General features: G+C 42.0%; 2 pseudogenes and 1 gene segment (V, D, J or C); all 3 read left to right on the plus strand.

Annotated features, from left to right (window-relative positions):
- Positions 1 to 9,132: 9,132 nt before the first annotated feature.
- On the plus strand, positions 9,133 to 17,697 carry LOC124512401 (immunoglobulin heavy variable 3-23-like; annotated as a pseudogene).
- A 22,723-nt stretch (positions 17,698 to 40,420) lies between these two features.
- Positions 40,421 to 49,888, plus strand: LOC124512402 (immunoglobulin heavy variable 3-74-like). The segment is given in 3 exon segments: positions 40,421 to 40,545; positions 40,647 to 41,089; positions 49,766 to 49,888. Coding segments are annotated over 3 exon segments (612 nt in total).
- A 46-nt stretch (positions 49,889 to 49,934) lies between these two features.
- On the plus strand, positions 49,935 to 52,102 carry LOC124512403 (disintegrin and metalloproteinase domain-containing protein 21-like; annotated as a pseudogene).
- The last annotated feature ends 19,987 nt before the right edge of the window (positions 52,103 to 72,089 follow it).

Consider the following 72,089-nt stretch of genomic DNA (forward strand, 5'->3'; position numbering starts at 1 on the left):
TCTGGCATTAACTGCATTCACACTGTTGTACATCCATCTCCAGAACATTCTCGTGTTCCCTGAGGGAAACTCTCTATCTGTTAAACCCTAAATCCCAATTCCTTTCCCCTTGGCCCCTACAGCCACATTCTACTTGGTGTCTCTGAGTATGACTTTTCTGGACACCTCACTTAAGTGGAACCATAGTGTATTTTCCTTCTGTCACTGGCTCATTTCACTCAGCATAATGACTGCCAAGTTCAGTTGGTGTGCTAGTGTGTGTCAGAACTCTCTTCCTTTTGAAGGCTACATCATATTCCATTGTGTATATACTACATTTTGTTTATTTACTCACCTGTGAATAGTTACTTGGGTTGCTTCCATCTTTTGGCTGTTGTGAAGAAGCGGCTATGAATACGGAACATGAATACCTGCTCAAGGCTTTGCTTTAAATTTCCAGATGTAAGTGCAGATGTGGAGTTCTGTGATAGCTTTCTGAGAAACCAGTATTCTCTACAGCCACAACATTTTACTTTATTTCTTTGTATGACAGAATAATATTCCTGTTTAAGGGTCTGCCCCAGGTTGTTTATCCATTCACACACCGATAGGCATTTGCATAGTTTCTGCAATTTGGCTATTGTGAACAGTGAAGCTATGTATGTGCACATGCACTTTGTTTAAATAACTGTTTTCAATTCTTCGAGATATACATCTAGGAGTAGTATTGTTGGGCCATATGGTAATTCTATGTTTTTATCTTTTTTTGGGGGGGGGAATTGCCAAACTATTTTACACATAGTCTCCACCATTTTACATTTCCACAAGCAAGGTTGAAGTGTTCCGATTTCTCAACATCTTTACCAACATTTGTTATTTTGTAGTTGTATTGATTAGAGCATTTTTAGTGCGTGTAAAAGCGTATCTCACTGTGGTTTAAATCTCCATTTCCATAAGGACTGTTGATGTTTAATATCTTTTCAAGTGGAATTCACCACTTGTATGATTGCACTGGGGAAAGATATATCCAAATCCTTTGTCCATATTAAAAATTGGGTTGTCTTTTTGTTGATGAGTTGTAAAAACTCTTTATAAATTCTGCATAACAGGCTCTTACCAGAAAAGTAGTGTGCAAATATTGTCTTCCATTAGGCTTTGTCTTTTCACTTTGGGGATAGCATCTTCTGGTGTACAAAGGTTTCTAATGTTGAGAAAACTAAATTTATCTACTTTTTCTTTCCTTGCTTGTGCTTTGGTGTCATCTCTAACATTGCTAAACCCAATGGTCATGAAGATTTATCTCAATATATTGCTTCCAGAGGTCGTAATTTTACATTTAAACTGTTGATCCATTTTGATTTGATGTTTGTATATGGTGTGAGGTATGGACTCAATTTCATTCCTCTGCACATGGATAGCCAGCTGTCTAGCACCCTTTATTAAAAAGACCATTTGTTCCCCAATGTCATGTTGTCTGCTCTTGTCAAAATTCAGTTGACCAAAGATGAAGGGGATTATTTCTGGGTTCTCCATTAAATATCACTGACCTGTATGCATCTTTATTTTTGTAATGTTTATTTATTTTTGAGACAGAGAACACGCGAGGCCCAGAGAGAAAGGGAGAGATAGGAAACTGATTGGTGTGCAAAGGAAAGGGTTTGGATACACCTGAGAATGATACATTTCTTTGACCTGTGGTTACTCAGTTGTCCTGTAACTTGATTATGTTCATCTAAACTCATAGAATCTTATAATAAACATGGTCATTTGCCATATTTAAGTTACTTCTGTAAATATCTCATTACTTTGATTATTAGATAAAATTTTCTAAAATTATTTCTATAAATACTTATGTCTTCACACTCTGTATTGTGTTCCTTCTTAGCTTGGTGGTTGTCTGATGACCATATAGAGTAGATAGAGTGGATGGACCAGTTGTGTAGGGGGGACAGATTTAGTTCAGTTCATGAAAGTGGCCGTTTCTAATGCAAGACTGGGGTCAAGGGGCTGAGATGGGGTGCAAAATAATAACATCATGGGAATGAACTCAAGGCTATTGTGGAGAGAGTCTGTCATGTTTGACCTATACAGTTCTTTCCTCAATGTGAAGTATTATGAGGAGACCTGCCAACCTAGCAAACTGTTGTTAAATCCACAGGAAATGAATGGAAGAGTCCAGAAGGAGGCTGGCAGGTGGTGGATGCAGGGATGGAGCCTGGTGGGCAGAAGCCTGGTGGTTGAGCAAGGGCCTGGAAGGAGCTGTAAATGTTAGGCCAGAGGGACGATTGTCCAGATCCAGGACAGAGCTCTTGTCCCTGCACATCCCAGGGCTCTGGACATCTAGGGAAGGGAGACCCTGGGAACAAATGGGAGTGGAAGCCAAAGCCCCAGAGGGAGGAGGAATCTACAAGCAGGCATGTGCTACCCTATGTGGAAGCTGTATTCAGAAAATACTGAAGTCATAATTATTTATTTTGTATATCTAAAGTTGGTGTCAAATATTCTTTTCCATATGAAAGTATGGTCTTTTAAAAAATATTGCCAATAGTGGGTAATTTCATTATAATACATTCATAATGATGTGAATCCTCTATAATGACTTTAACAGAACATAAAATTATCTATTATCTATCTGTCATCTATCTACCCTCTATCATCCATCACCTATCCACTTGTCATCTATCTAGTATCTAGCATTCGGATCTCTATTTGAAGTCTATTCAGCTAACTCAGCATTTATCCTCTTGGCACATGCCTTCAGGACTATGAACACATTTTCTACAATTTCTTTAGGCTCCGGATGTTTAGATTCCAATGATGTCCAGGTCAGCCAATCCATTTTCATTAATGTGGTTGTTTTAGTGCCATTAACTTCTTATCTCAGATACAGATGGTCTCTGTGCCATATCAGTGAAGAGTCCCCCACTTTTCTGTGACATCTGTGCCTCCTCCCTGAGTTAACAGCCCCTTGTGTTGGATGGGGATTTCTCACGAGATGGAGACACCAGCCATGCATGGGAATCATATCTGCAGGTGACAGAAAGGTGTCCATGTCTTGGTGTCTGTGCACTTAAAGATGTCGGCACTGCTTCCAAGCTTTGCAGATGACTGAGGAAGCAAACCCCATCAGCAGAGAACCATCAAGATCAGAAGTCTCCAGGTGTGCCCATGCTTTGCAGGTAGTTGTCAGGTGAGGTTAATACATCAGTGTGGAAACTGAAAGAAATGTGATCCTGGGAACAAGTGTCCTTTGTTTGTTATATTTACACCAGACTGGACATCAATATAGATTTTTCCTATGCAGTTATGTGTGGAATGACTGTTAAAATTGAATGTATTTAAAGACTTGATTTGGAAAGTTTTCTGGAGAAAATATGGATCCCTTCAAATATCTTTCGGACAGATAGAGTATAGTGAATTGAGATCCACTCATTTGTTCACTATCTGATCAGAAAGGTGAGGCCATCACTTGACCTGCCTCCAACACAATTCAAAGACCAAGTGTTGCCTTGACCGAGGACCAACAAGCCTGAGGATCCACAAAGAGATGCCCACAGGTGGACCTGGAAGGACAAGGGGAGCCTGACTCAATTTTTGTCCACTTATAAGGACATGCTTCCTCCCACACAGGCAAACTTCTCAAGATCTGGAGTAAACTCCAATCTCAGGGTGTGGGAGCCCACAGCTCTCTCCTCAGACAGGGCTGAAGTCCCTGAGTAAGTCAGAAGTGTATTCGAGAAACAGAAGTGACTGTAGGGCCTTCCTTGTGCCTGGTGAGAGGTCCCAAAGGTGAGGGTTTCAGATGTCAGATGTGGGATGATGGGAATGGTTGTGACTGCTGGTGACTGGCCCAGGCTGAGTCTCCTTGTCCCCAGGGGTCCTGTCCCAGGTGCAGCTGCAGGGGTTGTGCCCAACTGGTGAGTGCCTTGCACACTCTGCACCTCACTAGCAGCATCTTGGGGTTCTCCATCTCAACCAGTAATTTCTGGTGGAATTGGATCCACCGACCCCAGCAGAGTGGATGCCGTGGATGGTTCACATTCTATCCTATATTCTATATCACATACTAGGGTCCAGACCACAAGAGCCACATGTCCATCAGTTAGGCAATTTGTTAGGCAAGAGGAAGAGGGATAAAGCAGGTGCTGGCCACACCCTTGGAGGTTCCCCCAGGATTAACAGCCACACAATCAGAACTGCCTCTAAGGGTGAACAGGACAGGATAGGCCTAGCCACAGAGCTGGCTCAAACACCACAAAGGACTTCTGAGAGCTGAGCATGGGCCCAAAAATTGCGATTTGCCCTTAGGTTACCTCAAAGTCATGAGGGGGCATTCAGGACATCAGGGGTAACTGAGATCTCCTGGGGTGCTCAGGGTAACAGGGGGAGCAGAGGACACCAGGGTCACTCAGTTCTGCATGGAGCACTCAGACCTCCAGGGGGATGCTCAGGTCTCCATGGGGCATTGAGGTCACTAGTTGCCACTCAGTTCACCTGGGGGCACTCAGGTCATCAGGAACACACAGGACACCAGGAGCCACGTCGGTAACCTGGAGGTTCACAGGTCTCCAGGGGGCACCCAAGATCTCAGAATTCATATCCAGAACCAGTGTTTCAGGGTCAGGTTTCCTGTGAAGCATCTTTCTCATCATGCCCTGCAAGCTTCATCCTGACCAGTAAACAGTACACCCTGTTTCCTAAACCATTTACAAACACAGATGTCTTGTAACATTTAGAGTGAACAGTCATATAGTAGTGCCGACCTTGACAGAGCAAGCTTGGGGATAGATCAACTCATATACAGACCTGAGCCTCACAAATACATGGGCCACCATTTATTTTAATTTTTTTAAATTTTTTTTCAACGTTTATTTATTTTTGGGACAGAGAGAGACAGAGCATGAACGGGGTAGGGGCAGAAAGAGAGGGAGACACAGAATCGGAAACAGGCTCCAGGCTCTGAGCCATCAGCCCAGAGCCTGACACGGGGCTCGAACTCCCGGACCGCGAGATCGTGACCTGGCTGAAGTCGGATGCTTAACCGACTGCGCCACCCAGGCGCCCCTGGGCCACCATTTAAAATAGATGTAAGTGATTTTCAAACAGAGGAGACTGACTCATTCAAGTGATCTAAATTTAATATATTTGAGCAGCTCCTCTCTCCTTTTGTTTTCCTTAAGGTTTTCCTTTGATGCCCATGAAGAGAGACCATGAGTAAAGACCCTTGTGGTTGTCAAAACCCCACAGCGTCTTCATCAACTCCACGACTTTCTCTCAAGGATTCTCAGTATATACACGTTCCTGTGAGAGAGAAGAGTAGTTTCTACCCTTCACTCCTATTGTTCTCCATCCAGTTCAGGAAGCCAGAGGCAACCAGTGGGGAGGCACACTGAGTCAAGTCTTACAAAACGGTCAGCCAGGGGTCCATTCTACTGAAGGAGTTAAGGAATCATCCACTGGATCCACCTGTCTCTGCACCTGCCTCTCCCCAGAACATGAGGCCCAGACCTTCCTCACACTCAGCTGGACATGAAGTCAACTGTATGGGAGATTAGGAACTCAGTTTAGTGGGTTATTTCACCACAGTTTTCCATAGTGGCTACACTATGTTGCACTCCCATCAAGTGAATTCTAGGATGGTCTGTTCTCCACATCCTCAGCAACACTTGAGATGTTCTCGTTGTGTTTGCCTTATTTTATAATAGCCTTGCTATCAGTTGTGAGGTGATATCTCAGTGGATCGGGGGCGGAATTCTCTGATGATTAGTGATGATGAACATCAAGTCATATGCTGGATGGACATTTTTTCAACCTTAATAGCGAAATGGATATTTACATGTTTTACCCAAATTTTAATCAGGTGATGTGCTTACTGTTACGATTATAATTGTGATTTTTGCTATTGATGTTAAGGAGTCCCTCCTGTATTTTGGATATTAACTCCTTTTCAATATTTTTAATGTAATGTCTCCCATTTCATAGACTGCCTTCTCACCCTGCTACTGTTTGATTTGCCCCCTTTCTAGTTTGATGCAGTCCCCCTTGTCTGCTATGGTTCTCTGTGATTTTGCTTTTGGATCAAATAAATCATTGTCAAGAGAATGTCATGATGTTTATCCTGTGTGTTTTCTTCGAAGGCATTTTGGATCAGGGTTCTGCTTAATCTTTAATCCATTTTGAGATTTGTTTGTGTTGACGTATATGTATGATGCAAGATTATGGCCAAATGTCATTATTTTGCATGTGTATATCAACACCATTTTTTAATGTTTCTTTTATTTTTTTTTTAATTTTTTTCAACGTTTATTTATTTTTGGGACAGAGAGAAACAGAGCATGAATGGGGGAGGGGCAGAGAGAGAGGGAGACACAGAATGGGAAACAGGCTCCAGGCTCTGAGCCATCAGCCCAGAGCCCGACGCGGGGCTCGAACTCACGGACCGCGAGATCGTGACCTGGCTGAAGTCGGACGCTTAACCGACTGCGCCACCCAGGCGCTCCATCTTTTATTTTTGAGGGAGAGAGACAGATCATGATCAGAGGAGGCACAGGGATAGAGGCAGACACAGAATCCAGGCTCTGAGCTGTCAGCACAGAGCCTGATGTGGGGCTCAAACCCACAAATCATGACAACAATACATGACTGGGAAGTTGGATGCTTAGCTGACTGTGCCACCCAGGCGCCCCTAGTCAACACCATGTTTAAGAGACACAATGCTCTCCCCACTGTGCATTGTTGGAAATCTCATGGAGGATTTGCTGACTGCATCTGCACAATTCTACATCATGGCTCCGTAATGAGCTCCACTGGTCTATATGACTCATTTCATGCCAGCAGTACACTGATGGAGTTAGTGTACCTCTGCAATATATTTAGAAGGAATAAGTGTTCTCCTTCTTCCAGGTTCTCTCCTCTTCATGATTTTTTTTTACTTCCATGTGTTTTGTGGTTACATATGAATTAGTATATTTTTCAGATCCCTTTAAAAAAAAGGCATTGGTACTTTCATTGAGATAAAAATATAAATATAAAATTAACATAAAGGGATATAACAGAGAAAAAAAGACTATCACAAATACAGAAAACAAATCAACTTCATTAAAATTTGAATTTGGAAAGATAAGTGAAATTTTAAAAACATAGGTAGCCTAGGGAAATAGGTAAGATTCAAACAAATGCGATTGGAACTGAAAAAGGAGACATAACTGAACTAAAGACATGAAAAGGATCATAAATGAAAAACTTAGATATTTATAAGTCAACAATTAGATCACCAAGAACAAATTACACATTTTCTAGCATCATGTAAGCCACAAAGACTCTTTCATGCAAAAATACAAAAGGAACCAAACAAAAATTAGTAAGAACATATCCTTAATATAAAACCTTCACCCTCCAAAAAAACAAGGCTTTATTAAAATTCTACAATATTTAAAGAATAATTAATGCCAATACTTCTCAAACTATTACAAATTGCTGATGAAAAAGACCACTCCCACATGCACTTTATGAGGACACCTTTACTCTCACAACAAAGCCAGAGAAACACAGCACAAGAAGGGAAACTACAGGCCAGTGTCTCAGATACACATACATGCAAAATTCCTTGGTTAAGTCTGAGCCTACTGAACTCAACAGCACACTGAAAGGATCATACATGATAATCCAGTGTGATGCATCCCTGAGATGCAAGTTTCCTTCAACATACACAAATGCAAAGATCTGATGTCCTCCATGAACAGAGGGAATGACTGAATCAAAGCCATCCTTATTTATTCATAAAATCATTAGACACAGTTTTTTCATGAACAAAAAACACATCTTCATCACTTTAAAATAACTCAATTAAAAAGGAGAAAGAAATTACCTCCACACGATCATGGCCACTATGAGAGCCCACACCTGACAGCATAATGAACATAAAACACTAAAACCATTCCTGCCACATCAGGAGCCAGGCAATGATGGTCATCCCCAATAGAAGTATTCCACATGATAACGTGAAGAATAACTATGCCGCCTCCAACCATGTCATCGTGTCACAGTCCTTATTTGGATGAAAGTCACGGGAGAAACAGCCAGTCCAAGGACACTCAGACCCTCCTGTGTCCCTTGACAGCAGGATATAAATCTCCCTTGGGAAACTCCCCTTCCCTGTACCAGGAGGGGAGAACCATCCTTAGCACCAGAATAAGGAACTCAGGGACAAGAAGGTTGTGCAAACAAACCTAGTTATTTGTTGACTAGTTAAATACCCCAAAACCACACCTTTGCCTTGACTCTTGCCGAATCCAATGTTTTGTTGTCTGAAAGTCACAAGTGCCACCTGCTTTGTTCATTCTCTGGGTGTCATATTATTAGGAGGCCCAGGCACTTGCAAAAGGAAATTTATTCTCCCCTTTAGATCAGTCTTATGTCAATTGAATACTTACACCGGGTGAAAACCCAGAAGAAAAGAAGGGAAAAGCATTCTTATCCTACAACTGGAAGAAGTACCCACAAACTTTGGCAATAAAAAGAAATAAAAGACATTTAAATCAGTAAGGAGGAAGGAAAATTATTTGTTTGCAGATGACATGATCTTAAACATAACAAAACCCTAGAGATACCACAAAAAATATTAGAACCAGTTTTTTTAAATGAGGAAAAGTGCAGGATGCACAATGAGCACAATGAACAAAGAAAATAAATAAAAATAAACCACCTATGATTCTACACACCAGCATGGAAATATACGCAATACAAATAACAAAATTATACAATTGAAAATGGCACAGAATAAAGTACTTGGGATTAAACTTCATAAAGTATGTAAAATAATTGTAGAGCGAAAATGACCTTTGTTGATGAAACACATGTAAAAATGCACAAGTTCCGCATATATACCTGTGCTCACTGATAAGAATTATTCATATTGTCACAGCACCATCCACACAAACTAATGTAGAAATGCATCCCAAACCTGCCATTCACTTTTAAAGAATCAAATCTAAGTCTGCAGTGTGATATATTTGCAAGAGGACATGCAAATAGGGCCCTCTCTGAGCTGATAAAACCAGCCCATCCCAACCGTGCAGCTGGGAGAGGAGCCCCAGCTCCAGGTGTCCCAGGTGTTCCCATTCTGTGATCAGGACAGAACACAGACACCTCACCATGGAGTATGTGCTTGGCTGGGTTTTCTTTGTTGCTTTTTTAAAAGGTAATTTGTGGTGAACGAGAGACACTGAGTATGTGAGTGGATATGAGTGAGAACCAGTGGATGTGTGACAGTTTCCTGACCAAGATGTCTTGCGTCTACAGGTGTCCAGTGAGACGTGCAGCTAGTGGAGTCTGGGGGAGACCTGGTGAAGCCTGGGGGGGGGGAATCCCTGAGACTCACCGGTGTAGTCTCTGGATTCACCTTCAGTAGTTCCAGCATGAACTGGGTCCGCCAGGCTCCAGGAAAGGGTCTGCAGTGGGTCATGTATATTAGTAGTAGTGGAGGTAGCACAAGCTACGCAGACTTCGTGAAGGGCCGATTCACCATCTCCAGGGACAACGCCAAGAACATGCTGTATCTGCAGATGAACAACCTGAAGACTGAGGACAGGCCACATATTACTGTGCAAGAGACAGCGTGAGGGGACCTCGCTGGGAGCCCACAGGCAAACCTCCCTGCAGGAGGGGATCAGCACCACCAGGGGGCGCACACTATGCACAATTCTCCTTTGTGTTTCCAGGAGCAGGTGCAGATGGAGGTTACAGACAGGTTTCCATTCAGGGTCTTGGGCTTCCTCTCCACAGAGCAGTTTCCCCAGGGAGCCTCTCTGGACACAGGATTCTGTGCTTACCTATTAACTCTCTGAATTAGATACCTGTTGCATAGGAAAACTGCACTAACATGCACAAAAGACACAGTTGTTTGCATTGCTTAATCCTGTCCCTCAACATGAGTGAATTACAGATTTCCTGAGGCACAACAGCTGAACCATTAGAGGAGTCCCAGATGCGCTCCCTGTGCAGCCAGGACCACAGGATCCCACAGCTCCCCATTATCTTCACCCAGCACTTGTCCCAATCAAACAACATGAGACTTCCCTCCTGGCACTTGCTACTCAGGATGTTAAATGAGCTACAGCTTTATTCAATTCCTCTAAACAAGAGATAAATCATCTCCATGTATTAGTCTGTATTCTTCTGAGGAACAGAACCCAAAGCACATTGGTTTCCATGACTAAAGAGGTTGGGAAGTCCCATGATCTACCGTCACAAGCTGGAGACCAAGGAAAACCAGTGGTGTAATATGTCTGATTCTGAACTAGGGTCTAGTCTCAGAACGTAGAGATCTGATGATATAACTCTCATAACAAGGGCCAGAGGGGACCACTGTTCCAGTTCAAACAAGCACATGGGAAGTAAAAATGAGGAAATTCTTCCTCCATCTGCATCAGATTCTATTCAGAACCTTAATGGAATGGGTGATGCCCAGACAGGAACCATGGAAGGAAATGCCAGTCTCTTCTGCAAACACATCACAGACATCCACAGAAACAGTGGTGAAATGGGTACCCATGACTCAGTCAAGATAACCCATAAAGTTAATCATGACAAGTCAACTTCCTGTAAACGTGGAGCTCAAAGACTGAAGACTTGACTTTAAATGAAAAATAAAACAAGAAAATGAAATACATACATATATGAACTATTGGGACTACCTCAAAATAGCATGCTTCTGCACAGTGAGGGAAAAATTCAACAAAACCAAAGGCAACCTATGGAATGGAAGAAGATATTTGTAAATGACATATCCTCAGGGTTAGTATTCAAACTATGTAAATGTTTTTAAATTATTTTCACATTATCAGTAGGGAGTGTATCCATGCCGTTCAGCATACTGTCATGTGAGAAGCAAAATTCGTGTCTTCCACTTTGGTTTTGTGTTAGGATCTCACTGAACATGAGACCAACACTCTTCACAAAACTTGAACCATACAGTACAGTACTGTTAATTACAGGGGTAATGTCGTGGAGACCCCTCTAGAACTTAATCATCTTGCATAACAGAAAATCATAGCCCTTGAGATCTACTCCTCATTGCCCCTCCCGCCAGCCCCTGGCAACTGCCATTCCACTCTCCATTTTATTGTTATCAAATCCCAAATTCAGCTGAGTATTTCTGGAAAGGTCAATGTTCAAAGTTTTAATTTGGTGGGAAAAGAAGTTGAGCTTTATTTAGGAGGCCAGCCACCTGGAGAAAAGGCAGACTCTTCTCCAAAAGCCAACTCTGAGGGTTTCTACCCAGCTCGGGGGACTTTAAAGGACTAGATGGTACTTAAACAAGGGAGTTCCATGGTGGATACCATTTTCGATCATGTGCAGCCTCCATGGTGCAAGCTGCCAACGTAACCTCAACTCCCCTGCATCTATCTCCACCTGAGGAGAGAAACTCACAGGCATGGGAGAAGACCGCCAGAGGCCAGGAAAGAACCACAATAAGGGATTAGAGGGGAAATCGCCTGGGGCTCACACATGTTCAGCAGTACCTTCTGTTCTCACCAGATGGCATAAGAAAAAACTAAAATACAACCTTGTACTTCACCAATCATAACACATAACAGGATTTTCACTTCAGTTCATACCTAGAATCCTTTTGTTGGTGCAGATAGTCTTGTAAGTCGTACCAATGTGTCCCCATACATGCACTTTGTCTCAAAGACACATGGTTACTCAAAGTATTAGACTGCCATGTGTACACATATTCTCCATGTTCCAGGGCAAACAGGTAATCATACTTTCCCAGCACCTCCTGAAATTCCCGTGCAGCCACACTGCATGTTCCCAGCAAGAATGCGTCCAGGAATGTCTGGGAAGGAGGGCCAAACAGGTGCCCCGGCCACCTGCTCAGTAAACTACAGAAGGATGCTAAGTGAGCTGTGGAGTAACATCAGCCCTTCTGTCTGTTTCGACACACGTGTTACAGATGCAGACCTATTCAGTTAACACCATACATGTGCTGGAAACGTGAGTTTACCTTCAGGATAAAGTAAGAATGGGTCCTGTGGAGGATCTAGCACCCACAGGCCACACCCACTAATGGATGGGAGTCTACACACCAGCACCCAGTGATGTGGGCTTCAAGTATAGTGCTGGGTCTGAGCTGACAAGCAGAATGTGGCTGAACCTAGAGCCTAGAAAGGTGAAGGGGAGGAAGAAATTCTCCACCAAATGTTCTTGTGGACCAAGAACTAAGTTCACATGACCTGGATTAACAGGGGAAAGAAACCAAAGTTCATTGTGTGTGCACAGAGGTCCCCCTAGATACACATTAACTAGATCAGAGAAGTGAGGGCCCCCTAAACTGACATTAATGAGCTAAGCAAAGTGAGTGCCCCCTAGAGTAATATTAACTAGATAAGTGAACTGTAGTGTGCCCCCTAGATTTACTAACTAGATAAAGTGAGTGCCCCCTCAGATATACACAAATCAGATAAGCTAAGCAGGTGCCCATTAGATTTATATTGACTAAATAAGTAAAGTGTAGCATGCTCCCTAGATTTACATTATCTAGATAAGCTAAGTGAGTGTCCCCCAAATTTACATTAACTAGATAAGCAAGGTGAGTGCCCCTTAGATTTATATTACTTAGGTAAGTGAAGTGTAGCTTGCCCCCTACATATACATTAACTCCATAAACTGAGTGCCCCCTAGATATACATTAACCAAATAAGCAAAGTGGAGTACCCCCTAGATACCCATTAACTAGACTGGCAAAGTGACTGCCCTCTAGATTTATGTTAACAAGAGAAGCAAAGTGAGTGCCCCCTAGATGAATAACTAGATAAGTGAAGTTAGTGACCCCTAGATTTACATAACTAGATAAGCAAAGTTTAACCTGTCCCCTAGATTTATATTAACTACAAGAGTGAAGTGAGTGTCACCTACATATACATTAACACCATAAGGGAAGTGAGTGCCCCCTATATATACATGAAGGAGGTAAGTGAGGTGAGTGCCCCTAGAATTATATTAACTAGATAAGGAAGAGAGTGCCCATAGATATACATATACTGGATAAGCAAAGTGAGGTTTCCCTAGATTTACATTAACTATCTAGGCGAAGTGTAGCTTGCCCCTAGATTTACATTCACTACGTAAGCAAAGTGAGTGTGTCCCCTAGATTGACATTAACTAGATATGGGAAATCTAGCTTTTCCCCGAGATTTGCATTTACTAGAAAAGCAAAGTGAGTGCCCCCTAAACATACATTAACCAGATAATTAAAGTGAGTTCCCCCTATGCTGACATTAACTAGATAAGCAAATTGAATGCGCCCTAGATATACATTAATTAGATAAGCAAAGTGTGTTTACCTGATGTGTCCCATAGATTTTCATTAATAAGATAAGGAAATGAGTGCCCCCTAGATTTACATTAACTAGATAACTGAAACGAGTGCCCCATAAATTCACATTAACTAGGTGAGTTAAATGAGTGCCCACTACATAAAAATTTACTGGGTAAGTGAATGATCCCTAGATTTACATTAACTACATAAGGGAACTGAGTGCCCCCTAGATTTACATTAACTAGATAATCACAGTGAGTTTCCCTAAATTTATTTCAACTAAATCAGTGCAGTGCCCCGTAGATTTATATTAACTAGTTGCACTAGATCAATATTAACTAAATAAGTGAACTTTAGTGTTCCCACTAGAATTACCTTAACTACATAAGGGAACTGAGTGCCCCCTAGATTTACATTAACTAGATAATCACAGTGAGTTCCCCTAAATTTATTTCAACTAAATCAGCGCAGTGCCCCCTAGATTTATATTAACTAGTTGCACTAGATCAATATTAACTAAATAAGTGAACTTTAGTGTTCCCACTAGACTTACGTTAACTACATAAGGGAACTGAGTGTCCCCTAGATTTACATTAAATCGATAAGCAAAGCGAGTGCCCCCTAGGTCTATATTAACTAGATAAGGGTGATGAGTGCTCCCTCGATATACATTAACGAGATAAGGGAAGTTAGTAACTCCTAGATACACATTAACCACACAAGCAAAGCATTGCCTGCTGTTTTCAGCAAAGCCAGAAAGCAGTGTTCTGCTTTGCTATGTGTTCCCTGTAATGTCCTTCACCAGGACATACCTATTTGATTTCCCACATGTCTGACTTACTTCACTTATCCTGATGCCCTCAGGATCCACCCATGTTGTCCGCAAAGGGCAAATTTTCATTCTTTCTTATGGACGAATCATAGAATTCCACTGTACATACAGGCCACACTTCTTTTTACCCATTCTTCTGCCTGCGGACACATAGGGTGTTTTGGTTCTTGTAAATAATGCTACAATGCACAAGGATGGGGGGAATGAAGATATCATTTAAAGTTAGAGTCCATAGTCACACTCAGGTATGTTCACCTATGCATGTGTAGGGAAGACTCTTCAGGGGTCCATTGGCATATGGAGCTGGATCCCAGAGGGCCCAAAAATGCACATTTGCTTGTGGATGGATGCCAAGTTTTGGATGGGTGTGAGAGACAACACAGGGACATCTTAGGCTGCTATGAGGCTGACATTACCCCTCTACTACACTTCCATTTCTTTTGTGAGATTCAAAAGACAAAAGCATCAAGTGTGACTATAAATCAATGTTCATGGGTACACAATACATACAGATGTGACCTGTGACATCAGTAGAGTGGGGAGTGGTGTGGAGCCGTTAAAGTGTACTTGTCCATGGGATTGAATTTAAGTAGTTATCAGTTGACAATAGACTGTTACGGCTTTAGAGTCTTTTGTGTAAGGGCATGGTAAACCCAAAGGATCTATCTAAAGAATGTGCACAAAAGGAACAAGAAGCAAATGAAAATGTGTCACTGCAAAATATCAACTAAGCACAAAGGAAGCCATTCATATGGGAAATGGAATACAAAAGCTGTGAGATGTAGAAAGAAAACACAGATCTTATGTTCCAATCACAATGAGGAAAAGTATTCACCATTCTTGTTTTGTTTTGTTTTGTTTTGTTTTGTTTTACATCCCAAATTGCTCATGATCTATCCCCTGGCCATAATGCCTTTAATTTTCTTCAAAAATGCCACGATCTCTACTTAGCACCAGTGTCCTAACACCTGTTGTTATGGCTGTTGTTTCTATGAGTGTACAGAATCACATGAAATTATTCCCACCAACACACACACATGCACACTTGTATGAAATCTTCTCTGTGCATAAGCATCTTTAGGGTTAATATCACATATTGTATGATTTGCAGTCATGTCCATACATAGTTAAATTATTACTAGCCAAATGTGTATAGGAATGTCTTCTAGGAATACCTTTTTTTTTGGCCCCAGATTTATTGAGAGATAATCGACATATAACATTATGTACGTTTAAGGTGTACAAAGTGATGCCTTGATACATGTATATAATGCGAAATGTTTACCAAGTTCAAGTTAGTCAATACATTCTTCCATTAAATTATGGTAAGAACATAAAGCAACTTTCAATATATAATATGTATATTAATTATTGTCATCTTACTCTACATTAGACCCATGGAAGCTTTTTGTCTATCTTCTAACTGGAAGTTTGGACACACTGAGCAATGACCCCCCCCCATTTTCCCTGCCCCTCAGTCCCTGGAACCCACCATTGCACACTCTGTTTCTGTGAATTTGATGTTTCTAGACTCCACATGTAAGTGTGATCATACAGAATGTGTCTTTCTCTGTCTAATTTAACTTAGCATAATGTCTTCAAGCTTCATCCATGTAGTCACAAATGGTAGGATTAACTTTTATATGGATGAAATCTATCATCTATCTATCTATCTATCTATCTATCCATCCATCTATCTGTCTAATCTCATATCTTCTTTATTAATCCCTTCATGAGCAGTTAGGTCTTTTCAGTGTCTCAGCTATGGAGAATATTACTGCAATGAACATGGGGTGCACATATCTCTGATGTAGTGACTTCATCCCCTGTATATATCACTCAGAAGTGGGATCGCTGGGCACAACCATAATTCTGTTTCTAATTTTTTGAGAATTCTCCATACTGCTTTCAGTAGTAACCTCACCAGTTTACATTCCTAGGGACACTGTACCAGGTTTGCTTATTTCCACATGCTCACAAGCATTTGTTATCTCTTGTCTGATGGTAACAGCCATAATAACAGGTGTGAAGTGTTATGGGATTGTGGCTTTGAGTTGCATGTCTCTGGTGATGAGTGATGTTGAGCACCTTTTAATGCACTTGCTGGACGTTTGTACATGGACTTTGGAAACATGTCCTTTCATGTCCTCTACTCCCCCATTTTTCTAAAATTGGGTTGCTTGTTATAATATTCAGCAAAATGAGCTTTTTTTAAATTTTGGATATGAACCTCATATCACATGTTTTACAATTTTTTTCCATCCCTGTAAAATGTCTTTTCCTTTGGTGAATGTTTCTTTTCCTAACCAGAAGATTTTTAGTTTGATGTGTTCTCACTCACTGATTTTTGTCTTCGTTGACTGTGTATTTGGAGTCATATCAGAAACATCATTTCCAAGGCCAAGGTCAAGGAGATTTTTGCCCATGTAGTTTTTAGGTGTGTTATGGTATCCCTATCTGGTTTTTGTGTAAAAGGAAGGCGGGCATTTTAAAACTAGTGGGGACATTCACTCTTCCTCTCAACTTGGGCACTAGCAGACAGCCACTTTGTGTCTCCAGCTGAGGAGGGAACCCCAGTCTCCTGGAAGTAGCATAGCAGTAGACATCCAGAAGCCAGGAAAGAATCACAATAAAGGATTAGAGGGAAAAAAATCCTAGGGCTCACACGTGGTCAGCAGTAGTTTCACTTCTCCCCAGCTGGAATAAGAAAATACTAAAATACAACCTTGTACTTCACCAATCATGACACAGAATACTGGGAAATGTTTCCTCAGTAACCTCAGAGGAAGCTTCAAAGTAACAACCAAAAGGATCAAATGGCTTGCAAACTAATAGCCAACAAGAATAAGACATGTAAAATTACAAAGCAATGTTTTCAACACGTACACAGGTAAAATTGATGTCTACCTCCACATCCCAAGGAAGTAGGAAGCAGTGGTCTCCATAATGAGGAAAAGTAGTCATCCATAGAAAGCGAACCAGCAGTACCACAGGACATGGAAGTGGTAGAAAAGTTCAGGGTGTTAAAATTGTATAATCTGTATTCAAGTAGCTACAGGAAAGATGGAATGTGTTGAATAGAGCCATGTCTCTGGGTCCAAGTCCCTCTATATCCATGTGAGTATGCTTGGACAGGGCCCGCCTGCCTCTGCCACATATGCCCCAGCTAACTGATGTGCAGGGTCACCCAATGCCACACCCTGTGACTGTTACCTAACCCCACAGGTGGCCCCCAGGTGTAAGGTGCTGCCTGCCCAGCACAGCCCTCTGTTCTGTCAGATGGTCTAGATCTGGCTTTGCTGAGGATCCTCCATTGATCCATTCTCACTGGCAGATGTCCCTGAGCAGAGGCATGAGGCTGGCAGAGGGCCAGGTCACCCTAAGTGTGTCCCTCTTGCTGTTTGCATTCTGCGCAGTGCTGGCTCCTGTCCAAGGTTCTCAAGATCATCCGTCATGGCGCTACATCTCCTCTGAGGTGGTATTTCCCAAGAAGGAGCTGAACCACAGCAAGGGCGTTCAGATGCCTTGCTGGCTGTCCTATAGCCTGCGTTTGTGGGGCTAGAGACAAAACTTCATTTTTACTTTCAATTTCTATTAAAAATATTCCTCTTTGGGGAGAGAGGGGAAGATGGAGGCTTAGGAGAATACCTTATCATGCTGATCGCTTAGATTCCACCCACATCTGCCTAAATAACCCAGAAAACTTCTAGAAGACTAGCAGAATGGACTCTCCAGAGCCAAGCACACACAAGAAGCCTACAGAAGAGGGTAGAAAGGGCAGAGAGGTGGTGCATGCTATACGGATGGGAGGGAGGGAGCCAGGGCGGTGGAGGGGGAGACAGCCCCGGAAGGCACAGCCCCCAAAGTCTGGCTTGCAAAAGGGGAGGGGCCGGACTGTGTGAGTTCTGACAGCCAGCGGGGCTTAACATCTGGGATGCTAACAGTCAACAGCTCTGCTCTCAGAGAGCGGGGAGAGTAAGAGGACACCTGGAGGCAGAGTTGATGAGTCCCGGAAGACAGAGCTCAGCTCGGCAGGAACAAAGGCAGTGGCCAGCGCCATCTCCCTCTCCCATCCCCCAGCCGAAACCCCAAAGGGAACCAGTTCCTGTCACCAAACTTGCTTGCATCACGCAAACACCCAACACTGTGCTTCTGTGAATCCATCCCTCCGATGGGTCTGCCTCCCTCCTGGTGCTTCAGGGCCCCTACCACAGGGGACCACTGATGGCAAAGCGAGCTAAGCCTACCCCTCCCGCCACTGTGCACCTCGCGGATCCACCATGCTTAATATGCCAGATCCTATCGAAGCAGACCCCAAGCCTGGAAGTGTGCAAGCAGCACAGACCGGGGCCACACCACTCCACAGTGAATCTTGCCCCTGGGAGAGGGTAAGATAAGGTACACTCCAGTGTGACTGTGGCCCCAGCGGTGGGCAGGGGGCAGACATTGGGTCTGACTGCAGCCCTGCCCACCAACACAAGTTACACCAGACAGCACAGGGGAAGTGCCCTGCAGTTTGGAGCCACCACAGGGACTACCAAAAATGGTGAAATGGAAGAACTCGCCTCAAAAGAAACTTCAGGAAGTAGCGACACCCAACGAATTGATCAAAAACGATTTAAGCACTATAACACAACAAGAATTTAGAATAATAGTCATAAAAGTAATCACTGGGCTTGAAAAAGGCACAGAAGAAAGCAGAGAATCTATTACTACAGAGATCAAGGGACTAAGAAATAGTCATGAGGAGCTAAAAAATACTATAAATGAGGTGCAAAATAAAATGGAGGTGGCCGTAGCATGGACTGAAGAGGCAGGGGAGAGAATAGGTGAATTAGAGGATAAAATTATGGAAAAAGAGGAAGCTGCGAAAAAGAGAGGTAAAAAAATCCAGGAGTATGAGGGGAGAATTAGAGAACTAAGTGATGCAATCAAATGGAACAATATCTGTGTCATAGGAATTCCAGAAGAGGAAGAGAGAGAGAAAGGGGCTGAAGGTGTACTTGAACAAATCATAGCTGAGAACTTCCCTGATCTGGGGAAGGAAAAAGGCATTGAAATCCAAGAGGCACAGAGAACTCCCTTCAGATGTAACTTGAATCAATCTTCTGCACGGTATATCATAATGAAACTGGCAAAATACAAGGATAAAGAGAAAATTCTGAAAGCAGCTAGAGACAAACATGCTCTAACTTACAAGTGAGATCCATAAGAGTAGTGGCAGACCTATCTACTGAACCTTGGCAGGCCAGAGAGGAACGGCAGGAAATCTTCCATGTGAGGATCAGAAATGCAGCCAAGAATCCTTTATCCAGCAAGTCCGTCACTCAGAATAGGAAACATAAAGGTCCTCCCAAACAAACAAAAATGGAAGGAATTCATCACCACTAAACCAGCCCTACAAGAGATCCTAAGGGGGATTCTGTAAGTGAAATGTTGCAAGGACCACAAAGTACCAGAGACATCACTACAAGCATGAAACCTACAGATATCACAATGACTCTAAACCCATAACTTTCGATAAGATTGAATGTAAATGGACTAAATGTTCCAACCAAAAGACATAGGGTATCAGAATGGATAAAAAAATAAGACCCATCTATTTGCTGTCTACAAGAGACTCATTTGAGACCTGAGGACACCTTCAGATTGAAATTGAGGGGATGGATAGCTATCATGCTCCTGGAAGTCAAAAGAAAGCTGGAGTAGCCATACAGATATCAGACAAACTAGACGTTAAATTAAAGGCTGTAACAAGAGGTGAAGAAGGGCATTATATAATAATTACAGGGTCTATCCATCAGGAAGAGCTAACAATAATAAATGTCTATGCACCGAATATGGTAGCACCCAAATATATAAAATAATTACAAACATAAGCAACCTTATTGATAAGAATGTGATCATTGCAGGGGACTTTAACACCCCACATACAACAATGGATAGATCATCTAGACACAGGATCAATAAAGAAACAAGGGTCCAGAATGATACATTGGATCAGATGGACTTAACAGATATATTTAGAACTCTGCATCCCAAAGCAACAGAATATACTTTCTTCTCGAGTGCACATGGAACATTCTCCAAGATAGATCGCATACTGGGTCAGAAAACAGCCCTTCATAAGTACAAAAGAACTCAGATCATACTATGCACAGTTTCAGACCAAAATGTTATGAAACTTGAAATCAACCACAGGAAAAAGTCTGGAACACTTCCAAAAGCATGGAGGTTAAAGAACACCCTACTAAAGAATGAATGGGTCACCCAGGCAATTAGAGAAGAAATTAAAAAATATATGGAAACAAATGTAAATGAAAATACAACACTCCAGGGGGTCCTAGGTGGCTCAGTCGGTTGAGATTCCAACTTCAGCTCAGGTCACAATTTCCCAGCTTGTGAGTCCGAGCCCCACGTCCGGGTCTGTGCTGACAGCTCAGAGTCTGGAGCCTGCTTTAGATTCTGTGCCTCCCTCTCTCTCTGCCCCTAACCCACTCTCATTCTGCTCTGTCTCTCTCAAAAATAAATAAACATTAAAAAAAAAAAGAAAATACAACAATCCAAATGCTTTGGGATGCAGCAAAGGCAGTCCTGAGAGGAAAATACATTGTAATCCAAGCCTATCTCAAGAAACAAGAAAAAAATTCCAAATACAAAATCTAACAGCACACCTAAAGGAAATAGAAGCAGAACAGCAAAGACACACTAAACCCAGCAGAAGAAGAGAAATAATAAAGATCAGAGTGGAAATAAACAATATAGAATCTAAAAAACTGAAGAGCAGATCAATGAAACCAAGAGTTGGTTTTTTGAAAAAATAAACAAAATTGATAAACCTCTAGCCAGCCTTCTCAAAAAGAAAAGGGAGATGACCCAAAAGATAAAATCATGAATGAAAATGGAATTATTGCAACCAAACCCTTAGAAATACAAGCAATTATCAGGGAATACTATGAAAAATTATATGCCAACAAACTGGACAACTTGGAAGAAATGGACAAATTCCTAAGCACCCATGCACTTCCAAAACTCAAACAGGAAGAAATAGAAAATTTGAAAAGACCCATAACCAGTAAAGAAATTGAATCAGCCATTAAAAATCTCCCAAAAAACAAGAGTCCAGGACCAGATGGCTTCCCTGGGGAATTCTACCAGACATTTAAAGCAGAGGTAACACCTCTAGTTCTCAAGCTGTTCCAAAAAAATAGAAAGGGAAGGAAAACTTCCAGACTCATTCGATGAAGCCAGCATACTTCGATTCCTAAACCAGAGACCCAGCAACAACACAACTACAGCCCAATATCCCTGATGAATATGGATGAAAATATTCTATATAAGATACTAACAAATCGAATTCAACAGCATATAAAAAGAATTATTCACCATGATCAACGGGATTTATTCCTGGGCTGCAGGCCTGATTCAACATTCGCAAATCAAGCAGTGTGATACATCACATTAATAAAAGGAAAGATAAGAACCATATGATCTTGTCAATGGATGCAGAGAAAGCATTTGACAAAATTCAGCATCCTTTCTCAGTAAAAACCATCAAGACAGTCGGGATAGAAGGAACACACTTGAACATCATAAAAGCCATTTATGAAAAGCCCACAGCTAATATCATCCTCAATGGGGAAAAATTGAGATATTTCACTGCTGTTGTTTCACATAGTGTTGCAAGTGCTAGCATCAGCAATCAGACAACAAAAGGAAATCAAAGGTATCAAAATTGGCAAAGATGAAGTCAGGCTTTCACTTTTTGCAGATGACATGATACTACACATGGAAAACCCAATAGACTCCACCAAAAGTCTGCTAGAACTGATACATGAAATCAGAAAAGTCGCAAGATACAAAAGCAATGTACAGAAATCAGTTGCATTCTTATACACTAACAGTGAAGCAACAGAAAGACCAATAAAGAAACTGATCCCAGGGGCGCCTGGGTGGCGCAGTCGGTTAAGCGTCCGACTTCAGCCAGGTCACGATCTCGCGGTCCGGGAGTTCGAGCCCCGCGTCAGGCTCTGGGCTGATGGCTCAGAGCCTGGAGCCTGTTTCCGATTCTGTGTCTCCCTCTCTCTCTGCCCCTCCCCCATTCATGCTCTGTCTCTCTCTGTCCCAAAAATAAATAAACGTTGAAAAAAAAAAAAATTTAAAAAAAAAAAAAAAAAAAAAAAAAAGAAACTGATCCCATTCACAATTGCACCAAGATTCATAAAATACCTAAGAAGAAACCTAACCAAAGATGTAAAAGATCTGTATGCTGAAAACTATAGAAAGCTTATGAAGGAAACTGAAGAAGATGCAAAGAAATGGAGAAACATTCCATGCTCATGGATTGGAAGAAAAATATTGTTAAAATGTCAATACTACCCAAATCAATCTACACAATCGAAATTGCAATCCCAATCAAAATTGCACCAGCATTCTTCTCGAAGCTAGAGAAAGCAATCCTAAAATTCATATGGAACCACAAAAGGCCCCGAATAGCCAAATATTAAAGAAGAAGACCAAAGCGAGAGGCATCCCAATCCCAGACTTTAGCCTCTACTACAAAGCTGTCATCATCAAGACAGCATGGTATTGGCACAAAAATAGACACATAGACCAATGGAATAGAATAGAGACTCCAGAATTGGACCCACAAATGTATGGCCAACTAATCTTTGACAAAGCAGGAAAGAATATCCAATGGAAAAAAGACAGTCTCTTTAACAAATGGTGCTGGAGGAACTGGACAGCAACATGCAGAAGAATTAATCTAGACCACTTTCTTACACCATTCACAAAAATAAACTCAAAACAGATAAAGGACCTGAATGTGAGACAGGAAACCATCAAAACCCTACAGGAGAGAGCAGGAAAAAAACCTCTCTGACCACAGCCACAGCAAATTCTTACTTGACACATCTCCAGAGGCAAGGGAATTAAGCACAAAAATGAACTATTGGGACTTCATGAAGATAAAAAGCTGCACTGCAAAGGAAACAATCAGCCAAATTAAAAGGCAGCCAACGGAATGGGAAAACATATTTGCAAATGACATATCAGACAAAGGGCTAGTATCCAAAATCTATAAAGAACTAATCAAACTCCACACCTGATAAACAAATAATCCAGTGAAGAAAGGGGCAGAAGACATGAATAGACACTTCTCTAAAGAAGACATCCAGATGGCCAACAGGCACATGAGAAGATGCTCAACGTCGCGCCTCATCAGGGAAATACAAATGAAAACCACACTGAGATACCACCTCATGCCAGTCAGAGTGGCTAAAATGAACAAATCAGGAGACCATACATGCTGGAGAGGATGTGGAGTAACGGGAGCCCTCTTGCACTGTTGGTGGGAATGCAAACTGGTGCAGCCATTCTGGAAAAGAGTGTGGATGTTCCTAAAAAATTAAAAATAGGTCTACCCTATGACCCAGCAATAGCACTGCTAGGAATTTACCCAAAGGATACAGGAGTGCTGATGCATAGGGGCACTTGTACCCCAATGTTTATAGCAGCACTCTCACCAATAGCCAAATTATGGAAAGAGTCTAAATGTCCATCAACTAATGAATGGATAAAGAAATTGTGGTATCAATTCAAAATGGAATACTACCTGACATTGAGAAAGAATGAAATGTGGCCTTTTGTAGAAACATGGATGGATCTGGAGAGTGTTGTGCTGAGTGAAATTAGTCATATGGAGAAAGACAGATACCGTATGTTTTCACTCTTATTTGGATCCTGAGAAACTTGACAGAAGACCATTGGGAAGGGGAAGAAAGAAAAAGTTAGAGAGGGAGGGAGTCAAACCATCACAGACTCTTAAAAACTAAATAAACTGAGGGTTGATGGGGGGTGGGAGGGAGGGGAGGGTGGGTGATGGGTATTGAGGAGGGCACCTGTTGGGATGAGCATTGGGTGTTGTATAGAAACCTATTTGACAATAAATTTCATATTTACAAAATAATCTAATTTAATTGTCATTACTATGTTTTTTTAAGTTTTATGTAAATTTTTTCAAATTCTATTTTATTTCCATCATTTTACTTTAGTCTACTACAGTATATTCACTTTTTCAAATTATCAAATGATTTCTTTTTTTTCTTTTCTTTATCTTTATTCTCTTTTTCATTACTTTTTTCTTAAATACAGAACAAAAAATTCAAAATTTTTATTAAAAATATTTTTATTTAATTTTTTCTACTATATACTTTACTTTTGTCTATATTATTTTCAAATTCTATTTTACTCCCATCTACCCATTTTACTCTACATCAGTGTATGCATTTTTTCAAATTCTCAAATGATTTACTTTGCCCCCTTTTTTTCCCCTAATCTGTCAAACCACTTTGAACACCTAAACAAAACACACCTAGGATCTAGCATTAACTATTAGATTTGTGTATGTGTGTGTGTGTGTGTGTGTGTGTGTGCGTGTGTGTGTTTAATTTTTAATTTTAATATTTTTGAAATTTTGTTTGTTTTATTTCAATATTTCTACTTCATTAGTTCCTTTTCTCTCTTCAAAATGACAAAACAAAGGAATTCACCCCAAAAGAAAGACCACGAAGAAACGACAGCCAGGGATTTAACCAACACAGGTACAAGCAAGAGGTCTGAACCAGAATTTAGAATCACGATAATAAGAATACTAGCTGGAGTCAAAAATAGATTAGAATCCCTTTCTGAAGAGATAAGAGAAGTAAAAAAAAATAGCCAGAATGAAATTAAGAATGCTATACCTGAACTGCAATCACAGATGGATGCAGCTGTGGTAAGGATGGATGAGGCAGAACAGAGAATCAGCGATATAGAGGACAAACTTATAGAAAATAATGAAGCAGAAAAAAAGAGGGAGATTAAGGCAAAAGAGCATGATTTAAGAATTAGAGAAATCAGTGACTCATTAAAAAGGAGCGTTCCCAGACGAGGAAGAGAGAGTAATAGGGGTAGAAGGGTTATGTGAGCTGATCATAGCAGAAAACTCCCTAACCTGGGGAAAGACACAGACATCAAAATCCAGGAAGCACAGAGGACCCCCATTAGATTCAACAAAAACTGGCCAGCAACACGGCATACCATAGTCAAATTCACAAAATACTCAGGCAAGGAGAGAATCATGAAAGGAGCAAGGAAAAAAAGTCCCTAACATACAAGGGAAGACAGATCAGGTTTACAGCAGACCTATCCACAGAATCTTGGCAGGCCAGAAAGGAGTGGTGGAGTGTATTCATTGTGCTGAATCAGAAAAGTATGCAGACAAGAATTCTTTATCCAAGAAGGCTGTCATTCAAAATAGAAGGAGAGATAAACGTTTCCCAGACAAACAAAAATTAAAACAGTTTTTGACCACTAAACCAGCCCTGCAAAAAATTTTAAAGGGGACTCTCTGAGGGGACAAAAGGTGAAAAAATATATATATACATTTATTATATACACATTTATTATTATATTATTATATTTATAATGTGTGTGTGTGTGTGTGTATCAAAAGCAAGAAAGATTAGAAAGGACCAGAGAACACCATCAGAAACTCCAGCTCTACAAGCATCATCATGACAATAAACTCATATCTTTCAGTACTCACTCTAAACCTCAGTGGACTCAATGCCCCAATCAAAAGACATAGGGTAATGGAATGGATAAGAAAACAAGATCCATCTATATGCTGTTCACAAGAGACCCACTTTAGACCTAAAGGCACCTTCAGATTGAACATAAGGGGATGGAGAACCATCTATCATGCTAATGGTCAACAAAAGAAAGCCCGAGTAGCCATACTTATATCAGACAATCTAGACTTAAAAATACTGTATCAAGAGATGCAGAAGGGCATTATATCAGGATCAAGGGGTCTATAGACGAAGAAGACCTAATCATTGTAAACATTTATACGCCAAATGGGAGAGCACACAAATATATAAATCAATTAATCACAAACATAAAGAAACTCACCGATAGTAATACCATAATATTAGGAGACTTCAACACCCCACTCACAGCAATGGACAGATCATCTCAACAAAAAATCGACAAGGAAAGAATGGCTTTGAATGACACACTGGACCAGATGGACTTAACAGATATATTCAGAATATTTCATCCTAAAGCATCAGAATATGCATTCTTCTGCAGCGCACATGGAACGTTCTCCAGAATAGACCATATACTTGGACACAAATCAGCCCTAACTAAGTACAAAAAGATTGAGATCATACTGTGCATATTTTCAGACCACAATGCTATGAAACTCGAAATCAACCACAAGAAAAAATTTCGAAAGGTAAAAAATACTTGGAGACTAAAGAACATCCTACTAAAGAATGAATGGGCTAACCAAGCAGTTAACAGGAAGTTAAAAAGTATATGGAAGTCAATTAAAATGATAATACCACAACCCAAAACCTCTGGGACGCAGTAAAGGTGGTCATAAGATGAAAGTATATAGCATTCCAGGCCTTCCTAAAGAAGGAAGAAAGATCTCAGATACACAACCTAACCTTACACCTTAAGGAGCTGGAAAAAGAACAGCAAATAGAACCCAAAACCAACGGAGACAGGAAATAATAAAGATTACAAAAGAAATTAATGCTATCGAAACCAAAAAAAAAACAGTAGACCAAATCAATGAAACCGGAAGGAGGTTCTTTGAAAGAATGAACAAAATTGATAAACCACTAGCCAGTTTGATCCAAAAGAAAAAGGAAAGGATGCAAATAAGTAAAATCAAGAATGACAGAGGAAAGATCACAACCAACACAACAGAAATAAAAACAATAATAAGAGAATATTATGAGCAATTATATGCCAATAAAATGGGCAATCTGGAAAAAATGGACAAATTCCTAGAAACATACACACTACCAAACTGAAACAGAAAGAAATATAAAAATTTGAACAGACCCATAACCAGTAAGGAAATAGTATTAGTAGTCAAAAATCTGTCGAAAACAAGAGTCCAGGGCCAGATGGCTTTCCAGGGGATTCTACCAAACATTTAAGGAAGAGTTAACACCTCTGCTCTTGAAGCTGTTCCAAAATACAGAAACGGATGGAAAACTTCCAGACTCTTTCTGAAGCCAGCATTACCTTGATTCCAAAAACAGACAGAGACCACACTAAAAAGGAGAACTATAGACCAATTTCCCTGATGAACATGGATGCAAAAATCCTCAACAAGATATTAGCCTACCGGATCCTACAATACATTAAAAAAATTATACACCAAGACCAAGTGGGATTTATACCTGGGATGCAGGGCTGGTTCAATATCTGCAAAACAATTAACGTGATTCATCACATCAATAAAAGAAAGGACAAGAACCGTATGATCCTCTCCATAGATGCAGAGAAAGCATTGGACAAAATACGGCATCCTTTCTTGATTAAAACCCTCAAGAAAGTAGGGATAGAAGGAGCATACCTCGAGATCATAAAAGCCATATATGAATGACCCAACACTAATATCATCCTCAATGGGGAAAAACTGAGAGCTTTAATGTGCTTAGTGTTACTACAATAGTGAAGAACTAAGGTTTCTCTGCACAGCATTCTGGGGCCTAAATTCCTTTTTCTGGTGCTAAGGACAGTTCTCTCCTCCTGGTACAAAAAGGGTGTATTTCACATAGGAGATTTATATTCTGTTTAGGGAACAAAGGATGGTCAGTGCATCTCTGCACTGGCTGTTTCTCAAGCAAGTTTCATTCCAGTGGCATATTTGGGGTGGCATATTCTGCTCCCCTCCACCATGTAATGCTGGAGTAGAGACACGGGAATAAATGTCCTGTGAGTCTTGACAGGAACCTCCCTGCAGGGCCGGGCCTAGACGGCAGGGGCCTTTCAGTACTACCCAGCACCAGGCTGATACCCCAGGTGAGTAGGTGCACAAGGGGTGAGGAAGGCTTTCCTGTCAGAAGCCAGTGTTTCCTTTTCCAGAAAGCAATCTAAAATATGAGTAGGATGAGGGATGCTAAAGGGTGTCTAAATATCCTGTTCCATCAGAGCATTTAATGAATTCAGGCAGTGAGAAGACACTCGAAGACACTGCTAGTCCCGGGCTTTTAGAAATCTTCATCTAAGAGACGAAAGCCAGGATGCATTTATTACCCCATTTTGTGCAGCAGTTTGGAGACACGTTTATCCAGGAATAAGACGTTCAGATATCAGAGCCAACAACAGGTTCAGGTGGTCTCTGCCTCAGTCAATACTGGTCCACAATGGGGAGAATTTTCTGTAAGGTCTTATCACTCAGTGGCAGGAGCTCAGTCTGCACACAGTTCAGGAACCTGTACACTCCCAGGATTTAATGGTGCAGTCTGGGGCTCAAGTGAGGAAGCCTGGGGCATCAGTGAAGACCTTCTGCAAAACATCTGGATACAGCTTCACTGATTACTATATGCACGGGTGCGACAGACTCCTGCACAAGGGCTTGAGTGGATGGGAAGCATTGACCCTGAAGATGGTGCTACAAGTAATGCACAGACGTTCCAGGGCAGACTCACTCTGATGGCAGACACATCCACAAACACAGCCTACATGGAGCTAAGCAGTCTGAGGTCTGCAGACACAGCCGTGTATTACTGTGCAAGGACACAGTGAGGGGTTGTCAGTGTGAGCCCAGACACAAACCGCCCTGTAGAAGAAGATCAGGACCGCCAGGGGGTGCACACTATGCACCATTCTGTTTGTGTTCCCAGGAGCAGGTGCAGGTAGGGGTTGCTGGAAGGTTTTGGGTCATGGCCTGGGGCTTCTTCTCCATAAAGCAATTTCCCCCAGGAAGCCTCTCTGGACACATGATTCTGTGCTTACCTACTTGGGTCTGGTTTACAAAGTTTGTGTTACCAGGAAAACTATACTTACATGAACGAGAGATACAGTCTCTTACAATTGCTTACCCTTGTACTAAATATCAATGGTTTACACGTATCCTGATGCACATCAACGGAACATTTACAGGAGTCCCAGGTGTGCTCACTTTGCATCTAGGACCACAGGATCCCATAGCTCCTCGTTATCCTCACCCTGCTCTTGTCCCAAACACCATGACACTTCATTCATGTCACTTTGCTTCTCAGAACTTTATATGTGTTCCAGTTTTCTTCAAATACTTGAAACTACAAGAGAAAAAGCATCTACATGTATTAGTCAGGATAATCCTGAGGAACAGAACACATAGCACATTGGCTTACATGACTCAATAGGCTGAGAAGTCCCATGATATACTATCACATGCTGGATACCCAGTAAAGTCAGTGGTGTAATTCTCATCTGATTCCAAACTAGTGTCAAGTCTGAGAACGTGGGGACCTGATGGTTTAACTTTCACTCCAAGGGCAAGAGGAAGCCAATGTTACAGCTCAAGCAGGTGCACAAGAAGTAAAAATGAGAGAATTTGCTTCACTTTTATTTTTATTCTATTCATAACCTTAATGGATTGGGTGATGCCCACTGCCCAAGACACCAAAACGCAAGAACACAGTGCACACAGCACTCACCACAAACCCTTCCTGAAGCGCCAGTCTCCGTACAGCATATGAACTCTTCTTAATGTAGCCATTACTCTCAGAAGCAGAAAACATAACAGGTTTTCTAAAACACAGAAGAAAACAGAGACCTAGACAATATGAGAATATGGAGGAATTCATCCCCAAAGAGAGAACAAGAAAGGATCATATCCTGGGATCTAATCAAAACAGGTATAAGGAATATGCCTAAAACAGAACTTAAAACAATAGTAAGGATAATGGATGGGCTTGAGAACAGCATAGAAGACATCAAGGATATGCATACCACAGAGATAAAAGACATAAAAACTGGTCAACGGTGAAATTTAAAAATTCTATGAAAGAGACATGATGCTTACTGCACATAATAATGGGTGGAAGCAGCAGAGGAATGACTAAGTGATATAGAAGATAAAATTATGGAAAATAAGGAATCAGAAAAGAGAGGGTAAACTAACTTCTTGGGTTCTGGAGTTAGACTTAGAGAACTCAGCCACTCTGTACAGTGTAGTAAAATTCCTTTCATAGGAGTCCCAAAAGAAGAGAGGGAAAAGGGGACAGAAGGTTTATTGGTGCAAATTGTAGCTGAAAGTTGCCCTAACCCAAGGAAGGAAATGAACATCCAAATCCAGAAGGCACAGAGAACTCCTATCAAAATCATCAAAAGTAGGCCATTACCAAGATAAATCATAGAAATTGACATAATATAGAGATAAAGGAAATCCTAAAAGCATCAAGAGAAAAGAAGTCTCTAAGAAGGGAAGGCAAATAAGGTTAGTTCCCTTCACAGAAACTTACCAAGAGAGAAGGGAGTGTCATCATACATTCAATGTGCTGAATGGGAAAAAAATAGGCAGGCAAGAATATTTTATCCAGGAAGTTTGTCATTGAGAAGAAGGAGAGATAAAGAGCTTCCCAGACAAACAAAATCTAAACGAGTCTGTGAACCCTAATCCAACCCTGCAAGAAATACTAAAGGGGACTCTTTGAGTGGGAAAGAAAGACCAAAAGCAACAAACACTAGAAAGGAACACAGAAAATCTCCAGAAAAAAATTACTTTACAGAAACATTGTGATAACACAATTACACTAATATCATATCTTTCAGTAATCACTGTGAATGTAAATGAACTAAAAAGTCCAGTCAAAAGACACAGGGTATCAGAATGGATTAAAAAAACAAGATCCATGTATATTCTGCCTGTAAAAGACTCCTTTGAGACCTAGAGATACCTGTTGATTGAAAGTGAGGGGTTGCAGAACAATTTATCATGCTACTGGACATAAAAAGAAAGCTGTACTACCATATTCATATCAGGCAACCTAGATTTAAAATACAAAGACTGCAAAAAGAGATGAAGACGGGCATTATATCATAAAGTGATCTATCCAACAAGAAGCACTAAGAACTGTAAATATTTATGACCACAAATTGGGGCACTGAAATATGTAAAGCAATTAATGACATAAAAAAACTCATTGATAATAATACACTAGTAGTAGGGGACTTTCACTTGTATGTCGGGGACACCCCACTTACAACAATGAACAGATCGTGTAAGAAGAAAATCAAGAAGGAAACAATGGCTTTGAATGACACAGGTGCAGATGGACTTAACAGATATATTCAAAACATTCCATCTTAAATCAGCAGAATACATTCTTGTCGAGTGCACATGGAACACTCTCCAGAATAGATCACACACTGGGTCATAAATCAGACCCTACAAGTACAAAAAGATTGAGACTATGGCATGCATATTTTCAGATCAGAACACTATGAAACTTGGAGTCAAACACAAGGAAAAATTTGGAAACACCACTAACAGTTGGAGTAAAAGACCATCGTACTGAAGAATAAAGCGGTTAACCAGGAAACTAAAGAAGAAATAAAAATACATGGAAGCAAATGAAAATGTTAGCGTTGACGGTCCAAATCCTGTGGGATGCAGCAAAAGCAGATTTAAGATGGAAGTATATAGCAGTACAGGCCTAACACAATAAAAATAAAATTTTAAACACACAACCACTTTACACCTAAGAAGCTAGAAAAGGAAGAGCAAATGAAACCTAAAGTCAGACGAGGAGGGTAAACAATCATAGAGTACCTATAAATGGCACAGAAAGAAACAAAAACAGTAGAACAGATCAACAAAACTTTTAGGTTGCTTTCTGAAAGAATGAATAAAATTGAAGTTCCTGGACCACATTATTCAAACAGAAAAGAAAAAGGACCCAAAGAGACAAAATCATGAATTTCATGGGACAGATCACAACCAACACCAGAAATACAATCAATTATAAGGGAATATTATGAAAAACCATATACTAACCTATTAGGCCGTCTGGAAGAAATGAATAAATTCCCAGAAACATGTAAACTACCAAAATTTCAAGAGGAAGAATTAGAAAAGGAGAATTACAGACCACTTGCCCAGGTGAACACGGATGCAAAAATTATCAACAACATACTTACAAATTGACTCCAACAGTACATTAAAAGAATCATATACCAGGATGAAGTCGGATTTATTCCTGGGGTGCAAGGATGGATCAATATTAACAATCAATCAAAGTTATACACCATATCAATAATAGGATGAGACCCAAATGATCCTTTCAATAAATGCAGAGAAGCATTTGATAAACTACACTATCTTTTCTTGATAAAAACCATCAAGCAAGTAAAGATAGATAGAAAATTCTTCAACAACATAAAGGCCATATACAAAACACGCACTGTTAACATCATCCTCAATGGGGAAACACTGAGTGCTCTCCACATATGGTCAGGGACACGACAGGGATATCCACTGTCACTAATTTTGTTCAACGTAGTACTAGAAGGCTTAGCCTCTGCAATCAAACAATGAAAAGAAATAAAAGGCATAGACATTTGAAAGGAGTAAGTCAAACTTTCACTCTTTGCAGATTACATGATACTCCATGGGGAAAATCCAAAAGATTCCACCAAAAGACTTCTAGGACGGAGACAAAACTCAGAAAAGTTGTAGGATACAAAGACAACATCAAGTTATTGGCACTATATACATACACCAAAAATGAAGCAGAAAAGAGAGGCTTTAAGGAATCAGTCCGATTTACAATTGCACCAAAAAGCATAACATACCTAGGAATAAACCTAACCAAAGATGTTAGAGATGTGTATGCTAAAAACTATAGAAAGCATATGAAGCAAATTACACAAGACACAAAGGAAGAACATTCCATGGTCATGGATTGGGAAACAAATATTGTTAAAATATCAATACTACCCAAAGCAATCTACACATTCAATGTGATCCTTACCAAAATAACACCAACATCCTTCACAGAAAAAGAACAAAGAATTTTAACATTTGTATAAAACCAGAAAACACCGAATAGGCAGAGCAATGTTGAAAAAGAAATCCAAAGCTGGAGGCATCACAATTCTAGACTTCAAGCTGTATTACGAAGCTGTAATCATCAAGACAGTATGGTACTGGCACAAAAATAGACACATACATGAATGGGACAGAATAGAGAACCAGATTTGCTGAACAGTCTGTTCAGCAAATGGTGCTGGGAAAACTGGATAGTAACATGAGGAAGATTGAATCTGGAACACTTTGCTACAGCAAACACAAAAATATATTCAAAATGGATGAAAAACCTAAATGTAAGACCAAAAAGCATCAACATCTATAAGAGAAAACAGGCAGAAACTTCTTTGACCTCGACCTCGGCAACTTAATAGACATGCCTCTAGAGGCAAGGAAAACAAAAGCAAAACATGAACTATTGGGACCTCACCCAGACAAAAAGCTTCTGCACAGTGAAGGAAACAATCAACAACACTAAGTGGCAACTGACAGAGGAGTGAAGATATTTGAAAATGACATACGTTGTAAGAGTTAGTATCCAAAATCTATAAGAACTTAACAAACACAGAAGAACAAATATCCAGTGAATGGTCAAAAGACATGAGCAGACACTTTTCCAAAGAAAACATCTGGATGGCTAAGAGACACATGAAAAGATGCTCAACATCACTCATCATTGGGGAAAAACAATTCAAAATCATGATAAGATACCACCTCACACCTGTCAGAATGGCTAAAATGAACAATTCAGGAAACAACAGATATTGGCAAGGATGTGGAGACAGAGGAACCTTCCTATACTCTTGGTGGGAATGCAAAGTGGTGTGACCACACTGGAGAAGCGTTTAAAAAGTTAAAATAGAATTACTTATGTCCCACCAATTTCTCTACAAGGTATTTACACAAAGGACACAAAAATTCTGATTCTAATAGCTAAACGGGTGATGGAGATTATGTAGGTCACTTGTGATGTGCACTGGGTGTTAATGTATGTGATGAATCACTAAATTTTATTCCCAAAACTAAAACTACACTACATGTTAACAAAGATGTAAATAAATAAAACCTTCAGACATTAAAAAACAGGGGAAAAAAAGGAAGGGGACAAATTTTGTTACAAATGTTCATAACCAATGGGATCTAGGGCAGTGAGTCTAACTACTTGCATTTACCCATTTTATCCCTAACTGGTAGTGGACATTAATTAACAAACATACTCATGACTCCCAATGTTGGTGCCACGTGAGTTGGAATTCAAACCCCAGCTGCCCTTCCCAGCTCCTCTGTGACCACATCTCATGGGCAGTCTGTCTAGACAGCTGGCATCTATGTATTGCCTGTGTGTAGACGTTCTTGCTCCTGGAGCAGGTCCGTTCACCCAGGTCTGCTGGGTACTCAGGAAGCACAGACTAGTGTCAGCTGGCATTCCTTGTACTTCCCATTCCTCACTAGGGAACAAGTTCAGCCTTGAGGATGCATGGTTACCATGTGCTGTTCCACTGGTCTACACCACCTGACACCACCCATGTATTCCAGTACTTGCTTCTGAAGGGAATTTCCAAACAGATGACAATTTCACTAGTGATTTACACCAAAAAATAATTGGATCCAAGTGAGGGCACAATATTGGATTTTAGCTGCATGTAAAGGGGAACTTTGCTTTCATCTTAGAAGACAGAGAAGAGGTTTATACCAGAGACAAGGTCACAAGGACGGATCCTCCCAGAACCAGCAGTGGACCATCGCCTTACTGAGAGAGGGTACATTTCACATACAATAGAAGCTGTGAATGTATAACATTTGGAGGGAGTGACCTCAGGGGGTGGAGGGGCCACAGGGTGGCCAGAACATCTCTTTACCCTCAGGTGAGGGACCTCCCTAGTCATGTCACTTGTCCACACTACAGTCAGCTTTGAGGGTGGCTATGGTTCTGTTCTTACATCCCAGAGCTCAGTTTGTAGGGCTGCCTCCGACCTCCACTGGCTAGTGTCCAACATCGTCCAATCAAGGCTGCAGAAAACAGGATGCATGTCAGGCCCAGAAGTCCTCTCTCAATGGCAATGACTCCTTTAGGTGTCTTTCGTTGCTGTTATCTGTCTTCACGTTTCTTTCCTTACTGTTTCTCTTCACCTCAGAGCATTTGGGGGACATCCATGCATATCCACCTGGGTTCGGTTAGACACTCAGACCCAGAGGGAGACATGGACTTCATGCAAGAAAGTGTCTGTGCCTGGTGATGAGGGGTTTCATCCCACAATTCTCAAGGTATTCCTCCCACAGATGTGCTGTCTTCAGGACCCACTCATCTTCAGTTCCGAGATCGACATTTGGTGACTGCCCATCTGTGTCCTGAACTCCATCCCCAGACTCATACACATGGCAGTAATATCAATGTCTCAAAATTAATCTCATGTGACAAGTCCCTTTGGCCACATAAGTTATTCTACACAGGTTCAAGAATGACATAGATGACCACAGTCCACACTGATGTCAGGGAAAGTTCACCTCCATCCCACGTGACACTCACATTACCACACCCCCAAATCCTCCAATATGTCAAATCATTAAATATTAAGTCAAGTCCAAAACGTTCCTAAATTTCACTACCTCTAAAACCCCAAATCTAACCATGTAGCTTGGGTAGGGTGAGACTGTGGTACCTTCCATCGGTGGGGTGAAACTCTCTCCATCAGCCGACCTGCATTTCTAGAAAACCATTTTTGTTCTTCTGAATGCTTCTGCATGGTAACCATAACATAACAGGTACTGACATTCCTATGCCAGAAGAAATACAGTGTAATTGAGAAGTGCATCCCCAACAAGAAACAAATTGATTATCAATCTGGGGAAACCCGTTAGGTTCAAAGACAGAATGCTCTGAATCAAGACTCCAACTTGTCTCTGGGATTCACACTTCCTTTTTTCTTAAAGGGGGTACATGTCTGAAGTTGAGCACATTTATCCCAGTTTCATGAAAGTAGAATTTATGAGCCCCAAAATCTTCTTTTGTTCTCTCGATTATCAAATGAAAAGTTCTTCTGACTCTTGCCAGCTGATAACTATTCAAGATTGTTGCTCACCAATGATTAAAGGAAATATAACTGTATATTTATAGGGAAGAAGCAGAGTGAAGGGTTCAAAGATGGAAAATATGTAGGAGGAGACATCCTGTGAACAGAAGGGTCTGCAGTGCTCATGATGGAAGGGTCTCACCCTTGCATGTTGCATAAATGGGGAGGGGAATAAAGGAGTCACTGTATCTCTGCAGGGGTCTGTGAAACAACAGGAGCACGGGGACCACCGGGGGCAATCACAACCACCAGGGGGAACTCAGAGACCAGGGGGCTCATGATCCAGGATGAGAGATTGGTTGAGGACTGGTCTCCTCTCAAGGGCTTTCAGATCCAGGCTCTGCACACTTATTCTGACACGAACACAGCAAAGAGTTTGGAAAAGCTGTGGAAACACACAAGTGTCCTCCCTGTTTAAATAAACCATGATAATGGGAATACACAAATTTTCCCAGGGTCAGGCACTGGGATAAATATATCTTTGATCATTCTCACATTAACAAGAGTTTAGAAGAATAATGATCTCCATTCCATAGATGAAGAAATATTTTTAATTAACATCATCCTTCCTGATCTCAGGTGTTTTGCCTTCAACATGTTTTAATAAAATTCAACCATTTAACGTTATTGAGGCTTTCTTTTTTTAATGTTTATTTATTTTTATGAGAGAGAGAGACAGACTACGAGCGGGCAAGGGGAAGAGAGAGAGAGAGGAGACACAGTATCAGAATATGAAGCAGTCTCCAGGCTCTGAGCTGTCAGCACAGAGCACGACACAAGGCTCAGACTCATAAACTGTGAGACCATGACCTGAGTCAAAATCGGACACTTAACCAACTGAGCCACGCAGGGGCTCCATATGGAGGGTTTCCATTGATGTCCACATAGAGTTCATGTGTAAATGACCCCTTGTGTTTGTAGAAAACCCCTGGCATCTCCAGCAGCTCTGTGAGTCTCTGTCGAGGCTTCTCACTCTCTCCAATTTGCGACACAATAGACCTGGCTTCCATCCATCACTCTCCTGGGACTTCTAGAAGGTCAGGAACCTGCAAACCTCACTGGGATGTCCAGCCTTGTCCTGCATGTGGTTCAGGAGGCCGGTGGGTCCCCTGATGGGGAGCACACGTTCAGATACTGGGACTACTCTCACCTCATACGTGATCTTGGACACTCACATACTCTATCTCTGCTGCAGTGTATCTGTTAACCTGTACAATGGTGGTATACTGATTCTTACCTCAAGTGTTTGGGTGCATATGTGAAAATAAGGATTATCATGGGTACTTATAATCACTGCAGCAAAATCACAAATTAATGAATCACAATGTCCTGAAAGATATTGTGACACCAAACACTGCCCCATCCCTTACACCTGCCAAGGGTCACTGGCTTCTTGAGGATTCTATTGCAAAATATGCTATATTGTCAAAGGACATCTGTATGCTGATTAAACCCTCCCATCCCCGAAACTGTAGCTGGGTGAAGAGCCCCAGCCCCTAAGTGTTCACATTCAGTGATCAGAACAGAACACAGACATCTCACCATGGAGTTTGGGTTCACTTTGGTTTTCCTTGGTTCTATTTTAAACAGTAATTCATGATGAACAAGAAACACTGACTATGTTAGTGGATATGAGTGAGAGAAACAGTGGATGTGTGACATTTTCCTGACTTGTATCTGTAGATGTCTTGTGTGACGTAGAGCTGGTGGAGACTGGGGGAGACCTGAGAAGCCTGACAGGGGCGGGGGTCCCTGAGACTCTCCTGTGCAGTCTCTAGATTCACCTTCAGTAGCTAATTGAGGAGGTGTGTCTGCCAGACCCCAGGGAAGGGGCTGAATGGGGGTCTACATATCTGTATGGTATAAGATAAGGACCAAATGTCCTTATTTTACTCACTGGAATTCAAACCATTTGTGAAGGAGGCCATTTTTTCCCTAAATTTAATTCTATGAAATCTCATGGAGGATTTGCTGACTGCATCCAGGCACATTTCACTCTGGTCTCCGTAATCTGCTCCACTGGTCTGTGTGTCTGACTCTGTGCCAGCAGCACAGTGTTATAGACAATGTACCTCTGCAATACACTTAGAAAGAAGGATGTGTGCTGTCTCCAGGTTTGTTCTTCTTTCTCAGGATTGTTTTCTCACTTCTGTGTGCTTTGTGGTACCATATAAATAAGAATTTCCCAGATACATTCATTGGCATTTTTATTAACTCAACTAATATTAGAAATTATTAGAACAGATAAAAGGAATAAAAAGTGTAATAATACAAAAAATTAACAAATTGAGATGGATATCTGGAAAGCTAAATGCAATTGAAAAAGCATCTCTACTAGGAAAATAGATAAAACTCAAACAGATACAATCAGAATTAAGGAGGGGACATAACTGATACCAAAGAAGTGAAAAACAATAACAGAAAATGCCTAGATAATTATAGACCCATTATTAGATAACAAAGGGCAACTAGGCAATTTCCAGAGACAAACAATCCACAAGACTGTACTTGAAGAAATAGAAAATTAACAGAATGAAAACAAATAAAATTCAACCTATAATCTAATCATACACCGCCCCAAAAGAAAAAAGTCAGCTTAGTAACACAGGGCTTTATCTATGAATTATATCAAAATATAAATGAGACTTAAAGAGAATACCTCTCAGACTCTTACCCAAAACTGAAAAGAAAGGAATATGCCCAATTCATCTACAAGACCAACCTTACTATGCTGCAAAATTGAAAGACGCCGTAAGAAGAGAAAGTAAAGGCCAATATCTCAGATGGACATACATACAAAACTCCTAGCATAGTGAATTCAACAGCACAATGAAAGGGTCATATGTGACAATGCAGTCACATCTGTTGATCATCCATATCATCATCTATTTATACGTATAAAACTAGACAAATACAACAAGTTGTCATTATTAAAAAATCTCAGCAACTGAGGGAAAGAAAGAAATAACCTCCACAAAATCGTGGCCATAGATGAAAAGCCCACACCTGACAGCATATTTAACAGTGAAACACTGAAGCTTTTCCTGTCACATTAGGAGCCGGGTAAGGATGCTCATTCCCTACATAGGTATTCCACATGGTAACATGAAGACCAGTAAGATATGGCACCCAATGTATGTCATCTTGTCACATTGCTTATTTGGAGGAAAGTCAGTTGAGTAACAGCTGGTCTAAGGAAACTGTGACCCTTCTTTGTCCCCCTGAGAGCAGGAAATAAATCTCTCCTGGGAAACTTCTTCCCCTCTACCAGAATGGAAGAACCATCCTTAGCACCAGAAATGGGAACTTAGCACCAAGAAGGCTGTGCAAACAACCCTTGTTAGTTCCTCACTAATTGACCTGCCCACACCCAAATCTCTATCTTGTTAACTCTTCGCAAATCCATTGTTTTTTATCCTAAAAGGCACAAGCGCCACCTCCTTTCTTCATTCTCTGCGTGTCATATTATTAGGAAGCTTGTGCACATGAAAAATGAAGTCTATTCTGTTCTCTAGATCTGTCTTATGTCAACTGAATCCTTAGACCAGACAAAGAACACAGAAGCAAAGAAGGAAAAAGCTTGCTGCTCCTACAAGTTGCAGATGTACCCATAAAAATTAGGTAAGAAAATGAAATAAAGACATGTAAATCAGTAAGAAGAAAATTATTTGTTTGAGAATCACACGAACTTACATATAGTGAAACCTTAGAAACTCCACAAAAAAAGTATCAGAACTAATAAACTCAGGAAAAGTTCAAGATACAAATCAACATAAAAAATATGCTGTATTTCCACACACCAAAAACATAGTATATGGAAAAAGTAACAAAATCACACAATTGAAAATGGCACAAAATGGAGCACCTGTGTGGCTCAATCCGTTAAGTGCCTACTGTTGATTTTGGCTCAGCTCATGATCTCATGGTTCCTGAGTTTAATTCTGAGGCAGGGTCTGCAATGATTGTTCAGAGTCTGCTTGGGATTCTCTGTCCCCTTCTCTCTCTCTGATCTCCCTCTCCTTCTCTCTGTCACACAAAAATAAACACACATTAAAATTCTTAAGCACAAAATAAAGTATTTAGGATCACTAAAAAGTAAAATAGCATACCAAACATGATGTGCTGGGAGAAAGACATGTAAAGTGACAAACACAGATGAAAACATAACTGTGTTCACAGATTAGAATTATCACCGCGCCTTCTGCAAGAAGTGATCTAGAAGTGCCTCTCAAACACTGGTTTTAAATTTGAAACAAATATAAGTCTGGAGGCTGATATATAGTCAGAGGATATGCAAATAGGGCCCACACTGTGCTGATTAAACCAGTCCAGCTCCAACCCTGCAGCTGGGAGAGGAGCCCCAGCCCCGGGAGTCCCAGGTGTTCTCATTCTGTGATCAGCACAGAACATAGACACATCACCATGGAGTTTGTGCTTGGCTGGGTTTTCCTTGTTGCTCTTTTAAAAGGTAATTCATGGTGAACGAGAGACACAGAGTATGTGAGTGGACATGACTGAGAAAGAGTGGATGTGTGACAGATTCCTGACCAAGATGTCTTGTGTCTGCAGGTGTCCAGTGTGACGTGCAGCTGGTGGAGTCTGGGGGAGACCTGGTGAAGCCTGGGGGGTCCCTGAGACTCACCTGTGTGGCCTCTGGATTCACCTTCAGTTATTATGCAATGAGCTGGGTCCGCCAGGCTCCAGGGAAGGGGCTGCAGTGGGTCGCAAATATTTATAGTGATGGAAGTAGCACAAACTATGCAGACTCCGTGAAGGGCCGATTCACCATCTCCATTGACAACGCCAAGAACACACTGTATCTGCAGATGAACAGCCTGAAGACCGAGGACACGGCCACATATTACTGTGCAAGAGACACGGTGAGGGGACCTCAGTGGGAGCCCACACACAAACCTCCCTGCAGGAGGGGATCAGCACCACCAGGGGGCGCACACTATGCACAATTCTCCTTTGTGTTGCCAGGAGCAGGTGCAGATGGAGGTTACAGGCAGGTTTCCTGTCAGGGTCTGGGGCTTCCTCTCCACAGAGCAGTTTCTCCAGGGAGCCTCTCTGGTCACAGGGTCTGTGTTTATCTATTAATTCTCTGAATTAGCAACTGTGTTGTCATAGGAAAACTACCCTAACGTGCACAAAGACACAGTTGTTTGCATTCCTTACTGCTGTCCCTCAGTATGAGTGAATTGCAGATTTCCTGACGCACAACAGCTGAACCTTTTTTTTTTATAAAGTATTTTTTAACGTTTATTTATTTTTGAGACAGAGAGAAACAGAGCATGAACGGGGGAGAGTCAGATAGAGGGAGACACAGAATCAGAAACAGGCTCCAGGCTCTGAGCTGTCAGCACAGAGCCCGATGCGGGGCTCGAACTCACGGACCGCGAGATCATGACCTGAGCCAAAGTCGGCTGCTTAACTGACTGAGCCACCCAGGCGTCCCAACAGAAGTCCCAGATGCACTCACTGTGCAGCCAGGACTACAGGTCCCCCAGACCCCCATTATCTTCACCCAGCACTTGTCCCAAGAATGTGACACTTCCCTCCTGGCACTTGCTACTCAGGACTTTAAATGAGCTACAGCTTTATCCAATTCTTCTAAAGAAGAGATAATTCATCTCCATGTATTAGTCAGGATTCTCCCGAGGAACAGAAACCAAAGAAACTGGTTTCCATGACTAAATACATTGATAAGCCCCACATTCCACTCTCACATGCTGGAGACCCTGGAAAACCAGTGGTGTAATTCTCATCTGATTCTGAACTAGTGTCTAGTCCCAAACGTGAAGAGATGATGATGTAACTCTCAGAACAAGGGCCAGAGGAGACCAATGTTCCAATTCAAACACACACATGGAAAGTGAAACTGAGGGAATTCCTCCTCCCTCTGCATCAGTTTCTATTCAGAACCTTAATGGAATGGGTGATGCCCAGACAGACAGAAACTTTGGATAGAAATGCCAGTCTCTTCTGGAATACTTCACAGACATCCACAGAAACAGTGGGGAGTCTGGGCACCCATGATGCAGTCAAGATGACACATAAAGATAATCATGACAAGTTAACCTCCTGTAAATGTGCAGTTCAAAGACTGAAGATTTAGAAGTCCATGCCATGACTGGCATGGAGCCTGGTGGGCATAGCTGTGCTTCTGCGGAGAAGGAAGGCAGAGTCGCATAGGGGGCATTGTGGTCTGAGAAGCCCCTGGGCGACTTGGGGAGAGACAGTTCCCTTCTCGGGGTGCATTTCGTAAAGGGAGTATTGCCTCTCGTGGGGAAGGAGAGTTGACAGGCACCATTGCACTGCCCTGGTCATCAGCATAGGAGCCTCTGTTGAGAGCAGCTAACTGAATGCTGCCTTCATGTTCTTCCTCACCATGAACTCCAAGCCCCTAGTGTTCATGCAACTGCCCTCCTGAGATAACTAGCTCCAGGCACAGCACAGCAAGACCCTCTCCTAGAGGATCAGTGGGGTCCCGGTCATATTGAGTTCATATAATTTGGAGTTTTCAAACCCAGCTAGAGCTCCTGAGATAAAACATAAGAGCCCTGTGCCAATGGTTTGGACACAGACAGGGTGAAGGCAGGGTTCTGATGGAAGCCTGGGACCCACAGGTACAGATTGTTCTCTCTGTGGTAGGGCTTCCTGAACAGGGGAGGCTGGGAACTCCAACTCAAGGGACTAGACAGGGAGCTGATGCCAATATTTCCTCCCACCAATCAGCATGGACAGAATTCAGTGAGCAGCACAGAACCTCCCAGTAGAAGCTGAGCCACTGACACCAAGCTATACCCGCCCCACTTGCCTTCCTCAGGTGCTTCCTTACTAGAGAAAGAGGGCCTGGAAACCAGATCAGCACCGCGCCCCTCCCTCAAAGACGACATATACCCCCAAAGGCACCAAGTCTACTGGCCATATAGTGAGGCATAGCTTCACCTCTAGGGGAAATAGGAATGAGCCTCTTTTAACAGGCAGAATAAACTCACCTGGTTAAAACTCACAACATTGTGGACAATGTCTAAACACTCATCAATGGAGACAAGGAGAAACTCTGCAGAGGACTTAGCTGAGGGACAGAGCAGCCAATACACGACAGCACAGTGCACACAGAATGTGCAACAAATGCTTCCTAAAGTGTCAAGCCCTCAACAGCAATTGAACACTTCTCAATAAAGACACTACTCCAGAAGCAGAAAACAAAACAGGATTTTCTAAAACACCTAAGAAAGCAGAGACATAGACATACACCATGATGGAGGAATTCATCCCAAAAGAAAAAACGATAAAAGGTCATTGCCAGGGATATTATTAAAGCACATATAACTAATATGCCTCAAACAGAATTTCTAAAAACTCTCACAAGGAAATAGAATTTTTAACAACTATCATAAGGATACTTGCTGTGCTTGAGGAAAGCATAGGAGACATGAAGGATACCCTTACTGCAGATAGAAATGACCTAAAACCCATTCATGTTGAAATTTTAAATGTTGTAACCGACACTTCTCTAAAGAAGACATCCGGATGGCCAATAGGCACATGAAAAGATGTTCAACGTCGCTCCTTATCAGGGAAATACAAATCAAAACCATACTCAGATATCACCTCACACCACTCAGAGTGGCCAAAATGAACAAATCAGGAGACTAGAGATGCTGGAGAGGATGTGGAGAAATGGGAACCCTCTTGCACTGTTGGTGGGAATGCAAATTTGTGCAGCCGCTCTGGAAAGCAGTGTGGAGGTTCCTCAGAAAATTAAAAATAGACCTACCCTATGACCCAGCAATAGCACTGCTAGGAATTTATCCAAGGGATACAGGAGTACTGATGCATAGGGGCACTTGTACCCCAATGTTTATAGGAGCACTCTCAACAATAGCCAAATTATGGACAGAGCCTAAATGTCCATCAACTGATGAATGGATAAAGAAATTGTGGTTTATATACACAATGGAATACTACGTGGCAATGAGAAAGAATGAAATATGGCCTTTTGTAGCAACGTGGATGGAACTGGAGAGTGTGAGGCTAAGTGAAATAAGCCATACAGAGAAAGACAGATACCATATGGTTTCACTCATATGTGGATCCTAAGAAACTTAACAGAAACCCATGGGGGAGGGGAAGGAAAAAAAAAAGAGGTTAGAGTGGGAGAGAGTCAAACATAAGAGACTGTTAAAAACTGAGAACAAACTGAGGGTTGATGGGGGGTGGGAGGGAGGGGAGGGTGGGTGATGGGTATTGAGGAGGGCACCTTTTGGGATGAGCACTGGGTGTTGTATGGAAACCAATTTGACAATAAATTTCATATATTAAAAAAATAATAATACACAAAAAAATAAAATATAAAAATTTAAAAAATAAAACAAAATAAAAAAAATAAATAAATGTTGTAACCAAGATGTTTCAACTCTCCACAGACTAAACCCTACAACCTCAGACCCCTCTGAATGAAGAGTTGTTGAGGCCATAATCTCACATGTGTTCTGACAGGAGCTGTTCCCTCCACTGTCCCTGGCTCTGGCTCTCTCCTGCAGGTGAGGAGGAGTAGGTTCGGCATCCTCCACTGAAACCATATGTCTCCTGCACCTGACTCTCCCACAACATGAGGCCCAGAACTTCCTCACCCTCATCTGTAAATGAAGTCAGTTGTACCGGAACAGATGTGCACCTTGGTTTAGTGGATTGCTCCAGCTCCCCCCTGCCCTGGGCAAAACTCTGCAGCTGCAGGTGGGGACAAAATAAGGGCTCAGTTTAGGGGTGAGTGGCAGCTGCACTTCTTTGAGGCTTGCTTGTCCTGGTGGCACGAGACCCCTGCTGTACAAGTCAGGTCTGGGGCGACCAGGCTCCCAGCATCCCTAGTGGACTGTGCCCAGGGCAGAGTTTCCATCCTGGGAGTGGGGCTGCAAACAATGAGTGAGTCCCACATCTCAGTGGCACCTGCTGGGGCTTGGCCTCAACAGCAAACAGCTTAGGGTCACTGACATCCTGTCCCTCTGGGAAAGAGTCCTCTGAACAGGAGCTGGTCACCGGGAACCCTGTGTATTGGATACAATAGTCTGGAGGGGAGATTGCAGCCAGGCTCAGTGGCACATGCCTATAGTCCCAGCTCCTTGCACTGGAGTTTCCACTTGCTGAGCTGGGGTGGGGAAGGAAAGGCACATACCTTAGCTCAAAATTCTAGCTTTTCCGTCTGTCAGTATATTTTCTGGAATAAATGTTTCTTCATGGGCTGTATGCCAACAAGGCCATTTGCAGACACTGTAAATACATCATTAGAGATTTTATTCATATTCCACATAGTAAACATTCAATGCAGTATTACTTTCAGGTGTAAAATATAGTGATTCAACATTTCCATACAACACCCAGTGCTCATTACGACTGCGGCCCTGCAACCCCATCACCTACTTCCCCAAACCTCCTCCCACCTTCCCTCTGGTAACCATAAGTTTGTTTTGTATAGGTAAGAATCTGTTTTGCTGGGTTTATATGTTCCATGGGTTAAGCCTAAGACTCTTGATTTGGGCTCATGTCTTGACCTCATGGATCCTGAGATCAAGCCCCATTTTGGTTTCTGCACTGACAGCAAAGAGACTGCTTGGGATTCTCCTTCCCGCTTCCTCTGCCCCTCCCCCCATTCTATCTCAACATAAATTTAAAAACATTGAAAAAAGTTTATTTCTTGGGGTAGCTCTTCTCTCTTCTTTGTCCCATTTCCCATTTGAAGTTTCTTAAATTCTACATATGAATGAAATCATATATTTGTCTTTCGCTCACTTGTTTCAGTTAGCATAATACTCTCTAGCTCCATCCATATCATTACAAATAGCAAATGTCATTCCTTTCAGGGCTGAGAAACATTCCAGTGTATGAGTATGAGTGTGTGTGTGTGTGTGTGTGTGTGTGTGTGTGTGTGTGTGTGTCTGTGTGCAGATATACCACATATACTTTATCCATTTATGAGTCAATGCTTACTTGGACTGTTTCCAGAGCTGGGCTGTTTTTGATAGGGCTGCTATACACATAGAGTTGCAATTCCCTTTAAATTAGTATTTTTGTATCCTTTGGGTAAATACCTAGTAGTTCAATCGATCAATCATAAGGTAGTTATATTTTTAGCATTTTGAGGAACGCCCATGCTGTTTTCCAGACAAGCTGCACCAGTTTCCATTCCCACAAGCAGTGCAAAAGTGTTCCTCTTTGTATCCTCACAAACACCTGTTGTTCCTTGTGTAGTTGAGTTTAGTCATTGTGACAGGAGTGAGTTGATATTTCGTTGTAGTTTTGATTTATATTTCCCTGATGATGAGTGATGTTGAGCATCTTTTCATGTGTTTATTGGCCATCTGTATGTTGCATTTTGGAAAGTCTATTCACGCCTTCTGCTCATTTTTTAAATAGGATTATTCAGTTTTGGAGTTGAGTTTTATACTACATACAGAAACCCTGAAAAACTCCACCAAAAAAAACCCCACTAGAACTGATAGAATAAGCCAGTAAAGCTGCAGCATACAAAATCAACATACAGAAATTTGTGCATTTCAATACAACAATAATGAAGCAGGAGAAAGAGAAATCAAGGAATTTATCCCATTTACAATTACACCAAAAACCATCAGATACCTAGAAATAACCCTCACTAAAGAGTTACAAGAGCTTTACTCTGAAAAACCTGGGACATTTATGGTACAAATTGAAGAAGACACAAAGAAATGGAAAAATATTCCACGTACATGGATTAAAACAAAAAACATTGTTAAAATGCTGATACTACCCAAAGCAATCTAGACATTCAATGCAAATAATTCAATGCAAACATCCCTGTCAAATAATACAAGCATTCCTCACAGAGCTAAAACAAATAATTCTAAAATTATCATGGAACCACAAAAGACCTTGAACACCCAAAGCGATCCAGAAAAGAAAAGAAATGGAGGCATCACAATTCTGGATTTCAAGCTATATTACAATGCTGTAGTCATCAAGACAGTATGGTTCTGGCACAAAAAGAGACACATAGATTAATGGAACAGAGTAGAAAACCCATAAATGGTCAACTAATCTTCGACAAAACAGGAAACAGTATCAAATGGAAAAATGACAGTCCTGTCAACAAATGGTGTTGGGAAAACTGGACAGCAACAGGAAACTCTAATGGAACTGGACCACCTTCTTATAATATACACAAAATCAAATTCAAAATTGGATATAAGACCTAAATGTGAGACAGGAAACCATCAAAATCCTAGAGGAAAACACAGGCACCAAACTCTTTGACCACGGTCAGAACAACTTCTTACTGGACATGTCCCAGATGCAAGGGAAACAAAAGCAAAAATGAACTATTGGGACCTCAAGATAAACAGCTTCTGTACAGCAAAGACACAATCAACAAACTAAAAGGCAACTGACAAAATAGGAGAAGATATTTGCAAATGGCATATCAGATAAAGGCTTAGTATCCAAAATCTATAAAGAACTTATCAAACTCGACACTGAAAAAAACAAATAATCTGGTGAAGAAATGGTCGGAAGACATGAATAGACATTTTTCAAAGAAGACTTCCAGATGGCGAAATGACACATGTAATGAGGCTCATTGTCACTCCTTTTCAGGGAACATAAATCAAAACCACAATGAGATAACACCTCACACCTGTCAGGATGGCTAAATTTAACATGGTGGGAATGCAAACTGGTGCAGCCATTCTGGAAAATAGTGTGGAGACTCCTGAAAAAAATTAAAAATAGAACTATCCTGTGATCGAGCAATTGTTTTACTAGGTATTTATCCAAAGGATACCAAAATGCTGATTCGAAGGGGCACATGGACCCCAATGTTTACAGCAGCCCTATCAACAATAAGCAAATTGTGGGAAAGCCCAAATATCCATCAGGAGATGAACACATAACGAAGAGGTGGTAAATAAATATAATGGAATAGTACGCAGCCATCAAAAAGAATGAAATCTTGCCATTTACAACAATGTGTGTGGAACAACAATGTATTAACCTAAGTGAAATAAGTCAGTAAGAAAAAGCCAAATATCATATGATTTCATTCATATGTGGAATATAAGAAACACAACATAGGGGAAGGAAAAAAAATAAGAGAAAAACAGAGAGAGAAGAAACAGGAAGAGACTCTTAAATACAGAGAACAAACTGAGGGGAAGTGGGGAAGTTGGGCTAAAAGGGAGATAGGCATTAAGGAGGGCACTTGTTGAGATGAGAACTGGGTGTTATACGTACGTGATGAATCACTAAATTCTACACCTGAAATCAATACTACACTGTATGTTAACACATTGTATTTAAATTAAAAATATTACAAGAAAATTGAATACATACATATAGGAACTCTTGGGAGTACCTCAAAATAGCAAGCTTCTGCACAGTGAAGGAAACAATAAACAAAACTAAAAGGCAACCTATGGAATGGAAGAAGATATTTGTAAATGGCATATCCCCAGGGTTAGGATCCAAAGTATGTACATTTTTAAAAATTTTTTTCACTTATCAGTACAGAGTGTGTGTCCATGCATACTTTGTGTGAGAAGCAAAACTTGTGTATTGCGGTAAAATCTCACTGAAACTGAGAGATCCACCGTCTTCACTAAATTTAACCATACAATACAGTATTGTTAACTACACGTGTAATGTTGTGGAGAAGACCTCTAGAAATTAGTCGTCTTGCATAACAGAAAATCACACCCCTTGATATCTAACCCTCATTGCGCCTCGCTGCCAGCCCCTAGCAACTGCTACTCCATTCTCTGTTTTATTGTTATCAAAACCCAAATTCAGCTGCCTGTTGCTGGAAAGGTCAACGTTCAAAGTTTTCGTTTTGGTAGGAAAGGAATTTGAGCTTTATGCACAAGGACAGCCACTGGTGAGAATGCAGACTCCTGTCCAAAAGCCAACTCTGAGGTTTCTCCCTGACGCAGGGGGTTTTAAAGGAGTGGAGCATATTTAATCAAACAAGAGAGTTCCATGGTTGATAACGTCTTTTGATCATGTGCAGATTCCAAGGTGCAAGCTGCCAACATTACCTCAACTCCCTGACATCTCCAGCTGAGGAGGGAACCACACATGCAAGGGAGGAGACTGCCAGAGGCCAGGGAAGAACCCCAATAAGGGATAGAGTGGAAAACCCCTGGGGCTCATACATGATCAGCAGTCCTTTCTGTTCTCCCCAGCTGGCATCAAAAAAATACTAAAATACAACCTTGTACTTCACCAATCATGACATAGAATACTGGGAAATGTTTCCTCAGTAAACTCAGAGGAAGCTTCAAACCAAAAAACAAAAGGATCAAATGGCTTGCAAACTAATAGCCATCCAGAATAAGACATGTAAAATTACAAAGCGATGTTTTTCAACACGTACAAAGGCAAAATTGACGTCTACCTCCACATCCCAAGGAAGTAGGAAGAAGTGGTCTCCATAATGAGGAAAAGTAGTCATCCATAGAAAGTGAACCGGCAGTACCACAGGACATGGAAGTGGTAGAGAAGTTCAGGGTGTTAAAATCGTATATTCTGTATTCAAGTAGCTACAGAAAAGATGGAATGTGTTGAATAGAGCCATGTCTCTGGGTCCAAGTCCTTACTATGTCCATGTGAGCACGCTTGAACTGGCTCACCTGTTTCTCCCACATCCACCCCAGCTGAACTGTTGTGCAGGGTCACACAATGCCACACCCTGGGACTGTTACCTAACCCCACAAGTGGATCCCAGGTGCAGGGTGCTGGCCACCCGGTACAGCCCTCTGTTCTGTCAGATGGCCTAGACCTCACTTTGCTGAGGATCCTCCATTTATCCACTCTCACTGACAGATGTCCCAGAGCAGGGGCATGAGGCTGGCAGAGGGCCAGGTCACCTTGAGGGCATCCCTCTTGCAGTTTGCACTCTGGGCAGTGCTGGCTCCTGTCCGGGGTTTTCAAGGTCGTCCCTCATGGCTCTACATTTCCTTGAGGTGGTAATTACAAAGAAGGAGCTGCACAATGGCAAGGGCATTCAGATGACTGGTTGGCTGTCCTGTAGCCTGTGTTTTGGGACAAGAGACCCGTTATCCACATGTGGCCAAAGAAACCCTTTAGGTCCAGACATCTGCTGATGATCACTCAGGATGATCAGGTGCCTTTCAGATGGACTACCCCTCCCTGCCTCCAGACTGTTACTACCTCGGCTACCTGGAGGAGATTCCTCTTTCCATGGTCACCATGGACACGTGCTATGAGGGTCTTGAAGTCATCATGAAGTTGGATGACCTTGCCTATGAAATCAGACACATCAGCGATTCCCAACATTTGAACAAATTGTTTCTCACATAGTGGCAGACACCAATGCAACGGGACCTACTTATAACCTGGGATATAAGGAGGATAGGAACCCCCTGTTCTCTCAAGCAAATATCAGTGCAGCCCCCAGGATCTCTAGTAAGTTGTAGTCATCCCATCACGGAATTTTGCTCTCAGACCCTAAACAATATACAGTGTGTTCAACCACGTGTCAAAATGTGCCCAATTCCTAATAAGGCTAGTTAGCTTATTTGACTCATTGTTTCATGGGATTCATGTAAGTTACTATATTGGTTTCATGATAATTTATAATGAGAGATCCAGCTAACATGTGCAAATATGTGTTGCATAAGAGTCCTTTTTTTTCGATACTATGAGTCCAAGGGTTTTCGAATTCGTAAACCACAGTCATCCTTAGTTGTGATTCGCAATGGATCCCATGAAATTAATTTCAATCCAGTTGTATGTACTATATGCCATCCACAAAGCCCCATCATGATGGGTTATTTAGGCAGACATTATTTACTCATGTCTGTCATAGCAACACATCAGATTGCAAAAAATATTGGTTTGTGGGTTGACACTGATGAATATGCTTGCCAGAAAAGGTCCAACGGCATTAGGACCCAATTCTCTCGTATACCTGAAGCTTTCAGTGAGTGTTCCTTCATTCATACGCACTACATGATCAGTGGCAGATTAGGCAAGTGCCTCTTCAACATCTAAATGGTGCATTGAAATAACAGCCTGACCCACAATCATTTTGGAAACTACTTAGCTGACCCAGGCAAGCATTGTGACTGCAGCTCCTTAGAGCAGTGCTATAGCAATCTATGCTGTATGAGTGATTGTATTTTAACCCCTGGGGACAAATGTAATACAGGCAGATGCTATACAAACTGCACCGACTTCGATGCTGGGACACTTGGCAGGCCAATCCAAAATATATGTGATCTTCCAGAGTCCTGCCGTGGGGTGTCCTTGTCGGGCCCTGATGACTTCTGTATGCAAGATGGAACCCCGTGCGCTGAAGAGGGCTGCTGCTATCATGGGAAATTCACTGACCGCACTATGCACTGTCAAGAAATCTTTGCAAAAATTCTGGAAAGGTGAAGATGTCTGCTATGCCATAAATCAAAAAAGCAGCCGACATGGACACTGCAGAACACCCCAGGGAATTCAACGCTGAACCTGTTCCCATACAGACGTGCCGTGTGGAAGGCTGCAGTGTAGGAATGTCACACATCTCCCTCAGCTGCAAGAGCATGTTGGATTCCATCCATCTGAGATCTCATGGTTCTGGTGTTTGCGGCTGAATTCACATTGTAGCACAGGAACAACCGAGATTGATCATGTGAGTACTGGTACCCCCTACGCTTCTGGAAAGCTCTGTCAGGACACCTACTGCACTGGCAGTGTGGCTCAGCTGAATTATGACTGTATTCCGGAGAAATGCAGTCACAGAGGGTCGTGCGACAATAACAGGAACTGCCATTTGCACATAAGCACCCTCCATGGTGCACTGGACGAGGCACTGGTGGGAGCACAGACAGTGGACCCCTCCAAGAAGAATGCGGCCAGTCAGGCAAACTCATGAATCCCTGTTATATCTCAGAGCAGTATTTGGTCCCATTTAAGCCATAATAGCTGCATTCCTTGTGGTGTCGCCACAAATGTCAAATTATCAACCCCGAGAAAGTTAAGGGACTGGTTGTTGCTGACGACAATCCATAATTAGCCTCCTGACTGCTGAACAACTATAGACAATCCAACTGGCACATGTGTGAAAATACAGTAATGAGGCTGCAGAGCTGACATCCACGTTTCGGGGGTCTGCAGGAGACACAGGGGTCCACAGGCACATCAGGCTCTGACACACATCTCTCATGGCTCACTGACCAGAACGCTGAAATAAAACTTAAAAACTGCATGCTTGTGGCCTCTATGTATATGTCCAAGCTTCCAAGAGCCGCAACTGAGCCCGAGATTATATGCAGAGGACCTGAGTCAGCATCTGGGTCTTGAACTGAGGTATATGCTTCCAGAATTAAGAGACGTTCACACAAGCTCTTTAGGGACAAATTCATGAGTTGTCTCCAAAACTGTGCAGTTGCACACTGAACATTTTCTCATTCTCCAGGTAATCTGTTTTCCTCCAGTCCCAATGTGGGTTCAGGATAATGGAGGGCTACCACCCACCCACACTGCCTGTTCCACACTGGGGTGTCTGTGGGCTGTGAGGGAAGGGGACTGGCATTAGGTTCCACCTAGCACAAGCTGTGCCCTCTGGAGACAAAATTTCCAAATGTGGGAGACGGAGACCATGAGACTGAATGGAGCACCCAATGAAATGAATCAGAAAGGCAGGCACAAGTGCCTGTGGATGACTCTGGCATCCAGTTGGAGCCCAATGAATGTGAATCCGTGCTCTCTTTCTCTTGCCTACTTTTCAGTGAGTTTAACCGTAGATAAGGATCTGCCTAGGATTCCCACTTGGGATTTCTGAGAGCCTTCTCGAATAACCACACAGAGGTGAGCCTGTGAAAAGTTAGGGACTTCAGCCCCATCCATTCTCAAGTAATCAGGTACTTGCTACCCTGTTTTCTATGCCCTGATCACTGGGACTGTGGGAAGGAGGCCTGCCCTTCCCAAGGTCCTTGTGTACCCTTGCTTCTGAGCCCTGTGAGTCATAAATCCTGTGCCTCCATTTCCTTTGTTGGGGGTGCACTGAAACCCCACCTTGAGTCAGGAGGGCCCCATGCATCTCATGTATCCAAAGCCAGAGCTCAGATGCCTAGGGAGCCGCCTGTCCACGCCCTGAGCAATGGCTCTTGCCTATTCCTTCAGCAGGATACAGTCTACATGTTCTTAATTTTGTACAATAGCTGGGGTCCCCAACACATTTGTCCCCAGGGATGGGATTGGGGGTCTAGGTGGTGCCCTCCAACAATGTGTTAGCACTGAGAATGGCTCACTCGTTCCTCACCCCCACATCTCAGCTGCTCTGGGAAGGAGCTGGAGCTTGCTGGTGGTCTGTAGCGTTGCTTTGGGCTGATGCCAGGTGTTGCCAGAAACCCCACCCTAAGTTACCAATGCCATAAAAGGTCAGACTCCCTGCAGAGACCAACAATCAGGCACCATCCTGGGATTCCAGAGGTGTGTATTTTCTACTCATCTCCAAGTGAGATATTGCTGGACACCGAAGACCATATCCCTAGATTAGTGTCAAAGAAGACGCCAGCTGCTGGGTCCACTGTGTTGCAACCAGTACCCTGGTGTTGTGTTTGCTTAGCCATGCCTACCTAGTGACAGTGACAAAGGCAACTCTACCAGGAGCATCATGTCTCTCTGGGCGGAGGACATGACCAAGGCAACCTCCCCCTACTGGCTGCATTCCTCACTGCTGCTGACAATGGCTCCCTATTTAATAGGTGTTGTCAGGGACACCTCAGTGTGGGAGGCCTCAGCACACGTGTCCGGGAAGAGCTAACTTCTATCCCAGGTCCTCCCTGTCAAGACCACTACACCACTACACTATCCACGGACCAGTGTGAAGGAGAGAAATGGTGACAGGCACTACACCATCATGAAAATGCAAGGTTTCCTGGAATCATTTGTCCAAAGGGAGGGAGACAAGGACAGTGATTGGCTCTTGTGGGTCTTCACAATTGGCTCCAAGCTGTTGCTTTAAGCGCTTGACATACTACAGCTGTCTGGATTGACCCAAGTCCCCCAGATTCATAAATCACTGAAAAGATCAAGGTATCAACGGCCTGTTTACTTAGAGACAACCTACGGAGCTTCCAGTCTTTTCACTGTATCAAAAGGCTATCACAATCACCCCAAGGCACATGGCAAGAGACACACACCACGGAAAAAGCGGAAGGCTCTGAAGAAGAGGCTCCCTAGGGACCCAGAGCCCACAGAGGTAGGAAGAAAGAAGCTCTGATTCTCCAGACTTGGATTTTTATGGCACGAAAGCACAGGCCCACTGGGAGTGGTCAAGCCCAGGTGATGCAATCCAACTCTAAGAGAGAATGGGGACAATTCAATGGGTGTGGATTTTAATTTTTTTTTTTTTTGCCTTATGTCATGTGCCCATGAGCCCTTGTCCATTTTCACCTGGAGAAGAGGCACTTGACAATAGAATCTAAGGAGTTCTTCTTCAAGGACCACCCTGATTTTAAGCCTTGTGCCAATACAATTCATGGAAATACCAGCTTTAGTGTAGCAGGCATTAGCATGCATGCCATAGTCAGATGTGACAAGGAGAATTTTCAAGAAGCTCAAGACTTCTTTGCTTCAAATGTTGATGGGACCACCACCTCCATAGATAGGAGCCCACAAGAGGGTCCCAGCAGTGCCCCATTCAAGGGGTGGAACTTCAACCCAGATCTCTTGCCCTAGAGATGAGGCCCACACTTCTCTTTATGCACAGCTCTGAGAAGAGGGGTCCCTAGTGACAATCTCAGGACAGCCTGAACACAAGTCAGAAACTTTGATCAGACTCTTTGGGATCTTCAAGAGAATGCTGTTCCTACCCTTCGGGTGGGTGCCATCACTTCTCTGGACATGACAGCCCTGGTAGTGGGGAGCTGGGATCCCAGTGGGTGGGGAGATGCCAAGGCCCTGCCTAGGGACCCGGAGGTTTGTGGAGTATGTCCTTCCTCCTGGGAACACTGCCTGTATATTCTGTAATTACCCTGTAGGACACAGACACAGACAACGCTTTATTTCTCTCATTGACCCTGAAGCAAGGTACAGTGCTTCCCAGGAACCCCTCCAAATATAAGTGTGGTGCCCTTTAGTTTACCAGGTATAAAGGGAGGGATAGTAGAAGGGTCTCAACATCCCTTTGATGTCACTATTGGAAGAATCTTTACTGAATCTCTTTTAGCAATGGTGGCCCCTTTGACCCTGCATTGTCTTCTTAATGGTGTGGATGCCCTCACATGCCATCAAGGCCAGTGGGAACAAACCCTGTGCCTGGTTTTCCTGGGGGGAGCTACATATCAGGAATCTGTAGGACTGCAAATTGCACCCCCCCACACACACATCCAATTAAGACAGTATATGCACATCAATATTGTGTGCAATAGAGGACTGAGTAATTGCACCCCATAATTCAAGATTTACTGAAGGAGGGGGAACATTAAACACACCATTTCTCCTTTCAGTCTGCCCACTTGACGGGCATTAAAGCCCCCTCCTAACAGGTGGCACTTTACAGTTGACTACTGAAATGTAAATGCCCAGCTGTCCATAAGATGGCTCACATTCCCAAGACTGTCTAAGCAGTGAAGGGTATCTCAAGGGCCACAGGGGAGACTCTGTTATGACTGAGCTAGCCAGTGTGTCCCATTCAGCATCGATGACCAAGGAGTCCCAGCCAAGTCTGCTCTCAACCTGTACATCTCTACCCTGCTGCCTTGGGAATTCCTAACAGTCCAAAGAGTGCCAAGATGTTAGCCTGACCAGCTCATGTAGAGCCTGTCATGAGTTCCCACTGGCCTGGGCAATTGAGGGTCACTGTCATTGGTCAATTATCATGCATTCCTGAAAGTTTGTGACACATGGAAGCCTGCAGCCCTTCAGAAGCTATAAGGTGGGTTTTGTCACCTGACTGAGCTACTCCAGATTTTCGGTCTACTTTCATATGATTTGTGCATTTAGGCAGCTACACCTGGAAGTGGCTGAGATATGCCACTTGATGCACAGGTTGTCTGAGTGCCAATGATACATTTTGGGATCTGGAAAGTGTTTGTGCCATGGGGGTTATGCTGGAGCACCTAGTGACCATCTGGCACCTGGTTGCCTTGCTATATCACCGAGAGAGAGAACCCAGAACCATGACTGTCTTCATACAAAGGGAAATATTCTCTCCCAATACTTCACCTGAGCAAAGGACCATCCTGAAGCTTCCATCAAAGTTGTGGTCCCAATCAATGCAGTGGAAGGAAAGGCAGAGTGACATTGTCGTGCTGGTTGTGGATACCACACCCTTCCATTTGTCCATCCACATGGTGCGTTCACCTGCTTGCATTGGCAGAAAATAACACTACTTTGGGGGCTTACTTGCTATCCTGATGTCAAAACAATTGACAATCAGACTGATTATTTACTGTAGACGGGACTTGGAAAACCTGTGTAGGGGTCTGTGTCTGACCTGCTGAGATCACTACACAGGTGAATGGGGCAGATGCAGTCTGAAGACAGACAGTCATAGAGGTTCAGTGGGAGAGTAGGAAATGTAGTCAGTCTTTTAACGGTGGGGGAAAGGGTAGGCTCCATTTTAAAAAGTTTTTTTTTTTTTTTTTCCTGACAGGAAAGAGCCGGAAAATGAAACTAGGTGGAAATGCAGTTTTTTTGATCCATGACCTCCTATGTGATGGCTGGTGCTTCCGGAGCCTGGGAATTGGCTCTGGAAATCCTTACCAATGGTCATCATGGGGATGGTCATCCACGGTCTTGACAATGGCGATCTGGAACTATTTTGTGCAGCTTGCGTGAATCCAGAGGAACCTTCCCGTAATTCTGATGGCAGTGTAGTCGGTTAGGAGTTCGTCATAAGGTCCTTCTCAGTGAGGTGGCACTGGGTGCTCTCTGAAGACCTGATGAGCGTCCCATATTCTGTAGAAAGGGTGGCAAAGCTAGTGAGTGGCAGAGGCCATGTTCTTATTGTCTGTGGATGATATGACCCAAGTGTACCTGTTACTTCTTGGACATGGCTATGCATGGCATCAACTTGGTCATATAAGTTATCATAAAGTTCACTCAATCAGTAAAGAAAGGGTTAAGGATTCCTTTCTAAAATACTACTGCAAATGGGGTCAGTCCCTGCCTGATATTTGGAGCATTCCAAATCTCATTAAGGGCCAAGGACAATGATTCTGGATGTTCCAGGCCAGTTTCCAGGTGGATTTTTCCTGAAGGAATTTTGTGTCTAGTTTTTCATGTTCCATATCTGTTCCCCTAATCCACATACCCTCATCGTCCACTTCTGTGATGATTAAGGATGATGTGGGGTGAAATTCTAATTATCACCCCCAAGTCTTTGCAAGTACGTAGTTTGTCTATGTGCTGAAGTGAGTTCCTTGGTCTGGCTAAATCCATAATGGAATGGCAAATCCAGGAACCATTTCAGGCATTACATTTTTTACCACAGTCGTGGCATTGGCATGTCCAGTCAGACAGCATCAGTCCATCCACCAAACATGCGGCCATTAACCAAACAGGAAGCCAATTGGTCAAATCCATCTAGAGAACCCCAGTGGGCAGGGAGGGGCTAGAGGGACTCCCTGGGGCCTGCCGATATTATACAAAACTTGGAGAGATTTACAAGTAGTGCCCTGGGAAATAATTTAGTCAGAGGTTTAGTGGGATGCCTGGGAAGAACCCACTGTCTCTCAGTTTCTTAATTATCCCATCTCATGAGGTTGGTGCAAGACCAAAGGAGAGAAGAAAGGGGCCTCAGCAGGCCCACTCAACCCCAATGTACACCCCATCTAATCATTATCTGTCCACCTGTCTTTTCCCATTGTGAGGAACTTACATGATAAACAATTGTCCAAGTCAGGGAAAAAGGCAGCCTTCCAAAGTGAAGGAAAGGACAGGGGCCTCTGATCTTGGCTGTGTATTTGACAGCCTTGTGAGCTCTGTCAGTCGCTGGAGACATAGTGACAGTCTCCTCATGGTTTGGGCTGGAGAGTGTTAGCAATTTTAGCAGAAAGATCAGTTGCGTATAATAGGGCAGCAATTATAGGCAGGCTGGAAAAAAGTCCTCTGTCCTCTGGTACTCATGGCGGTTAGGGACAAAAGATGGGGGGGGTGTAATAGATGACAAAAGACTTTATGGTTCCTACATTGTACAAATCAGTAGCTTTGCCTTCTGAATCAAATTCTGTTCTTTCTTTACTCACAAGATCGGGGTGTTACACGGTGAGGAGGTAAAGCAAGAACATCTTGCGGTAACAGAGTCTATCACAGGGTCAGGTCCTCCCTCTGCAGCAAGACAGGGCATCTGGCTACTGATGGGTGGGGGCTGCTCCATTCTCAGGCCCCCTGAGCACAGACTCTGCACTGGGGGCAATCCATCCTCTTGTGCATGTGAGGCCCAGACACTAGTGGGCACATCTTTAAAACTCATCCTCTGAGGAGCACTTTGAATGGAGGTGGGTCTCCATTAGGGAAAGGGGGAAGCTTGAGGTGTGGTCTGATGGCAGGGAAATGAGAACACCTTATCGTCCCTCCTGCATTTTGGATATTAACTCCTTTTCAATATTTTTTATTGTAATGTCTACCCTCCCATAGACTGCCTTCTAGCTCTGCAAATATTTGCTTGCCCCTTTTCTAGTATGGTGTAGTCCCCCTTGCCTGCTTTGTTCTCTGTGACTTTGCTTTTATATCAAATCAATCATTCTCAAGTGAATGTCATCATGTTTATCTTTCATGTTTTCTTGGAAGGCATTTAGGTTCAAGTGTTCTTCTTAATCCTTCATCCATTTTGAGATTTTTTTGTGTCGATATATATGTATGAAGCAAGATTATGGCCAAATGTTATTATTTTGCATGTATATATCAATACTATGTTTTTTAATTTTTACTTTGTTTTTGAGGGAGAGAGACAGATCATGAGTAGGGAGGCACAGAGATAGAGGCAGAAACAGAATCCAGGCCCTGAGCTGTCAGCAGGAGCCTGATGTGAGGCTCGAACCCACAACCGTGAGATCATGACCTGAGTGGAAGTGGGATGCTTAACTTAATGAGCCACACAGGTGCCCCTAGTCAACACCATGTTTAAGAGACACTATCCTCCCCCCACTGTGCATTGTTGGAAATCTCGTGGAGGATTTGCTGACTGCATCTGCAAACTTCTACTTCTGGGCTCCGTAATGAGCTCCACTGGTCTAAATGTCTCATTTGATGCCAGCAGCACACTGTTGTGGTTAATGTACCTCTGCAATATCTTTCGAAAGAGAGAAGTGTGATGTCTCCAGGTTCTCTCGACGTCATGATTGTTTTGTTGCCTCCATGTGTTGTGTGCTTTCATATTAATTGTATATTTTTCAGGCTCCTTAAAAAACTCATTGGCATTTTTATTGACATAAAAAGATAAACATAAAAATAACATAAAAAGATAAAGCAGACAGAAAATAGAGACTATCACAAATACAGAAAACAAATCAATTATATAAAAATTTGTATTTGGAAAAGTAAGTAAAATTTGAAACAAATAGGTAGCCTGGGGAAATAGGGAAGACTCAAACAAATGCAATCAGAATTGAAAAAGGAGACATAACTGAACTAAAGACATGAAAAGGATCATTAAAGAAAAACTTAGGTATTTATAGGCCATCAATTAGATCACCAAGAACAAATTATACATTTTATGCCATAATGTAGTCCACCAAGACTGTTTCATGGAAAAATACAAAATGTACAAAAGAAAAATTAATAAGATTTCTCTATCTAAAACCTCACCCTCCAAAAAATCTGCATAGGAGTCCATGGCTTTATTAAAACTTCTACTAAGTATTTAAAGAGGAATTAATACCAATATTTCTCAAACTATTACAAAACACTGATAAAAAAAAAACAGCACTCCCAAATGAAATTTGTGAGGACAGCATTGTTTTCACACCAAAACCAAGGAAAGACACCACAAGAAGGGAAACTACAGGTCACTATCTCAAACGAACATACATGCAAAATTCCTTCACAAAATCTGAGCATACTGAATTCAACAGAACATTGAGAGGATCATACAACATAATCCAGTGTGATTCATCCAGGGATGCAAGGATCCGTCAACATACACAGATGCAAAAATGTGATATCCTCCATTAACAGAGGGAATGATTGAATCAAAGCCATCATTAATTGATTCAAAAAAACATTAGACAAAATTCAACACATGTTCATCATTTAAAAAGAACCCAATTAAAAAGGAACTGAAGGAAATTACCTCCACATGATCATGGCCACTATGAAAACCCCACACCTGACAGCATATTGAACGGTAAAATGCTGAAGGCTTTCCTGTCCAATCAGGAGCCAGGCAATGATGGTCACCCCTAACATAAGTATTCCCCATGGTAATGTGAAGAATACATATGCCACCTCAAACTATGCCATCTTGTCAGACTGCTTATTTGGATGAAAGTCACTTGAGAAATAGTCCAAGTACACTCAGACTCTCCATCGTCCCTTGACAGCAGGATATAAATCTCCCTCCCATGTACCAAGAGGGAAGAACCATCATTAGCACCAGAATAAGGAACACAGGGACAAGAAGGCTATGCAAACAAACCTACTTATTTGGTGACTAACATAATACCCCAAACGTAACTCTTGCCAAATGCAATGTTTTGTTGTCTGAAAGACACAAGTGCCACCTGCTTTGTACTTTCTCTGTGTGTCATATCATTAGGAAGGCCACGGACTTACAAAATGAAATTGATTCTCTCCTGTACATATGTCTTATGTCAGTTGAATTCTTACACTGGCTAAATCCCAGAAGAAAAGAAGGGAAAAGCTTTCTTCTCCTACAACTGGAAGACGTAACCAGAAAAAAATAGGGAATAAAAAAAATAAAAGACATTTAAATCAGTAAGGAGGAAGGAAAATTACTTGTTTGCAGGTGACATTGATCTTAAACATAACAAAACCCTAGAGATCCCACAAAAAATATTAGAACCAGTTTTTTTTAAATGAGGAAAAGTGCAGGATGCACAATGAACAAAGAAAATAAAAAAATAAACCACCTGTGATTCTACACACCAGCATGGAAATACATGCAAAATAAATAACAAAATTATACAAGTGAAAATGGCACAGAATAAAGTATTTTGGGTTGAACTTCAAAAAGTATGCAAAATACTTGTAGAGTGAAAATGATCTATGTTGATGAAAGACCTGTAAAAATGCACACAGGACCGCAAATATACCTGTACTCACTGAATACAATTATTCAAATTGTCACAGCACCATCTACACAAACTAAACTACAAGTTCGTCCCAAACCTGTTGTTCACTTTTAAAGAATCAAATCTAAGACTGGAACTTGATATATATGTCAGAGCACATGAAAATGGGGTCCTCTCTGTGCTGATAAAACCAGCCCATCCCAGACTCTGCAGCTGGGAGAGCAGCCCCAGTCCCGGGAGTCCCAGGTGTTCCCATTCTCTGATCAGGACAGAACAGACACCTCACCATGGAGTTTGTGTTTGGCTAGGTGTTTCTGGTTAATCTTTGAAAGGTAATTCATGGTGAACGAGAGACACTGAGTATGTGAGTGGATATCAGTGAGACCAGTAGATGTGTGACAGTTTCCTGACCAAGATGTGTTGTGTCTGCAGGTGTCCAGTGTGACGTGCAGGTGGTGGAGTCTGTAGGAGACCTGGTGCAGCCTGGGGGGTCCCCGACACTCACCTGTGTAGCCTCTGGATTCACCTTCAGTAGATATGGAATGAGCTGGGTTCGCCAGGCTCCAGGAAAGGGGCTGCAGTGGGTCGCATATATTTATGATGATGGAAGTAGCACATACTACACAGACTCCATGAAGGGCCGATTCCCCATCTCCAGAGATAACTCCAAGAACACGCTGTATCTGCAGATGATCAACCTGTGGGCCAAGGACAAGGCCACATATTACTGTGCAAGAGACAGGGTGAGGGGACCTCGCTGGGAGCCCAGACACAAACCTCCCTGCAGGAGGGGATCAGCACCACCAGGGGGCGCACACTATGCACAATTCTGCTTTGTGTTGCCAGGAGCAGGTGTAGATGGAGATTACAGGCAGGTTTCCTCTCAGGGTCTGGGGCTTCCTCTCCACACAGCAGTTTCTCCAGGGAGCCTCTCTGGACACAGGATTCTGTGTTAACCTATTAGCTGTGTGAATTAGATCATTGTTTTCCTAGGAAAACTACCCTAACATGCACAAAGACACAGCTGTTTGCATTGCTTTCTCCTGTCCCTCAACATGAGTGAATTACAGATTTCCTGAGGCACAAAAGCTGAACCTTTACAGGAGTCCCAGATGCACTCCCTGTGCAGCCAGGACCACAAGCCCCCACAGCTCCCCATTATCTTCACCCAGCCCTTGTCCCAATCAAACAACGTGACACTTCCTTCATGGCACTTTGCTACTCAGGACTTTAAATGAGCTACAGCTTTATTCAATTCCTCTAAACAAGAGATAAATCATCTCCATGTATTAGTCAGGATTCCCTCGAGCAACAGAACCCAAAGCACACTGGTTTCCATGACAAAATATGTTGAGAAGTCCCATGATCTACTGTCACAAGTTGGGGAGCCAGGAAAACCAGTGGTATAATTCTCGCCTGATTCTGAACTAGTGTCTAGTCTCAGAACCTGCAGAGCCTATGATGTAACTCTAAGAACAAGGGCAGGAGGAGACCAATGTTCCAGTTCAAACAAGCACATGGGAAGTAAAAATGAGGGAATTCTTCCTCCCTCTGCATCGGATTCTACTCAGAAGTATGATGGAATGGGTGATGCCCAGGCAGAAAGAAACCATGGATGGAAATGCCAAACTCTTCTGGAAACTCATCACAGACATACACAGAAACAGTCGTGAATCTGGACACCCATGATGCAGTCAAGATGACACATAAAGGTAATCATGACAAGTCAACCTGCTGTAAACGTCAAGCTCAAAGCCTGAAGATTTAGAAGTCCATGCCATCACTGGGGTGAAGCCTGGTGGGCATAGCAGTGCTCCTGTGGAGAAGGAGCCCCGAGGCCGTTAGGGACTGCTGTGGTTTGAGGATCCCCTGGGTCATATCGGGTGAGACAGTTACCTTCCTGGAGTGCATTTGGGAGACACGGCATTGCCTCTCATGGGGCAGGAGAGCTGACAGGCATATTGCACTGCCCTGGTCATTAGCATAGGAGCCTCTGCTGAGAGCAGCTAACTGAACGCTCCCTTCTTGTTCTTCCTCACCATGAACTCCAAGCTCCTAGTGTTCATGCAACTGCCCTTCTGGGATAACCAATCCAACCACATCACAGCAAGACACTGTCCCAGGGGATCAGTGGGGTCCCTGTCACATTGAGTTCAACTATTTGGTGTATTCAAACCCAGCTAGAGCTCCTGAGATAAAACATAAGAGCCCTGAGCTGCCGGGTGTGCCAATGGATTGCACAAAGGCAGGGTGAAGGCCGGGTTCTGAAGGAAGCCTGGGACCCATGAGTACAGATTGTTCCCTGTATGTGAGGGCTTCCTGAACAGGGGTGGCTGGAAACTCCAACTGCAGGGATGAGAGAAGGAGCTGATGCCAATATTCCTCCCACCAATTATCATGGACAGAATTCAGTGAGCAGCACAACACCCCCCAGTAGATACTGAGCCACTGACACCAAGCCATACCCACCTTTCCTTCCTCAGGTGCTTCCTTACTAGGGAAAGAGTGCCTAGAACCCAGACCACCATTGCACCCTTCCTTCCAAAGACCACCATATACCCCCACAGGCACCAAGTCTACTGACCATATAGTGAGGCATAGCTTCACCTCTAGGGGAAATAGGAATTAGCCTCTTTTAATAAGGAGACCAAACTCACCTAGTTAAAACTCACAACACTATGGACAAAGTTGAAAAACTCTCCCCTGGAGGCAAGGAGAACTCTGCAGAGGACTGACCTGAGGGACAGAGCAGCCAATACATGACAGCACAGTGCACACAGCACATGCAAGAAATGCTTCCAGAATGTCAGGTTGTCAACAGTATGTAAACATTTCTCAAAGAAGACACTATTCTAGAAGTAGAAAACATAACAGGATTTTCCTAAAACACTTAAGAAAGCGGAGACATGGACATACAGAGTGATGGAGGAATTCATTGCAAAAGAAAAAACCATAAATGACATTGCCAGGGATATAATTAAAACACATATAAATAATAAGCCTCAAACAGAATTTAATACCTATCATAAGGAAACTGAACCTTTAAAAACTATCATAAGGATACTAGCTATGCTTGAGAAAGCCTAGAAGACATGAGAATACCCTGACTACGGATGGAAAAGACCTAAAACCCAGTCAAGCTGAAATTTTTAAAATGCTGTCACCAAGATGTGAACCTGATTCGATATAATGAACTCAAGGCAGAAAGAAGCAGATGAATGAGTAAGTGACATGGAAGATAAAATTTTGTGAGAAATGAAGCAGGAAAGAAGAGGAAAATTAAAATAGTGCATCACAAACGTATACTTAGGGAATCAGCAACTCCATAAAGTGTAATAAAATTCTTTTCAAAGGAGTCCCAGAAGAAGAAGACAGGGAGAAAAAGGGGAGAAGTTTTGTCTGAGTGCATTAGAGTGGAAAATTTCCACTAAATGGTGAAGGAAACAGACGTCCACATCTATGAGTCATAGAGAACTCCCATTAAAACTAAAAAAAAAAAGCAGGCTGACTCTGAGACATAACATAGTAACACTCACAAAATACACAGATTACAAAAACCTAAAAACATGAAGACAAAAGAGTTTGCTAACGAATACGGGAAGATAAAATATTATGGCAGAAGTGTCCACAGAAACCTGCAGAAGTGTCCACAGAAACCTGCAGGAAAGAAGGGAGTGGCATAATATCCTCAAATGTTCAAATGAAAATCAGGCAGTCAATGAGGGAGGAGACAAGATGGCGGAACAACATGGAAGATTTTTGCGTGTCTTGTGTCCATGAAATACAGCCAGACCAACACTAAACCATCCTACACACCTAGAAAACTGATTGAGGATTAACACAACAATCTGCACAACCTGAACCACAGAATTCAACAAGTACGTGGCGTGGAGAGGGGACCTTGGGGAGCAAGAAGCTGCAGGAAGGGAGGTGCTTTTGCAGGCTGAGAGAGGACGGAGACTGGGGAGTGGGGGAGAATATGGGAAAAGCATCCCTCCCCAAAAGCAGCTGGATAGAACGTGGAAAATTGGAAACAGCCACAGGGACTAAACTAAAAAGGGAGAAAGGAGAAAGGAGAGCATGTAAATTCCACTAAGACTGTAAACAATGGGAGTGCAAAGGCTGCAACTCCACAGCTCGATACGTGGAGGTGCTCTGGTGGGAAGGGAGAATCCCAGGAACAGAGTGGGGTCCGGGATGTTCTCAGGCCACACTGGGAGAGGCAGTTGCACTGCTGGAAGGACATTTGGAGGAGACTGACAAAGCCATCTGGTCCCAGCAGACCCTGGAAAACGGCCACATTCGCTGGTGCTGGAACAAGGTCGTTAGGGTGAAGCCTGATGCCAGACGTGTGTTGTGATTTTCCATAATCCATGAAACGCTGCTGCTACACTCTCTTGCCAACTTTTTCTGGGGCGGGCTGGCACCTAGCCAAAGTCTCGGGGCACCGACAACAACAGGATCCAGCAAGCATTCCTAGGTGCAGCCGATATTCAGCCATTGCTCATTCGGCCATTGCTTGGTGAGACCCTCCCACAGAGGGGCAGAACAGGTCAAAGCCGCGGTCCTTTGGATGTAAGGCACCGGGGAAAACATTCATGTCTGTGAGAAAACTTGGGAGAGAGGTGCGGCCTGGGGCCTGGTCACGGAGAGTGAAGGAGCGGGGAGTGGACAAGGGCTGAAGACAGAGGATGGGTGCGCAATTGCTGATCCAGGAGAACAGACTGGGTCCCTGGGTGGCGCCATTTTCACCTCTCCCGCGCATGTGCATTCGCACCTACAAGCACCGCAACAATCCACCCCAGGAGCCTAAAAGCGCCATCTAGTGGACAGCAGAGCCATTACACTGAGCCCCGCCCAACTGGGCCAACAGGGTTCTTCAGGAACACAAGACTCACTGCCGCTTACTTTATGGACTATAAAGAGCTACATAGACTGACATCTAGGGGATAAGGAAGTAATTTCAGTCCTACTTCAATCTGTTAGCAGGTTCATCTAGTCAATTTTCTTTCTTTTTATTCTTTTTCTCTTTTACACTTCTTTTCTTTTTCTTGAATGCAGAAAGAGAAAAAAATATTTTTATTATCAATTATAATTGAAAACATTTTTCTTTAATTTTTATTACTATATTTTTTCCATTTCTGTATTTTTTCAAATTCTATTTTACTTCCATCATTTTATTTTACTCTACCTCAGTGTATTCCCGTTTTCAAATTTCCAAACAATTTCCTTTTTTTTTTCTTTTTCTTTTTTTCTCTTCTTCGTTTCTCTAGTTTTTCTGGAATGCAAAATGAGAAAAACTTGATTTTACTTTCAATTTCTATTAAAAATTCTTTTCTTATTTTTTTTAACCATATTGACTGCTTTTATGTAAATTTTCTCAAATTCTATTTTACTTGCATCATTTTATTTTAGTCTACTATGGTGTACTCACTTTTTGAATTTTCAAATGATTTCCTTTTTTTACTTTTTTTATTTTTTTTCTCTTTTTTGTTTCCTCTCTTTTTTCTAGAAAACAGAAAAAGAAACAAATCACATTTATTTTTAATATTTCTTAAAAATATTGTTCTTTCTTTTTTCTATTATATTCTTTATTTTTCTTTATATTTTTTCAAACTATATTTTACTCCCACCATCTCATTTCAGTCTACTTCAGTGTATTCATTTTTTTCAAATTCTCACATTATTTTCTTTTTTTTCTCCCCCTCCTTTTTTTTTTCTCTGTCAAACCAATTTCAACACCCAGAACAAAACACACCTAATATCTAGCATATTCCATTTAATTTGCTTGTGTGTGTTTAATTTTTAATTTTAATATTTTTGTAATTTTATCTTCTAATTTCAATTTTGCAACCTCATTAATTCCTTTTCTCCCTTCAAAATGACAAAATAAAAGAATTCACCCCAAAAGAAAGACCACGAAGAAACGACACCCAGGGATTTAACCAACACAGATATAAGCAAGATTTCCGAACCAGAATTTAGAATCACAATAATGAGAATACTAGCTGCAGTCAAAAATAGATTAGAATCCCTTTCTGCAGAGATAAAAGAAGTAAAAAATAGCCAGAATGAAATTTAAAATGCTATAACTGAGCTGCAATCATGGATGGATGCAGTGGTGGCACGGATAGATGAGGCAGAACAGAGAATCAGCGTTATAGAGGACAACCTTATAGAGAATAATGAAGCAGAAAAAAAGAGGGAGATTAAGGCAAAAGAGCAAGATTTAAGAATTACAGAAATCAGTGACTCATTAAAAAGGAAAAACATGAGAATCATAGGGGTCCCAGAAGTGGAAGAGAGAAATAGGGGTGGAAGGGTTATGTGAGCAAATCATAGCGGAAATCTTTTCTGACCTGGGCAAAGACACAGACATCAAAATCCAGGAAGCACGGAGGGCTCCCATTAGATTCAACCAAAACCAACCATCAACAAGGCACATCACAGTCAAATTGACAAAGTACTCAGGCAAGGAGAGAATCATAAAACCAACAGGGAAACAAAGTCCATAACTTACAAGGGAAGACAGATCAGGTTTAGCAGACCTATCCACAGAAACTTCGGAGGCCAGAAAGGAGTGGCGGGATATATTCAGTGTGCTAAATCAGAAAAATATGCAGCCAAAAATTCTGTATCCAGCAAGGCTGTCATTCAAAATAGAAGGCAAAGGGGCGCCTGGGTGGCGCAGTCGGTTAAGCGTCCGACCTCAGCTCAGGTCACGATCTCGCGGTCCGTGAGTTCGAGCCCCGCGTCAGGCTCTGGGCTGATGGCTCGGAGCCTGGAGCCTGTTTCCGATTCTGTGTCTCCCTCTCTCTCTGCCCCTCCCCCGTTCATGCTCTGTCTCTCTCTGTCCCAAAAATAAATAAAAGTTGAAAAAAAAAAATTTAAAAAAAAAAAAAAATAATAAAAAAAAAATAAAAAAAACAAAATAGAAGGCAACATGAAAAGATTCCCACACAAAGAAAAATTAAACGAGTTTGTGACCACTAAACCAGCCCTGCAAGAAATTTTAAGCGGGAATCTCTGAGGGGAGAAAAGATGAAAATATATCTGTATAAATAAATAAATACCAAAATCAACAAAGATTAGAAAGACCAAAGAACACCACCATAAACTCCAACTCTACAAGCATCATAATAGCAATAAACTCCTATCGTTCAGTACTCACTCTAAACGTCAATGGACTCAATGCCCCAATCAAAAGACATAGGGTAACAGAATGGAGAAGAAAACAAGATCCATCTATATGCTTTTTACAAGAGACCCACTTTAGACCTAAAGACGCCTCCAGATTGAAAATAAGGGGATGGAGAACCATCTATCATGCTCATGTTCAACAAAAGAAAGCCGGAGTAGCCATAGTGATATCAGACAATCTAGACTTTAAAATAAAGACTGCATCAAGATATGCAGAATGGCATTACATCATTCATAATCAAAGGGTCTATCCACCAAGAAGACCTAACGATTGTAAACATTTATGCGCCAATTGTGAGAGCACCCAAATATAGAAATCAATTAATCACAAACATAAATAAACTCACCTATAAGAATACGATAATAGTAGGAGACTTCAACACCCCACTCACAATAATGAACAGATCACCTGATCAAAAAATCAACAAGAAAACAATGGCTTTCAATGACACACTGGACCAGAAGGACTTAACAAATATATTCAGAACATTTCATCCTAAAGCAACAGAATATGCATTCTCTCCAGTGCACATGGAGCTTTCTCCAGAATAGACCATATACTGGGACACAAATCAGCCCTAAGTAAGTACAAAAAGATCGAGATCATACCATGCATATTTTCACACCACAATGCCATGAACTCAAAATCAACCACAATAAAAAATCTGGAAAGGTAACAAATAATTAGAGACTGAAGAACCTACGAAAGAATGAATGGGCTAACCAATCAGTTAAAGAAGAAATTAAAAGTATATGGAAGTCAATGAAAATGATAACACCCCAACGCAAACCTCTAGAATGCAGCAAAGGCGGTCATAAGAGGAAAGTATATAGCAATCCAGGCCTTCCAAAAGAAGGAAGAAAGATCTCAGATACACAACCTAACCTTATGACTAAAGAGCTGGAAAAGGAACTGCAAATAAAACCCAAAACCAGCAGAAGGCAGGAAATAATAAAGATAAGAGCAGAAATTAGTGCTATTGAAACCAAAACAGGGTAGAACAGATCAATGAAACTAAAAGCTGGTGCTTTGAAAGAATTAACAAAATTGATAAACGACTATCCAGTTTGATCAAAAAGAAAAAGGAAATGTCCCAAATGAATAAAATCAAGAATGACAGAGGAGAGATCACAACCAACACAACAGAAATAAAAACAGTAATAAGAGAAAGTTATGAACAATTATATGCCAATAAAATGGGCAATCTGGAAGAAATGGACAAATTCCTAGAAACATATACACTACCAAAACTGAAACAGGAAGAAATACAAAATTTGAACCGACCCATAACCAGTAAGGAAATCGAATTAGTAATCAAAAATCTGCCAAACGACAACAGTCCAGGACAAGATGGCTTTCCAGGGGAATTCTTCCAAACATTTCAGGAAGAGTTAACACCTATTCTCTTGAAACTGTTCCAAAAAATAGAAACGGACGGAAAACTTCCAAACTCTTTCTATGAAGCCAGCATTACCTTGATTCCAAAAACAGACACAGACAACACTTAAAAAGAGAACTATACACCAATTTCCCTGATGAACATGGATGCAAAAATCCTCAACAAGATATTATCCAACCAGAAACAATAATACATTAAAACATTCTTCACCACAACCAAGTGGGATTTATACCTGGGATGCAGGGCTGACTCAATATCTGTAAAACAATTAACGTGATTCATCACATTGATAAAAGAAAGGACAGGAACCATATGATCCTCTCCATAGATGCAGAGAAAGCATTTGACAAAATACAACATCCTTTCTTGATAAAAACCCTCAAGAAAGTAGGGATAGAAGGACCATACCTCGAGATCATAAAAGCCATCTATGAACGACCCAATGCTAATATCATCCTCAATGGGGAAAACCTGAGAGCTTTCTCCCTAAGGTCAGGAACAAGACAGGGATGTCCACTTTCGCCACTGTTATTCAACATAGTATTGGAAGTCTTAGCCTCTGCACTCAGACAACACAAAGAAATAAAAGGCATCCAAATCGGACAAGAGGCGGTCAAACTTTCACTCTTCACAGATGACATGATACTCTATATGGAAAACCCAAAAGACCCCAACAAAAAACTGCTAGAATTGATTCATGAATTCAGCAAAGTGGCAGGATATAAAATCAACGCAGAGAAATCGGTTGCATTCCTATACATCAACAATGAAGCAACAGAAAGAGAAATCAAGGAATCTATCCCATTTACAGTAGCACAAAACCCATAAAATACCCAGGAATAAATCTAACCAAAGAGGTGAAATATCTTTACACTGAAAACTATAGAAATCTTATAAAAGAAATTGAAGAAGACAAAATATGGAAAAAGATCCCATGCTCCATAATAGGAAGAACAAATATTGTTAAAATGCCAATAGTACCAAAAGCAATCTACACATTCAAAGCAATCCCGATCAAAGTGACACCAGCATTCTTCACAGAGCTAGATAAAATAATCCTAAAATTTGTATGGAACCAGAAAAGCCACCGAATAGCCAAAGAAATCTTGAAAAAGAAAACCAAAGCAGTAGGCATCACAATCCCAGACTTCAAGCTATACTTCAAAGCTGTAATCATCAAGACAGTATGGTACTGGCACAAGAACAGACACTCAGGGGCATCTGAGTGGATCAGAGTATTACGCATCCGACTTTGACTCAGGTCACGATCTGGCAGTTCGTGAGTTAGAGTCCCACATCAGGCTGTGTGCTGACAACTCAGAGCCTGAAGCCTGCTTGGAATTCTGTGTCTTCCTCTCTCTCTGACTCTCCCCCACTCATGCTCTGTCTCTGAAAAGTACTAAATAAATGCCAAACAAAATATAAAAAAAACAAGAACAGACACTCAGATCAATGGAACAGAATACGAAATCCAGAAATGGACCCACAAATGTATGGCCAACTAACCTTTCACAAAGCAGGAAAGACTATCCAATGGAATAAAGACAGTGTCTTCACCAAGTGGTGCTGGGAAAACTGGACAGCAACATGCAGAAGAATGAACCTGGACCACTTTCTTACACCATACACAAAAATAAACTCAAAATGGGTGAAAGACCTCAATGTAAGTCAGGAAGCCATCAAAATCCTCGAGCAGAAAGCAGGCAAAAACATCTTTGATCTTGGCCACACCAACTTCCTACTCAACACGTCCCAGGAGGCAAGGGAAAAAAAAGCAGAAATGTACTACTGGGACCTCATCAAAATAAAAAGTTTCTGTATAGTGAAGGCAACAATCAGCAAAACTAAAATTCAACTGACAAAATGGGAGAAGATATTTGCAAATGACATCTCAGATAAAGAGTTAGTATCCAAAATCTATAAAGAATTTATCAAACTCAACACCCAAAACCCAATCCAGTGAAGAAACGGGAAAAAGACATGAATAGACACTTCTCCAAAGAAGACATCCAGATGGCCAACCGACACATGAAAAAATGCTCCACATCACTCATCATCATGGAAATGCCAATCAAAACCCTAATGAGATACCACCTGACACCTGTCAGAATGTCTACCTTAACAACTCAGGCAACAACAGATGTTGGCAAGGATGCAGAGAGAGG

This window comes from Lynx rufus, unplaced genomic scaffold (assembly GCF_022079265.1).
Source record: "Lynx rufus isolate CCGP_SWC_20201006 ecotype Redwood Valley unplaced genomic scaffold, mLynRuf1.p SCAF_17, whole genome shotgun sequence".
Taxonomy (NCBI): Eukaryota; Metazoa; Chordata; class Mammalia; order Carnivora; family Felidae; genus Lynx; species Lynx rufus.